General features: G+C 40.0%; 1 protein-coding gene and 2 pseudogenes across 1 annotated transcript; 2 read left to right on the top strand and 1 right to left on the bottom strand.

The window, feature by feature from the left end:
• Positions 1 to 36454: 36454 nt before the first annotated feature.
• LOC139473309 (mucin-3A-like) lies at positions 36455 to 50859 on the bottom strand. The gene is made up of 3 exons (XM_071255836.1): positions 50742 to 50859; positions 48465 to 48539; positions 36455 to 38748 (listed from the first exon to the last, which is right to left on the bottom strand). Exons 1-3 carry the CDS (start codon positions 50857 to 50859, stop codon positions 36455 to 36457), a joined length of 2487 nt encoding a protein of 828 aa, XP_071111937.1.
• A 7-nt stretch (positions 50860 to 50866) lies between these two features.
• On the top strand, positions 50867 to 52820 carry LOC139473308 (uncharacterized; annotated as a pseudogene).
• A 9786-nt stretch (positions 52821 to 62606) lies between these two features.
• On the top strand, positions 62607 to 63896 carry LOC139473307 (uncharacterized; annotated as a pseudogene).
• The last annotated feature ends 8193 nt before the right edge of the window (positions 63897 to 72089 follow it).

Below are 72089 nucleotides of genomic sequence, written 5' to 3'. Positions count from 1 at the left end.
GTACTCACCACTTAAAATAGAATCCCGAAATATCGCAATGGTTAATTAACGAAGATAGCTGCATGTGTGTTAATACTTATAAAGTGAAAACAAGCCTTTCAGCCGATAAGGAATATTACTTATAGTAATGTTAAACATTGCACAATGAGCTTTTCAAGAAATGTCCATTTTCTTAGCGATAAACATCAAAATTGAGTTTTGATCACGATTTTATTAATTCTTTATTTAATACACTTATACACCAAAACTAATCCAAATAATTGGCCTAGATTGTTATGGATCATGTTCATCTTATTTTTCCTTATGAACTGGGCGAATAATATATACAGTTAAGCCACTGTTCTGGGTAAATGCGGTCGTTTAAATTTTTATCAAATAACTCGACATGTATGGCCATCATGATGTCTACAGTGCTTTTAAAATATTCATTGATTATTGAATAAGGACCACATATGCTTTGCCATGTTTTAACTTTGAGATGGCTAACATAATCGTCCTGTTAAATACCCCTTTAAAATCATCGATACCTACATATATCTAACTGATGAGAGACATAATTGGGCTCGTCTATATAACTATCTTTGTTTGACGATATAAAGTAAGAGAAGAGTTCATGAAGGTGGGGAAGGTGAGAATCATTATTATCTCATCTCAGTAGTTTTCAAAAATGATTTCGTGTCATCAACTTTCCTCAGTGCTTCCGGTAACATACGTTTCATCCACAGGATGAGGGTTTAAATCTCAGAAAACAACCCGAAGGAAAGTGTTTCATCTAACTTATAAACCGAAAAAAGAAACTTAAAACATCATTTGTCAACATTTTTATGTTTCCAGCATACTTTCCTGAACCCTAGGAAACGGGCGTAAAATATTTGTTGCTGGCAAAATAGGCGTTCTTAAAAGCATTGAGCTTGATCAGCGCCTCTGTAGCCAAGTGGTACACCCACTGGGCTAAAGATACGAAGGCTGCATGTTCGATCCTGGGGGGGATGTAAAGAAAATATTTGACACTTGATTTTATTTTTCATTACATTGTGTTCAAATACCAAATAAATTTCAATCGATGAGCTTTCAAACATTACAATATAAACCGAAGTTAATAAAATAACGGGCATATTGTCCCTGCCATATATTTTTACTAATATAGCAAATATCCCTTGGATACTAGAAAATCCAAGTGAAATTAATTTTCCCAAGGCAAGGGAGTTAACTCTATAAAAAAAAATCCAGTTTCATTGGAGAATGGACTTTTAAAGTTAGTTAACTCCCTTGCGGACAAAGGCGACTTCCGCTTTAAAAAAGATTTCCCCATATAAGATACTGATAACTCCCTGAATAGAATCCACGTTGCCTAGCCACTTCTACTGGCGAACAATTCGCTAGACACTTCCCTCTCAAAGATAATAACGTCGTCCAATTTACGACGTCATCAAGTTGCGAGCGCATGTTTTATCTTGTTTGTTCTTTGCGATTTATGGCCTAGCTATCTTACATTGTCACATAAGATGTTAATTTTATGGATAATAAGTATGTTTGTTTGTTTATTGTTAACCCCCTGGATGCCAGAGGGACATAGATCTATATGTCCCTCCTCTTCAACCCTCACTTTGAAGTCGAATAACATTCAAAATACATCACGCACACAGATACACTTCATAGTTGTGAATAATGCGGGAAATTCCCAGTTCTGTGATATCATCCACTGGTATTTTGGTCAAGCAACATTACTGAAAATGAGCTCTGAAAATTAGGTTACAACGTAAATGTCACATTACTAAATCACCACTCACGGCGTTATTTACAGCATGTTTTGAAATCTACATTTCGGATATTTACTCGGAGAAATGAATTTCAAAAGTAGCATATTAGTGATCACAGTTATCTGTCTTTTATCAAATCACCAGTGATCATTCCAAAACGTCGCCGATAATCCTAGAATCGTTTAGAATGTTGCGCAAAATACGCAAACACGAACGCCGAAGTGCACTTTCCGCCATATTGGATAGTGTTTACAAAATCACGTTTCCGCATACCGGTTATGAGACGCCTGTTACATCACGTATATGTCAAACTCTGCTGCGATAAATACATCTGTGAATTCCTCATGCATTTTAGAATCAAATGACTAATGGTCTTAGTCACCAAAACAAAATGTCTAGATGAAATCAAGCAAAATAAATTAGGTGTGAAATGAACGCAGTGCTCGAAAAACTGCACTTGTTTGAAATATAAACAAAGCAAAATTCAGATTTTACACAGTGTTGCATTTTCTCCTATTTTGAGTCTACCCATTTGTCAATTCGTTGCATACATTGGCTCAATATTTTTAGAAAATGCATGGGAAGAGAATCCTAGGAGGAATTAGGGAATTGAAAACAGAAATATTGCAATAAATAAGCCTTTTCATCAACAAGGCCAAACTACTAAAAATAGAATTTTCTTTATCCTCCAGATATTGGAGATACATATCATATATGATAATATGTATAATTACAGAGCTGTACAGTAGTAGAATTTAACAATATTATGAGAAATGATAACTACAAAATGCATGACAATCAAACATTCTTATAACTGTTTTGTAACAGATACAGCCATTTCTTACAGTATCTTGACACAATAACCATAAGGTCACTCCAATCCCAGCGCGGTTTCGGATATTATTCAACATATAAATTCAACAGAAAAAGTCAAAGTTTCCATCCTGCCTGACGCCATGACTCGTTCCTTGGTTTCAATGAAAAATATAACAACAAATAACTGTACACAGATTGTCAGAATGTTTCTGATTACTTACATGTCACATTTATGTAAATACGATCCCTCGTAAAATCCCGCGTACTGTTGTCAGTGAACACGCCATTTTGTAAACGTCTGTCAGCGGTGGAGATGTCATACGTACGTCCACATTGTTTTACATATTTGGTAATTTCTTTGAGGTGAAGGTGCTTGAATGAAAGTACACACGACCATTGTATCCTGCTGTGGACAGTTTCAATTATGATGTTGATTTTGCATATCTTTTATACATTTTTTGACACTATTAATTTCACTATGGATATTTATCAATGCTCAATATGATATGAGATGAGATGAGATTTTGGCCTCAAAAGGTATGAACCTTTGATAATCTCCTGTTTGTGTGAACATTGTTTTCATAAAAAAATCGATAACTTTATAGATCTAGTGTCGTATAGGATATTTTTCCTCTTGACGATATTATTTTATCAAAATGGATAATATTTTTTTGTTAAAGTAGGTGCACAATTTTAGAAGATTGTCTTGGGCTTAGAATTGTTTTTTTATGTGGTTATTGATATACAGAAAGGTGCATGATACCTTACGACACGCCAGGTGCGCGTTATGCTCATTGATTTATAATCAATGGGTTCACCATTTTTTTCAAATATTGTGATCACAGAATTTTGAACTGTTCACTTTATTTCTCGAAGAATTGTTAAAAGTAGAAACAATATAAACCGTGGCATGTACCCCGTTGGTCCAGCTTTATACGATTATCTATACCAAAGGAACTTTCTTCGCATGTTTTATTGTATGATTCTGTGACGAGATTAAGAGAAATAATCACATATAATAATGAACAAATACATGTCCAATATTGAATAAAATTTTAGTTGTTTGAAATATTCTTTTGGGTATTTGATTACGTAAAATTGATACAAAACAGGTGCGTGTAATTGTTTTAGTAATTCATAACATTTAATGAAAAGGCTAGTTCTCCATTAATAATCGTACAACATTAGTCTGATTACACTCGCACAATCAGGAGAATGTTGGAATATAAGGACTAATTTATAGATTAGATAGGGCCATCCATTTCTCTATAACCTCTTTTTTATGAAGTACGATTTCACCATTTCGTATGGGTTTGTTTATACCAGAACGTATACAGTTTCAATGTCGATATTTGACTTGGAATAGTTTGCTTCCTCGTGAACAAATCGCCACGAAAATATGTTGTCGTTATGCACAGCTAATTCTTACCAAGTGACCTGAGTTACAATAAACAGTGCAGTGCTAAGTATAGCGGAGTTATGCCCCCTTGTCTTTGTACGTGTGTAACCTTTCTGTCGTCTTTTGACGTCATAGAATTAAATCAGTTTTCGGCATTTACGATAGGCTTTTTATTGTATTTAATGTATTACGTTATATTTAAGCATACACATTCATTTGATATATATTTATGTCGTTAAGACATAAGGCAGTATTTTGTTCACTGACAGTTTCTATAAAACACTGCCAAATTAAAAAAAAAAATATCGTCGCACAGTACAGTCTGTGTACGATAAAAAGCGGCGAAGTTTGCAATTTTTCAAAGCAGAATAAATTTTCGGACAATACTTAGCAGTGTCAAACCGATTTAATAAATTTATTTACAGTTAAATTTACACAATCAGATAGGCAATTTAATATTCTATGTCTCCGCGTAATTTTGTAGTCGGAGGTAGATCAAGTGCCGCGTGAGCGCAATTCCCGCACAACGTTCACTTTTCAGATCTTTGAAAAATGTGAGTCAGAAAAAAAACTCGACATCCAGAGGGATTACGCCGCACTCAGCAATATTCCCGCGATATGACGGCGGTATGTAAATAACCGAGTCTGGACCAGACAATCCAGTGATTGACATCCTGAACATCTATCCACGCAATTGGGATCCATGACAACCAAGTCAGCGAGCCTGACCACCCGATCCCGTTAGTCGCCTGTTACGACGGCGGTTTTATGGTGGTTTATTAAGATTATTAATGTAAATAATCAAATAAATATTATGTTTACAAATGTACGGTATAGATTTTCCAAATTTAATCTTCTAAATATTGCCTAATGCCATGTCAAACTGAGCTACCATGTGGTTGCTTATGCCATCAGATACCAGAATACCAAGATTATCTGGCCGACCTATTAGTAATGCATCTTTGAAAACCAATCTTACACAACAGAAACAAATACCACGCCCACCGTAATCATAAAATATTGCCCACAGCGAAAATAGCAAACATGTCAGAACATCAGTTCTGCACTGACTGTGAATATATTTGTTAAGGTACAGTAAAACACACATATTTTTACAAACGGTCCCATGGTTGTCAGTTGACTGTCTGATAAACTTTACAGCAATGACAAATATCCGATCTTATTCCTCAATGAGCCAGCTATTACGACTGTCCACAGTTTGACACTCGGGAGAGATTTATCATCCAAAATCATTCTTCCAACTTTTCAGTTTGTAAATATACAAAGTAATAAACAGTGGCTTGAGTGTAAGATGTAGATCTGACCAGCTTACGTGGCAGAAAGATTAGTCATTTGATTGTTACGTCACGGCAATCGATGCAGGTGCAGAAATGGCAAAGAAATTGAAAGTTTCGATCCTGTTGTGCCGCAATTTCATAAAATATGCCACGATTAGCAGTTGATATGCCACAAATGGGGTCGAAGCAAATACATATTGCAAGAAAATTAAATTGACTGCCCCAGACAACTATATCCGCACTTTTGCAACGTTACAGGCAGTTACAGGACGAACACGTGAGTGGCATAGGACAGGAAGACTGCGTGTCACAACTAAACAAGAAGAGTCACCCTCCTACGATGTCTACGTGCTGCAGGCGTCAGAGGCTATCGTCTCAACATATCGCTGTCTCAACGTGTAATGGGTAAGAACTGTATCACGTTGGGAGCTACGTAACTGGCAGAGGCCACTATTCACGGACGAAAGTCGATTCGCTCTGCATTGGATTGATGGAAGAGTCCGTGTTTATAGACGTAGAGGGGAACGCCTGACACCTGGATGCAGCCTAAAGGTCCACCCATATGGAGGAGTTGATAGTATGGGAAGGCATTTGCGATGACCAGAAAACGCACCTTGTAATCATAAATGTCAACCTGAACGCTCCAAGCTATAGAGATAAAGCTCTCTAGTCAGTTGCATTGCAATTTGTATGTAGACGGCCCAAGGGAACAATTCTGTCAGGACAACGCAAAACCCCCGCAAACAGCACGAAATATCCAGGACTACTTAAACAACAACAATGCGAGGTCCTGCCATGAGTCAGCATGTTCACCGGATATGAATTGAAATGAACACTTGATCAGGAAGATTAGAGACCAATAACAACCACCCGTATGACATCTTCTGGCAGATGACATGAGAAAGACGACGTGTTGTATCTTGTATTGATGCAAGTGGCAGATACACACGTTATTAGTCATGTGATTCTTTCAGATGATTACATTTTTAATTCATGCCGACAACGATATTCGCCTTTGTTTTCCTATCACTGACCTTCAAACTCAGTGAGAAGTTTTTTAAGCCCATCCGTGAAGTTCTTTTCGAGGGACAAATAAATATGTAGACACACGAGCAAACCATGAGCGTTCATTGCAACGAGGCGACAGTCTGATTGGTAAATTCAATTGCAAAACCAATACCTTAATTTTCTGCTTGTGCCACCAACAAATACGTGGAACAATATTGAAGGGAACCTCTGTCATTTGGGCTATGAGAATGAAATATCTATCTTTGTTGCACGAGACACAGTTAGTAAACGCGGACAACAATCTCGCTCTTTGCACATTGCACATGTATAACATGCCGTCCATGGTGACACATCCTGGTAACTGGCATGTTATAAACGTCAACACCTTATGCTTCACTGATCGGGTACAAAGAAGGAACACGCCTCCAAAAATGTACATGACAAAATGAAAAATTGCGTGCAATAGGCATGATTGATGCCAGCCACAGAATGCAGAGGCCAGATACTTTGGTAAATCTAAAAATCAGATCTTCCGCCTGATGGCAAACGGGTGGGATTAAGATTAGGATGGGTAGAGGAAGGCCTAGAAAGACTACTCCCGGACAGGATCGATATGGCCGCACCATTCCTTTGAGGAACACGTTTCTGCACTAGAAGTGGGGGACAACATCAGGGCTGCCACAGGTTGAAAAATACGGGTCTGAAATCAGGACGTCCTTCCAGAGGACTGAGTCTAACAGACGCCTCAGACAACAGTGGGCATGATGAATCAAGGTTCCCCACACGACATCACTTTACTTTATAGTACCATTTGCACCTCTATTTCGTGTTCGTGGTCTTATACCATTTCTGCTGGGAGGTTTTTTTTGACAGTATGGCAAATGATGAAGGAGCTGTCATTCACTTTTTAAGAAAATGAGACAACACCCAAAGCAATGCAATATGATATTTTCTGTCCATATTTCTCTAATACGCGTTATATATCCTTAGTGTTCAGCGTCTATCCTTGTGGCGTCTCTTTTCTTGTACCGTGTACTCTTCCAGAATATATAATTTTATTGGAGACAGTCTGTAACTTCAAGTACCACCGCCACCTCCGATACCTAACACTACCCTCCGCCATCTAACACTTACCTCCGATACCTAACACTACCCTCCGCCATCTAACACTTACCTCCGATACCTAACACTACCCTCCGCCATCTAACACTTACCTCCGATACCTAACACTACCCTCCGCCATCTAACACTTACCTACGATACCTAACACTACCCTCCGCCACCTAACACTTACCTCCGATACCTAACACTACCCTCCGCCATCTAACACTTACCTCCGATACCTAACACTACCCTCCGCCATTTAACACTTACCTCCGATACCTAACACTACCCTCCGCCATCTAACACTTACCTACGATACCTAACACTACCCTCCGCCACCTAACACTTACCTACGATACCTAACACTACCCTCCGCCATCTAACACTTACCTCCGATACCTAACACTACCCTCCGCCATCTAACACTTACCTACGATACCTAACACTACCCTCCGCCAACTAACACTTACCTCCGATACCTAACACTACCCTCCGTCATCTAACACTTACCTACGATACCTAACACTACCCTCCGCCACCTAACACTTACCTCCGATACCTAACACTACCCTCCGCCATCTAACACTTACCTCCGATACCTAACACTACCCTCCGCCATCTAACACTTACCTCCGATACCTAACACTACCCTCCGCCACCTAACACTTACCTCCGATACCTAACACTACCCTCCGCCATCTAACACTTACCTACGATACCTAACACTACCCTCCGCCATTTAACACTTACCTCCGATACCTAACACTACCCTCCGCCATCTAACACTTACCTACGATACCTAACACTACCCTCCGCCACCTAACACTTACCTACGATACCTAACACTACCCTCCGCCATCTAACACTTACCTCCGATACCTAACACTACCCTCCGCCATCTAACACTTACCTACGATACCTAACACTACCCTCCGCCAACTAACACTTACCTCCGATACCTAACACTACCCTCCGTCATCTAACACTTACCTACGATACCTAACACTACCCTCCGCCACCTAACACTTACCTCCGATACCTAACACTACCCTCCGCCATCTAACACTTACCTCCGATACCTAACACTACCCTCCGCCATCTAACACTTACCTCCGATACCTAACACTACCCTCCGCCACCTAACACTTACCTCCGATACCTAACACTACCCTCCGCCATCTAACACTTACCTACGATACCTAACACTAGCCTCCGCCACCTAACACTTACCTCCGATACCTAACACTACCCTCCGCCAACTAACACTTACCTCCGATACCTAACACTACCCTCCGCCATCTAACACTTACCTACGATACCTAACACTACCCTCCGCCATCTAACACTTACCTCCGATACCTAACACTACCCTCCGCCATCTAACACTTACCTCCGATACCTAACACTACCCTCCGCCACCTAACACTTACCTCCGATACCTAACACTACCCTCCGCCAACTAACACTTACCTCCGATACCTAACACTACCCTCCGCCATCTAACACTTACCTCCGATACCTAACACTACCCTCCGCCACCTAACACTTACCTCCGATACCTAACACTACCCTCCGCCATCTAACACTTACCTACGATACCTAACACTAGCCTCCGCCACCTAACACTTACCTCCGATACCTAACACTACCCTCCGCCAACTAACACTTACCTCCGATACCTAACACTACCCTCCGCCATCTAACACTTACCTACGATACCTAACACTAGCCTCCGCCACCTAACACTTACCTCCGATACCTAACACTACCCTCCGCCAACTAACACTTACCTCCGATACCTAACACTAGCCTCCGCCAACTAACGCTTACCTCCGATACCTAACACTACCCTCCGCCAACTAACACTTACCTACGATACCTAACACTAGCCTCCGCCACCTAACATTTACCTCCACCACTTAACACTTACATCCACCACCTAACACTAGCCTCCGCCACCTAACATTTACCTCCACCACTTAACACTTACATCCACCACCTAACACTAGCCTCCGACACCTAACACTTACCTCCACCACTTAACACTTACCTCTTCCACCTAACACTTACATCCACCAACTAACATTTACATCCACCACCTAACACTTACCTCTGCCACCTAACACTAGCCTCCGCCACCTAACACTAGCCTCCGCCACCTAACACTTACCTCCACTGCCTAACACTTACATCCACCACCTAACACTTACCTCTACCACCTAACACTAGTCTCCACCACCTCACACTTACCTCCACCACCTAACACTTACCTCCGATACCTAACACTAGCCTCCGCCACCTAACATTTACCTCCACCACTTAACACTTACATCCACCACCTAACACTAGCCTCCGACACCTAACACTTACCTCCACCACTTAACACTTACCTCTTCCACCTAACACTTACATCCACCAACTAACATTTACATCCACCACCTAACACTTACCTGTGCCACCTAACACTAGCCTCCGCCACCTAACACTTACCTCCACCACCTAACAATTACCTCCACCACCTAACACTTACCTCTTCCAGCTCGCTGACTTGGTTGATGCATGCCATCGTATCCCAATTGCGTAGATCGATGGGTTATGGCTCGGGAACACCAAATCTGAATTTCAAATAGTCCTGGGAAGGCCGAACTCATAAATCGAGAGATTCTGCTGTTAGTATCGGAAGTGTCAAATCAATGGATTACCCGTGAGTGCGGTGATTTTAACGAGGCATACCGAAATACATTAGTAGAAATACACTTTTTGATATAAATTAATTATTCATAGTTACTGACTGTATGTTTACAGTTGCAGCTAGTGAGTCTACTGACGATGTCGTCGTGTTAACAGATAAAGCTTTAGAAGATAAAAACTATCAAAGAGTTATTGACTGTGTTTACAGTTGCAACGAGTCAAGATTCCGATGTGTTTACAGATGAAGCGCTTGTTTTAGTAGATCTATCATACCGAAACGCTTTTATATGCTGTATTGTAATAATACTACCAAAATAGCAAATGCAAGTGTGAGAGTGACTTTAATAGTGAGTGTGAGAGGCGGACAGTACTGAGAGGCGTTGTCAAAGCGTACATAATGAAACAAAGTAGTGGAGGTGTGCTGTCGTCGGGTGTACTGCACGCCTCTCAACCCATGAAGACAGACTCTACAACGCTGAAGAACTGGCCCACACCCATTCTCCTGAACCAGTTGAGATGGAAGTAGCGGCATTCAAGGCCAGGTACATCTACCAGTCGAAGACAGAAACGCTCACAAGATCAACCAGCTAGACAGGAAGATCCACCCTAACGTCTACGAGGTGGTTCAGCTATTTCAGAGTCCAACACCTAAGTCAGCATCCTGAGAATGAACGGCAATCCCCCTGCACCTCCCCGTAGGCGACGCTACCGCCAGATCGACGCCCGCCTCAGATCATTGAAGGACGACCTCCTCAACCACCATCTGCCTGACATTGACTATACAGACCGTGTGTCGGAACTTCTTCACCTGGATTGCAAATTACACATTGATGTAACATTGTTGGATTATTATGAATATGTATATTTTTAACTTTTTTACATTTTAACTTTAAATGCATTTAATTTTTAGCTACACATTAAGTTCTAGGAACCTCTTAACCGGGACTGAACATTAATAGGAATATGTGCATTTTAAACAGTCAGTAATTCTAATGCATAAATACGGTAATGAAATTGATGAGCGGTACTCCTTTCTTCTCGTTTTATTTGCCTGGTACCGGGAGTGCCAAATCCCGTGTTAATGAACAGTGTCTTGAGTCCTTAGTGGTTCCAGGAACGCCAAGAGGTTTTTTTCTCCCAAATATCAGGTTTGGCACTCCCGGGCCGACACCGATGGATGCTTATGTTGTCGATCACGGGATTGACTCAATAATTTAGAGACCGCCTTCATATAGCTGGAACATTGCTGAGTGCGGCGTTAAACAACAAACAAACAAAACTTCTGCCCCTGACACTTAGTCCCGCCCCGCAACACGCTGGAAGTCACGTGTACTTGTCAGGTGTTGACTACAATAAACCTTGAACTTGAACACATTGAATTTAGCAAATTGCCTCGGTGTTACACATACAAGCATTATAATTGTTGTTCTTTTAATTTCAATCTAATATTGCTACGACTCGTATGTGTGGCAACTGAGTTACGTACATGCTGGCCTACAGGATGTATTCCTGGATACGTGTGAAATCAGCCAATAGAATATATATTTTAAACTGAGAAGATTTTGCTGAATGCTTAGGTAATATTATGTCACCACAATCCATGCCAAACTGTGTCTTTACTTGTACTCTCATTATGCATCGACAGTTTAGCGTACATGGGTGATGATCATTTAAAGTTTTGGCATTAAGTCCGTGGAATTAATTGTGTTACGCCACTTCCTGATCTTAGAGGTCTAAATAAGCCGCAGTTGGTTGGTGTCATGTCAACAACAGCCTATTGCAATATTGCTCTGAACATTCGACCATTCCGCCTCTTTCTCTCCTGACGAGTTAAATTTCCGCTAATTTCCTTTGTGGGCGTCGAGGGATTACCGATTACCCATTCAAAGTTTGCGTTCATTTCGTCACGATAAAGTGAGAGTCCCGCTTTGGGTTTTGGCTCGCATTTCTTACACATTTTATCCTTTCACAGACAACATTCGTCTGTTTAACTACTCCCAGGGACGGCATTTGTAGGGCAGTGAAACTGTCTGGGGGAAAGGTCCCCCGATTTATCTCTCGGTGTATTTAAACCGCTTAATTGTAACTGCGGACCACCCCTGACCACATTACTCGAGACATTCTCAATACATAGGTGAACCTGACCACATTACTCGAGACAGCTATCAATACCGAGGTACACCTGACCACATTACTCGAGACAGTTAACAATACCGAGGTAAACCTGACCACATTACTCGAGGCAGTTATTAATACCTAGGCAAATCGGGCCATATAACCTGAGACATAATCAATACCTAGGTTAACCCAACCACATTACTCGAGGCACTATCAATACCTGGGTGAACCTGACCACATTAATCAAGGCACAATCCATGCTTCGGTGGGCCTGGCCACATTATTTGAGGCACTATCAATACCTGGGTGAACCTGACCACATTAATCGAGGCACAATCAATACCTAGTAGGGCCTGACCACATTACTCGAGGCACTATCAATACCTAGGGAAACATGACGAAATTACTCGAGACACTTATCAATACCAAGATGAGCCTCACCACTCTGTTTGAGACACTATCACTACCTAGGTGAACCTGACCACATTACGCGAGACAGTTACCAGTACCTAAGTAAACCAGAACATATTAATCGAGACACTTATCAATACTTAGATAAACCTGACAACATACTCGGGACATTCTGAATACCTATATAAACATGACCAAATTACTCTAGAAAGTTATAAATATCAAGATAAACATGACCACATTCCTCGGGACAGTTACCAATACCTAGGTAAACCAGAACACATTACTTCAGACATTCTCAATACATAGATAAACATGACCACATTACTCGAAACATTTATCAATACCTAGGTAAACCTGGCCACATTACTCGAAACACTATCAATACCTAGATAAACATGACAAAATTATTAGGGACAGTTATCAATACCTAGGTAAACCAGAACACAATACTCGAGGCACTATCAATACCTAGGTGAACCTGACCACATTACTCGAGGCACTATCAATACCTAGGGAAACATGACCACATCACTCGAGGCACTATCAATACCTTGGGAAACATGACAACATTACTCGAGACAGTTATCAACACTTAGGAAATCTGACAACATTACTCAAGACATTCTCAATACCTAGATAAACATGATCTTATTACTCGAGACACTCATCAATACCTACATAAACCTGAGCACATTACTCAAAACACTATCAATGCCTAGATAAACATGACCACATTACTCGCGACACTTATCAATTCCTAGATAAACATGACCACATTACTCGCGAAACTTATCAATACCTAGGTGAGCCTGACCAAATAACTAGAGACATTCTCAAAATCGAGGTAAACCTGAACACATTACTTGTGACATTCTCAATACCTAGGTGAACCTGAACATATTAATCGAAACACTATCAATACCTAGATAAACATGATCCAATTACTCGCAACACTTATCAATTCCTATATAAACATGACCACATTACTCGCGACACTTATCAATACCTAGGTGAGCCTGACCAAATAACTAGAGACATTCTCAAAATCGAGGTAAACCTAAACACATTCCTTGTGACATTCTCAATACCTAGGTGAACCTGAACATATTACTCGAAACACTATCAATACCTAGATAAACATGACCACATTACTCGCAACACTTATCAATACCTAGATGAACCTGACCACCTTGGACAGTTATCAATACCTACGTGAACCTGAACACATTAATAGAGACATTCGCAATACCAAGGTGAACCTAAACACATTACTCGAGACACTTATCAATACCTAGTTGAACCTGACCACATTACTCGAGACATTGTCAATACCTAGGTGGAGCTGGCCAGATTACTCGAGACATTCTCAATACCTAGGTGAGCCTGACCACATTACTCGAGACAGCTATCAATACATAGGTACACCTGACCACATTACTCGAGACATTCTCAATACATAGGTGAACCTGACCACATTACTCGAGACAGCTATCAATACCTAGGTACACCTGACCACATTACTCGAGCCATTATCAATACATAGGTGAACCTGACCACATTACTCGAGACAGCTATCAATACGAAGGTGAACCTGACCACATTACTCGAGACAGCTATCAATACCAAGGTGAACCTGACCACATTACTCGTGACATTCTCTATACATAGGTGAACCTGACCACATTACTCGAGCCATTATCAATACCTAGTTGAACCTGACCACATTACTCGAGACAGCTATCAATACCTAGGTGAACCTGAACACATTACCCGAGACACTTATCAATACCTAGTTGAACCTGACCACATTACTCGAGACAGCTATCAATACCTAGGTACACCTGACCACATTACTCGAGACATTCTCAATGCATAGGTAAATCTAACCACATTACTTGAGACAGCTATCAATACCTAGGTACACCTGACCACATTACTCGAGACATTCTCAATACATAGGTGAACCTGACCATATTACTCGAGACATTGTCAATACCTAGGGGGAGCTGGCCAGATTACTCGAGACATTCTCAATACCTAGGTAAGCCTTACCACATTGCCCCAGACACTATCAATACCAATTCTAAATACCCATGTAAACCTGACCACATTACTCGAGGCATTACCAAGATTAGCCTTACCACTACCCCAGACACTATCTATACCTAGGTAAACCTAAACACATTACTCGAGACAGTTATTAATACCTATGTGAAGCTGATCGCATTACTCGAGACATACTCAATACTAAGGTAAACATGATCACATTACTCGAGACATACACAATACTTAGGTAGACCTGACCACATTACTCGCGACATTCTTAATACCCGGATACAAAGGTAAACCTAAACACATTGCTTGACACATTCTCAATATCTAGGTAAACCAGACCACATTACTTGAGACACTATCCATACCTAGGTGAACCTGACCACATTACTCGAGACAGATATCAATACCAAGATTAGCCTTACCACATTACCCCAGACACTATCTATACTTCGGTAAACTTGACCACATTACTCGAGACAGTTTTCAATACCTCGGGGAACTGACAACATTACTCAAGACATTCTCAATACCTAGATGAACCTGACCAGACTACTCCTGACAGTTATCAATGCTTAGGTACATTTGACCACATTACGCGAGATAGTTGTCACTACTTTGGTAAACCTGACCACATTAATCGAGACATTATATTAACTCTCCTTAAACTTCTCCTTAAACCGAGGGAGATTAAATCAACAATTGTTCATTTCGTCAAGTTTACTACTGATATTAATATATCATAGAATGAACTATTTATCAGCAAACTCTTTAGTCAAAAAGACCTACAGAAAATGGTGAGTAGATGTCATTGTTAGAATAGCTCCGTGGTACAAGGAAGTAGTCATAATTCACATTTTTATCTTTGTGAAACCATTTCATGTTAGTGTATATACTCTCAAATACACAATGAAAAAAAGTAGGGCATAGTAGGAATCGTCAAGAAATATCTTCTGATATACAGTAAACTACGGTTATAACGAACTTAAAGGGGCCACTAAATTTAGTTCGTAATAACCATAGTTCGTTATAAGCACATATACAACATAATTACAGCAAATGGACGGGGCCAAAAAAACAGTTCGTTACATCCGTCACTTCGTTATAAGCGTGTTCGTTGTTAACGTAGTTTACTGTATATGGTATTGGTAAATGAAAATGATATGATCATTTCTGCTGGGGAGTAGGCGATCTGATCTAATAGGTTCTGATGGTTGGTATGATGAGATGGTGGCGCACTAGGTCGTTACAGACGTAGGATATCTTATACGAAATATGAATTTTGCAACCAACGTCACTAATATCGGGTAAAACCGAACAGTTAATCAGACATGCACGAATGTTTCGAGGCATGCTGCTGATGAGTCGATTAATGTCGTTCACGTACCCGTCTACCAATGACGTCCCAGACATGCTCAATGGGGAAAGGTCAGGACTGAGGTTGGTCATGGCATGACATGGATGTTTTGCTGTTGGGGGAATTAGGTCACTATCCTGTCCACAGGTTGTGCAATCATGTTGTCCTGATATTATTTACCTGTGACTCTGCCATGGAAAATACTGAGCACAGTTCGGCCAGTCATGACGATACCACCCATACCATTATGGTAACTCGATTCTTCGATTTGTCAGAAAACGTGACATTAGCTCAACGTCGGTGATCACAGTACTGATGTTCCCTACACCACTGACGCCTCTGATTCAAAAGACATGCAGTAAGCTTTGGGGTGGCGTGGGCATCGTGCACATAAATGCGATCCGTTCAGGCGATTTCGCACCGTCTGGGCATGTACACTTACACCAGTTGCCTGTTGCAACCGGTCCTTCATCTGAGTGGCATTTTGCGCCGATTTCTTAATGCCATCGTTCTGACTAATATGACCTGGGCTGGAGATGATGCCCTTGGGCGTCGACCCCGACGTTCTATGGTTGCTGCTATCGGGCCCACAATCTGCCTATGATAGACTGAGAAATCTGCAGCGTGTGGGCAACAGTATTCTGACATGTGCCCACCTGCATCACGTTCAGCACGTTTCAAACGTCGCATTATCAATATCGTTGCTTCTTTAATGATTAAATGTGTCAATAAAGTGTCTTTGAGCGTTTGGTTCCAAGGAAACAATGTGCGTCTGCTCATAACTGTCTAAGTGACATTGGTAAACTTGGCATACCACACCCTTGCACGTGCTGTCCGAGGTCACGTGCTTCATATCTGTCACATGTTATGTTTGGGAACTTGATTTCTTCGGAAATGTTCCACATAAATCATTGTCAGACATTGGTGCATTGGTTAATTTTCCTGTAGTTTCACCTCAAAACAAAATATTCCCTACTTTTGTTTGCTAAGTAGAGAAGGTAAATACCAATTTAGAAGAAAGTCATAAGCACTTGGGTATTGCACAAAGCGGTTGTTTATCGAACATGCATATCGATGATATTGTCAAACAGGTTAGTCCCATGATTTACTGCTTAAGATTAAAATACCAGTTATTTAGAAAAAAGCATATTTCAAACACTCACTATAAGCTTGAGAAAATCTTCATTTGGCCGCCTCGTTTGTGTTACCAGTCATGACAGGCTTTATAAGAACAAAAGTTAAAAATCTCTAAAAGAAAAGATACCGTTTCAATTTGAACACTTTGATTTAATGAATACAGGTAATGCATCTGAATATCTCAGTGAACTTATTCTAGCTCAAATCTCAGATAATAACAATTATAATCCTAGAGATAGATCTAAGTTACAAATAATCAACTGAAAGACCCCAAAGTATCCACACTCGTTTCGTCGTTAAACTAGAGTCAAGTAAATGATATACGTAATTCACTTCTTGTCTCGCGTCATCAATACGGTTTGCATACACCGTAATTAACACTGTAACCCTTGCAGTAAACTAAGCGTTGATAACTATATGTTAGAACTTCTTTTGTCAAGCTCAGTGATGCATACATACAATAACTATGAACGTACAGCTATATACTTGAATCGTTTTTATGCTGCTGCCTGTATTTAAAGACCTGTCGCAGGTTGTGCTGTTCTCCGCCTTGCTTTGTATAAAGACGAGAGACATTTCCAGTCTTGTAATGATTTTTAGCAAGGCTGGCGGAATAAACGCATCAAGACTCTCTGTGTCATTAAACCAAACGCTGGTGAGAGGCCAGGTTGACGTCTAATTGGGTGTTTTTAACAGAGCTAACGCCAGATATGGTGAATGATATCGCATTTCTGTGTATTCTAAAAACAGGTTGTCACTGTGTCGAGTTAACTGGAATTAAACTGTGAGTAATTCCCACACCAGATCTGTCTTCATCACCAGCCGATCAATCGATTCCGCTGTTAAAGATAGTGCCGGGGGACGTTGATGAAAAAAGGTTTGCGAAGGTTTTTCGTTTTACAGTATAAAAAGCAAGTTGTTTTCTTCTTTCAAAGATACTCAGTAATATCGCTCTTGTAAATATTCCGAGAAAAAAGATTGGCTGTGAAAATAAGGAGAGATCACAGACGACATGTTTAAGCGTATCTCTGGGGGACAGACATCGTGAACCAATTAGACATGCTTACCAGTGCTTTGTGCAGCTGTTGTCCGGAGTCGGAAGCCTCGTCGCACAACGCCAGGCTTACCCCGGGCCTTTGCTCCTTAAAAACAAATAATTGCAATAAAAACATTAAAAAACCCATTAAATATTCACCATTCGTTATATTTTGCGCTACACGAACACTTATTAGTGGCAAATATGTGTACTTACTAAGGGCACGTCAGGGCGTATTCTGGCAGGCCGAGATGTCACTGCTAACATGCTGACATTGTCAAACAGACAGAATAATTATAGTTATATCAAATCAGTCATTGACAGGGAGTGTGACCGCATAGTGCATACAGGACATTGGGACACGCATTACTAAATACAGCGTGCAGCGATAGGCAGGGGAAAATGGGAACATAGGTAAACAGGGATTCGCGAGTGGAGGATACATCTGTAATAATGAGTACAGAAAAACAAGGAATAGCATGGAGAGGGTTAACAAGGAATATAGAGTGTAGGATAAACAGGGAATAGTGGGAACAAAGATAAACAGGGCATAGGAAGTGGAAAATAAACAGGGAATAGTGTGGACACAGATAAACAGGGAATAGTGGGAACACAGACAAACAGGGAAGAGTGGGAACACAGATAAACAGGGAATAGTGGGAACACAGATAAACAGGGAATAGTGGGAACACAGATAAACAGGGAAGAGTGGGGACACAGATAAACAGGGAATAGTGGGGACACAGATAAACAGGGAACAGTGGGGACACAGATAAACAGGGCATAGTGGGGACACAGATAAACAGGGAATAGTGGGGACACAGACAAACAGGGCATAGGAAGTGGAGGATAAACAGGGAATATTGGGAACACAGATAAACAGGGAATAGTGGGGACACAGATAAACAGGGAATAGTGGGAACACAGATAAACAGGGAATAGTGGGGACACAGATAAACAGGGAATAGTGGGGACACAGACAAACAGGGCATAGGAAGTGGAGGATAAACAGGGAATATTGGGAACACAGATAAACAGGGAATAGTGGGGACACAGATAAACAGGGAATAGTGGGGACACAGACAAACAGGGCATAGGAAGTGGAGGATAAACAGGGAATATTGGGAACACAGATAAACAGGGAATAGTGGGAACACAGACAAACAGGGCATAGGAAGTGGAGGATAAACAGGGAATATTGGGAACACAGATAAACAGGGAATAGTGGGGACACAGATAAACAGGGAATAGTGGGGACACAGACAAACAGGGCATAGGAAGTGGAGGATAAACAGGGAATATTGGGAACACAGATAAACAGGGAATAGTGGGGACACAGATAAACAGGGAATAGTGGGAACACAGATAAACAGGGAATAGTGGGGACACAGATAAACAGGGAATAGTGGGGACACAGACAAACAGGGCATAGGAAGTGGAGGATAAACAGGGAATATTGGGAACACAGATAAACAGGGAATAGTGGGGACACAGATAAACAGGGAATAGTGGGGACACAGATAAACAGGGAATAGTGGGGACACAGATAAACAGGGAATAGTGGGGACACAGATAAACAGGGAATAGTGGGAACACAGACAAACAGGGCATAGGAAGTGGAGGATAAACAGGGAATATTGGGAACACAGATAAACAGGGAATAGTGGGGACACAGATAAACAGGGAATAGTGGGGACACAGATAAACAGGGAATAGTGGGGACACAGATAAACAGGGAATAGTGGGGACACAGATAAACAGGGAATAGTGGGGACACAGATAAACAGGGAATAGTGGGAACACAGACAAACAGGGCATAGGAAGTGGAGGATAAACAGGGAATATTGGGAACACAGATAAACAGGGAATAGTGGGGACACAGATAAACAGGGAATAGTGGGGACACAGATAAACAGGGCATAGGAAGTGGAGGATAAACAGGGAATATTGGGAACACAGATAAACAGGGAATAGTGGGAACACAGATAAACAGGGAATAGTGGGAACACAGATAAACAGGGAAGAGTGGGGACACAGATAAACAGGGAATAGTGGGGACACAGATAAACAGGGAATAGTGGGGACACAGATAAACAGGGAATAGTGGGGACACAGATAAACAGGGAATAGTGGGAACACAGACAAACAGGGCATAGGAAGTGGAGGATAAACAGGGAATATTGGGAACACAGATACACAGGGAATAGTGGGGACACAGATAAACAGGGAATAGTGGGGACACAGACAAACAGGGCATAGGAAGTGGAGGATAAACAGGGAATATTGGGAACACAGATAAACAGGGAATATTGGGGACACAGATAAACAGGGAATAGTGGGGACACAGATAAACAGGGAATAGTGGGGACACAGATAAACAGGGAATAGTGGGGACACAGATAAACAGGGAATAGTGGGGACACAGATAAACAGGGAATAGTGGGAACACAGGCAAACAGGGCATAGGAAGTGGAGGATAAACAGGGAATATTGGGAACACAGATAAACAGGGAATAGTGGGGACACAGATAAACAGGGAATAGTGGGGACACAGATAAACAGGGCATAGGAAGTGGAGGATAAACAGGGAATATTGGGAACACAGATAAACAGGGAATAGTGGGAACACAGATAAACAGGGACTAGTGGGAACACAGATAAACAGGGAAGAGTGGGGACACAGATAAACAGGGAATAGTGGGGACACAGATAAACAGGGAATAGTGGGAACACAGACAAACAGGGCATAGGAAGTGGAGGATAAACAGGGAATATTGGGAACACAGATAAACAGGGAATAGTGGGGACACAGATAAACAGGGAATAGTGGGGACACAGATAAACAGGGAATAGTGGGGACACAGATAAACAGGGAATAGTGGGGACACAGATAAACAGGAAAAAGTGGGGACACAGACAAACAGGGAATAGTGGGAACACAGATAAACAGGGAATAGTGGGAACGCAGATAAACAGGGAATAGTGGGAACGCAGATAAACAGGGAATAGTGGGGACACAGATAAACAGGGAATAGTGTGGACACAGATAAACAGGAAAAAGTGGGGACACAGACAAACAGGGAATAGTGGGAACACAGATAAACAGGGAATAGTGGGAACACAGATAAACAGGGAATAGTGGGAACGCAGATAAACAGGGAATAGTGGGAACGCAGATAAACAGGGAATAGTGGGGACACAGATAAACAGGGAATAGTGTGGACACAGATAAACAGGAAAAAGTGGGGACACAGACAAACAGGGAATAGTGGGAACACAGATAAACAGGGAATAGTGGGAACACAGATAAACAGGGAATAGTGGGAACACAGATAAACAGGGAAGAGTGGGGACACAGATAAACAGGGAATAGTGGGGACACAGATAAACAGGGAACAGTGGGGACACAGATAAACAGGGAATAGTGGGGACACAGATAAACAGGGAATAGTGGGAACACAGATAAACAGGGAAGAGTGGGGACACAGATAAACAGGGAATTGTGGGAACACAGATAAACAGGGAATAGTGGGAACACAGATAAACAGGGCATAGGAAGTGGAGGGCAAACAGGGAAGAGTGGGAACACAGATAAACAGGACATAGGAAGTGGAGGATAAACAGGGAATAGTGGGGACACAGATAAACAGGACATAGGAAGTGGAGGATAAACAGGGAATAGTGGGGACACAGATAAACAGGACATAGGAAGTGGAGGATAAACAGGGAATAGTGGGGACACAGATAAACAGGGCATAGGAAGTGGAGGATAAACAGGGAATATTGGGGACACAGATAAACAGGGAATAGTGGGGACACAGATAAACAGGGAATAGGCAGTGGAGGGCAAACAGGGAATAGTGGGAACACAGATAAACAGGGAATAGTGGGAACACAGATAAACAGGGAAAAGGAAGTGGAGGATAAACAGGGATGAGTGAGTGAAATTGAAGATCAGTAACATACGTCAGGGACAAGTGAGTAAAGCGATAAATAGTAAATAGTGATCACAGAGATAAACAGGGATTTGTGACAAGAAGGCATGATAGGAGTGTCTTAGTAGAGAAATATACAGGTGTTATTCATTAGGGGATAAACAGTGTTAAGTACGTAGAGGGAAAAGCTGGGATTAAAGAGTTGAGGGAAAACGAATGTTTTTAGTAGTGCAGTATATGACGACTAATAACATACGTCATATTGTTGGATAAATGAAATACAATTTCTGATGACCTGCACGGAAGGTCCATGTCATGTTACAGCCACATCAATGGATGCTGACTTATCCACGCATGCATTAAAGGCAAACAGGGAATAGTGTTACATCCATGCCAATTCCTCCATTTATTTTGGATCAGACGAAAGTCACGTGTTCATATTCAGAAGAAATAAAAAAAGAACCGTCTCACTTGTGGCGATAATTGTCGAATGACAGTCATCATGACTGGAACATTGATTTTTAAAACTGAATAATTTTGATTATGCAGAAAATACACTATGATTTGGCGAAATGGTTGTGATAAGGCAACAATTGACGTGTATTGAATTAGTTCCTATTTTGAACCAGTTTAACATACACCAAACTGAATCAGCTATCCCATGTTATGCACGTAAATTACTTGGTAATCAGCTTCTCAGACATGTTTTATTGTCGCAAATGTCGAGGTGAGCAAATATTGAATAATCAGTACCTCACAAGAACACCGTTCATATTCACAACAAGGACTGAGTGGAATGAGCTGCTCATGATAACATTTGGTGGTATAAGGTGATTGCGGAAGGTTTCAACATGTTATACGAATGTGGATATGGTTTTATGTGGTTACAGCAACATGTAGATATGCCACAGCATTTCTTCACCCGTTTGACACAAAAAGATATGTGCACACAAAAAGGGCATGGATCCTTGTTCAGTTCAAGAAAAGCAAATTACTACACTGTATTTAAGACTACTTTTATACTAGGACCGTATCTATTAAGTGTAAATTTAGATAAGTTTGGAACAGCTCTTTCTCGAATTCGTTGTGGCTCAAATGATCTATTTTTTTAAACAGGCAGATATAAAGGTATTGCAAGAGAACATACACTTTGTAGGATTTGTAAAACTCGTTGTAGTTGTGTGAAGCCCATGTCTGGTGTACCCCGCCGTGATATTACGGGAATATTGCTAAAAGCGACGTTAAATTCCCCCACTCACTCACAGCGTGTGCGCCAGGTTGAACTCTCGCCTGAAACAAGAGGAAATTTGCAGGCCACGTGCCGAGAGCCAGAAGTTACACTTTAGGGTGGATATGGGCCAACTAACGCCCCAGTAAATTGTAACATAAGACATCAAACTCTTCTTCTAGAACGATTGAAAACTGCTTGTATATCAAATTTCCCTGGAATAGTAACCGTTCCATTAAGTGACACACAATTTCAAGGCCATTTTAGCATACCTTGAGCATATCTATAAACTAGATAATGTCCCATATTTCTACATAATTTACCCTGTAAATGTGACTATGCATTTGGTGCTGTGTCGGACACCTGGTCGTACGCTGTGATCACACAACCGATGCAACTTAGTGTATATGTATGTCTTTCTTTTTCGGTAAATCTTGAAGACATACATCATTGAAGCCAACTATCTATACCAGTATTATATATATTATTATATATTGGTAAGTGGTGTACTAATCAAATGTTGCAAACTCCTTGCTCTGAACCCCCTCTCAAAATTACAACAACATCTGAGAAGTTCTTGGCATGACTTAGAGGCTTGTGGTACTGATATTACTCATCTCCACTCAGTATATGTTGGAAGGTCTGTAATGGCCTCCAGACTTCGTCCCAAACAGTGGTCAGCATGAAATGGCAGCTCTTTTAACATGCTGGTACAAAGCAGCTAATGGAGGAGGAATGGAATCCATTGATCTACCTTTCCTAGTGAATAAATCTTTGTAACACTTGTACTGATACTGGCCCAAACATACATATTAAAACCACAAAAAACGCTTGAATTACTGGCATCATGTTCATCACATCATGTTTGGTTGATACATCACAACTGAGAATGAAAACCTCTGTTGCTTCATCATACACATTCCACGTTTCCGCTCGCTGTTTTTTCCCTTTCTCGCAAAGAAAGATGTATGGTCACACTCAGTAAAGTTCGAAGTGAACAGGCTTTCTGTGGTCTATGCAGTCCGACAAGGACGTGAACAGCCAAAGATATTATCGAAATTGTTTACCAGTTCTGAAAGCTATATCCAGAGGTGAGACACATCTATTCTGTCAAACAATGCAATGGGCTAGATAATGACATCCGTCTCAACTGTTCGAATCAAAATCAAAAGCATTTGATATGTGGAAAAAGATGCTTGTGTCAGGTTTCTCCATCTGACCGTGGATGTAGATTATTGACAATATCCGACCCTTTGTTACATAGAACCTGTTTACCGTAAGTGCTTGTAATTTGTTTATCCCAACATTCTAATGAAATATTTTGTTTGTTTGCCGCACTCAGCAATATTCCAGCTATGTGACGTGTAAATAATCGAGTCTGGGTCAGACAATCCAGTGATTGACATCATGAGCATCGATCTACGCAGTTGGGAGGAAATAACTTATGTGGTGGCAACTGTGATCACATTTAATTGCCCCTTAACAATCCGAACCATTAGCCATTTGTAGCATATTTTAATAAGTACAAAAGTTGTTATTTAAATGTTATGTTGTTGTTATTGTATTCACGGTATGAGTAGACAATATTGGTATGGTTAAAGATGTGTCGAAAAAGAAAGAAAGACATACCAAATTTTCTCACACTTTTTATTACATAAATGAATACAAATAGTCTATTATGATAAAATTATTTGTTCATTTTTCATCAAACATTTCGGTTGTGAGTCATGTTCACATGAGACATACTAGAATTCATAGTCCTGATGGCGGCTATACTGGATTTTTTTGGATGACCCCATATCTGAAAATATGTGGAAAGTCATTGCCTACAACTGTGTTTTATGCTTTTATCACAAAGTGCAAAATTGACCCTATATTCAATTTAAGCTTTGTGTGGTGATTATTTCAATCATCTTACTATCTCTAATTTCTTATCGCTATGAAAGTGTCACATTCCTTACGTTGTGAAGAATCCCTCCAATTCCTGAAGGTTATGATGGGACAAATCTTTCCATTTCTTCAATGTTATATTGTAACGAATCTGACCAATTCTTCATGGTTATATAGCAACGAATCTTTCTATTTCATCAATGTTATGTTGTGACGAACATTTCCATTTCATCAATGATATATTGCAATGAATCTGACCAATTCTGTATGGTTATGTTGTAACGAATCTTTCTATTTCATCAATGTTATGTTGTGACGAATATTTCAATTTCTTCAATGTTATATTGTAACGAATCTAACCAATTCTTCATGGTTATGTTGTAATGAATCTTTCAATTTCTTCAATGTTATATTGTAACTAATTTTACCAATTCTTCATGGTTATGTTGTGACGAATTTTTCCAATTTGTCAATGTTATGTTGTGACGAATCGTTCTATTTCTTCAATGCTTATGTTGTAACGAATGTTTCCATTTCTTCAATGTTATATTGTAACGAATGTGACCAATTCTTCATGCTTATGTTGTAACGAATCTTTCCATTTCTTCAATGTTATATTGTAACGAATCTGTTCATTTCTTCAATGTTATATTGTAACGAATCTGACCAATTCTTCAAGGTTATGTTGTGACAAATCTTTCCATTTCTTCAATGTTATATTTTCCTGAATGTGACATATTCTTCTTAGTTATGTTGTGACAAATCTTTCCATTTCATCTCAATCTTTATTTCACGTACTGAAGAGGCCACAGGCCTATAGTACAATTTGAAGAATATACAATTTTATACAATTTATGTACATATCTCACCAAATCACCTCACGTCGTTCCACGTCGCATGTCAACGCAGTCACATAATTTCACACATACAGTACAATACCATACCCTGTAATTTCATAATTTCTATTTAACCATATCACAACTTGTTATATCATACAACATATTCTACAACATTATATCATATTGTATCATTATTATAAGATCATACTGTATAGTATTATTTCATATACCATTATCATATCATAACATCATGGTAATGTTGTGACGAATTTTTCCAATTCTCCAATGTTTTGTTGTTACGAATCTTTCCATGTCATCAATGTTATATTGTAACGAATGTGACCAATTCTTCATGGTTATGTTGTGACGAATCTTTCCATTTCTTCAATGCTATATTGTAACGAATCTGACCAATTTTTCATGGTTATGTTGTGACGAATCTTTCCATAACTATCAACGTCTCACGTGAAGTTTGAAGAAGTATGTTTTATATGACACAATGACAAACTAGTAACAACATAAGATCAAACTTCTAGACAAAAGTCTCCCAAGCAACATCGCCATTACAGTGTTGCAGAGTGACGGAACTTTATGACTCACATTAGTACTTGTCGTTCGCTTCAACACAGTGGCCCTTCTATGTCCCTTCTAAGCATTAACTTTGTTCGCAGAAACAAAATTATCGTAATTTTCCAACAGCTGACATCACCTTTACCACCTTCTTTGACAAAAAGGCTTGTGTATGTTTTATTCAAAGTCTCACAGAAATCCACAGCTATGTTCGTTGAGTAATATATTCTCTCCCTTAACCTCACACTCGACACGACATTGAATAATTCAAGCATTGTTTCTCTTCTCTGAATTTGAGATGGAATCGTGGTAATATAACGGACTCAAAGTAATATCCCATTCTACTCATGTTGTAGACATTTGAACTACGTCGAGCCATTAGTAAACAATTTATCTGTTTTACGATCAATAAAATACTTTCGTTGGCATTCTGATGGTGGATAGATTACAGTGATACAATCTTCAAACTACACAGTATCAGATAATTCTACAACCATATAGAGCTACATACATATCGTCGGATAAGCAGTTTGCAGAATATGACATCTAGCAGCATCTACAAGTCAGCAGATGCCTCACATGTACACACTCTACATATCTTGGAATAAGTTAACAATACATTTGTCTTCTGCAATTCATGTAAACAGCGCCCACAGCAAATGCCCGGTTGTAATACAAACAATGATTTGCCCACGTTAGTTACTGATTTAATCCACAGCCTGTGGATTATTGGTGTATGTACAATGTAGGCTTTCAATGTTATCATCAGACGTTGAACAATGATTGCTATATCCCGCTTACTTGGAAATTCACGTATTTATAGGAGCCAAGTGAAAACATCTCAAAACACCTGGTTGATAATCCGAACAGCTTCCAACAACTACTGCATGTTTAAACACTGTTAATTGCCTTCCACTGATTTACCAAATTGAAGCGGAAATTTAAAAAAACACCCAATGAAACCCTCTTATCTAATTCATTTATATATTTGCAGAGATTCAGAATGACAAGAGGCATGACTTCAACTTTCCAATGGTCAATTTTCCTATTATTTTGAGGAATATTCCAGCAGCTTCAGTCTTTGGTGTTTACATTTCCCAACTCCCACCACCTTTATGGCAGACATGTAGAGTGAATTTCCACATTTGGTGCATCAGTGACAAAATGATATCCAACGTAGTTCCCTATTTTTGCTTACCTTATGTTCCCGTTTCTTATCAGGTGAATAAATGACTTGTTTTTTCGTTTGTGTGTGACGGATGCCACTTGTGGGTCAGGATACACTCACCTTTTCGCGAATACCTGGTATCCGCACTATTAATAAAACCATGGTATGACATGGTCATAATCGTACAATGGATGCTTCTTTTAGTGGAGATTTCTTAAGATTATTGAAATAATGTTTGTCTCTTGTATTTACATTTATGGAGGGTATAGTTGGGTGTTAAAGATAGAGGGTAAAGTTATGTGGTACAGGTCGAGAGAAAAGTTTGGTTATATAGATGGAGGATATAGTTCGGTTAAAGTGATGAAGGGTTGAGATAGGTATTATAGATGGAGAGTATAGCTTGGTAACATTTATGAGGGTATAATTACGTGTAGATGGAGGGTATTATTCGGTTATAGTGATTGAGGGTACAATAAGGTATTATAGATAAAGGGGTTTGGTTGGGCTATTCAGATGGAGTAAATACTTAAGTGGAGGGTAGAGTGTGGCTATACAGATGGAGGGTAGAGTGTGGCTATATAGATGGAGGGCAGAGTGTGGCTATATAGATGGAGGGTAGAGTGTGGCTATATAGATGGAGGGTAGAGTGTGGCTATATAGATGGAGGGTAGAGTGTGGCTATATAGATGGAGTGTAGAGTGTTGCTATATAGATGGAGTGTAGAGTGTTGCTATATAGATGGAGTGTAGAGTGTTGCTATATAGATGGAGTGTAGAGTGTTACTATATAGATGGAGTGTAGAGTGTTGCTATATAGATGGAGGGTAGAGTGTTGCTATATAGATGGAGTGTAGAGTGTTGCTATATAGATGGAGTGTAGAGTGTTGCTATATAGATGGAGGGCAGAGTGTGGCTATATAGATGGAGGGTAGAGTGTTGCTATATAGATGGAGCGTAGAGTGTGGCTATATAGATGGATGGTAGAGTGTTGCTATACAGATGGAGGGTAGAGTGTGGCTATATAGATGGAGTGTAGAGTGTGGCTATATAGATGGAGGGTAGAGTGTGGCTATATAGATGGAGGGTAGAGCGTGGCTATATAGATGGAGGGTAGAGCGTGGCTATATAGATGGAGGGCAGAGTGTGGCTATATAGATGGAGTGTAGAGTGTGGCTATATAGATGGAGGGTAGAGCGTGGCTATATAGATGGAGGGTAGAGTGTTGCTTTATAGATGGAGTGTAGAGTGTTGCTATATAGATGGAGTGTAGAGTGTTGCTATATAGATGGAGAGTAGAGTGTTGCTATATAGATGGAGTGTAGAGTGTTGCTATATACATGGAGTGTAGAGTGTTGCTATATAGATGGAGGGTAGAGTGTGGCTATATAGATGGAGGGTAGAGTGTGATTATATAGATGGAGGGTAGAGTGTGGCTATATAGATGGATGGTAGAGTGTGGCTATATAGATGGAGGGCAGAGTGTGGCGATACAGATGGAGGGTAGAGTGTGGCTATATAGATGGAGGGTAGAGTGTGGCTATATAGATGGAGGGTAGAGTGTTGCTATATAGATGGAGAGTAGAGTGTTGCTATATAGATGGAGTGTAGAGTGTTGCTATATACATGGAGTGTAGAGTGTTGCTATATAGATGGAGGGCAGAGTGTGGCTATATAGATGGAGGGTAGAGTGTGATTATATAGATGGAGGGTAGAGTGTGGCTATATAGATGGAGGGTAGAGTGTGGCTATATAGATGGAGGGCAGAGTGTGGCGATACAGATGGAGGGTAGAGTGTGGCTATATGGATGGAGGGTAGAGTGTGGCTATATAGATGGAGGGTAGAGCGTGATTATATAGATGGAGGGTAGAGTGTTGCTTTATAGATGGAGTGTAGAGTGTTGCTATATAGATGGAGGGTAGAGTGTGGCTATATAGATGGAAGGTAGAGTGTGGCTATATAGACGGATGGTAGAGTGTGGCTATATAGATGGAGGGCGGATTGTGGCGATACAGATGGAGGGTAGAGTGTGGCTATATAGATGGAGGGTAGAGTGTGGCTATATAGATGGATGGTAGAGTGTGGCTATATAGATGGAGGGTAGAGTGTTGCTATATAGATGGAGGGTAGAGCATGGCTATATAGATGGATGGTAGAGTGTTGCTATATAGATGGAGGGTAGAGCGTGGCTATATAGATGGATGGTAGAGTGTTGCTATATAGATGGAGGGTAGAGTGTGGCTATATATATGGAGGGTAGAGCGTGATTATATAGATGGAGGGTAGAGAGTGGCTATATAGATGGAGGGTAGAGTGTTACTATATAGATGGAGGGTAGAGTGTGATTATATAGATGGAGGGTAGAGTGTGGGTATACAGATGGAGGGTAGAGTGTGGCTATATAGATGGAGGGTAGAGTGTGGCTATATGGATGGATGGTAGAGTGTGGCTATATAGATGGAGTGTAGAGTGTTGCTATATAGATGGAGGGTAGAGTGTGGGTATACAGATGGAGGGTAGAGTGTGGCTATATAGATGGAGGGTAGAGTGTGGCTATATGGATGGATGGTAGAGTGTGGCTATATAGATGGAGTGTAGAGTGTTGCTATATAGATGGAGTGTAGAGCGTGATTATATAGATGGAGGGTAGAGTGTGGCTATATAGATGGAGGGTAGAGTGTGGCTATATAGATGGAGGGCAGAGTGTTGCTATATAGATGGAGGGTAGAGTGTGGCTATATAGATGGAGGGTAGAGTGTGATTATATAGATGGAGGGTAGAGTGTGGGTATATAGATGGAGGGTAGAGTGTTGCTATATAGATGGAGTGTAGAGTGTGGCTATATAGATGGAGGGTAGAGTGTGGCGATACAGATGGAGGGTAGAGTGTGGCGATACAGATGGAGTGTAGAGTGTGGCTATATAGATGGAGGGTAGAGTGTGGCTATATGGATGGATGGTAGAGTTTTGCTATATAGATGGAGGGTATACTTAAGTGTTATAGATGGAGGGTAGAGTTTGGCTATACAGTTCGAGGGTAGAGTTTGGCTATATGGATGAAGTGAATACTTAAGTGTTACAAATGGAGGGTAGAGTTTGGCTATATGGATGGAGTGAATACTTAAGTGTTATAGATGGAGGTTAGAGTTTGGCTATACAGATGGAGGGTAGAGCTTTGCTATATAGATGGAGGGTAGAGTTTGACTATACAGATGGAGGGTAGAGTTTTGCTATACAAATGGAGGGTAGAGTTTGGCTATATGGATGAAGTGAATACTTAAGTGTTACAGATGGAGGGTAGAGTTTGGCTATATGGATGAAGGGTAGGGCTTAGCTATATAGATGAAGGTTAGAGCTTGGCTATATAGATGGAGGGTGTGTGGAGGATGCGTGCGTAATTAGTTGCTATATGGAAATAAATAGTTAGTTTTTGTACTTGTAAGGTAGAGCTAGCCTAAGTAGTCATTGTGTCCCGTATGAAAAAGATCGTAATGCATGAATGAAACCTTTTTGAGTCATTTCTGACGTAGGGTTGTGCTTTCCTTTGTAACTATTTCCGTGAGAACAGAACAGAACAGAACAGAACTTCATTACACTCAGGCCGAGATCCTCGGCATATGAGGTAAAAAATGACAGCAAAATACACATTATAATAGCGGATATGTGGTTAGCCGGAAGATTTTACAATTTGCATTAAATATTTACAGAGTTTACTAAGGTTTTTTAATACAGATATCTCTTTACAAGTGAAAAGTCTTTGAAATTTAATCATATTAGGTATTTTAGAATATGTAGGTGGGATATACAAAATTCTCTCTTTAGTAAAATATGGACATTTAAAAATATAGTGAAATTCATCAATAAAACACAGTTTACATTTTCTTTCACGAATAGGTATCCCATTCCATCTTCCTTTTTCAATTGGTAAGTGGTGGCATGAAGTTCGAAATAAAAGTAGAGGGATAGCTTTATTTAGGGGTAGGGACGTCAGATAATTTTCTGATTCAAATTGTGGTTTCAAGAGAGAATAGACTACACTTTTTTTTAAATTTTCCACCTCAGAGCTCAAGGTTTGTTTAGCATGATCAGTTAAAATAGAGTGAGCCAGGAAGATGAAACAGGAGACTGTGACAACCATACATAACTTAAACCAATATTGTTTAGAACATTTTGAATACATGAAATCCAGTCATAGTTGTAAAAACCTGTATTATGGATGTTATATACAATAGAGTAAATGATTGAAGATATTTTGCTGGATTTATCTGTAAGTAATTTCGACCAAAAGGTTAACATACGGGTTTTAACATCAACAGAGAACACTAAACATATTGAGAAATTGTTTTGAGGGCAACTGGAAGTTTTATTCCATATGTAGTTGTATTTTATAGGCTCATTGTATTTTTAACTTATGCTGTACATTTGCCTGTGCTTTAGACATGCATAACATTGGCGTGAGGCGAAGCAGTAGAGTAACTCCAACAGATTTACCCCACAGACACTAGGGGAGGTCAATAGGGTAACGAAAATCAAACCAATAGCAAATAACTTCATCCCGAGCAAACGGTGCAGCATTACTTGGGAAAGTAAACGTCTGCCCCACACTGAGACTGATCGATGGCACCATACTGTGAACTCTAAAACGTCGATGTTTGACAGGGTGGATGTAGCAAGTGGAGGGGGTCTTGAGTGGCTATTGCTCACCTTCCTCTGTGGCTTCAATGGAACTTTTGTGATGAAGCTATCATTCTCTTGCACTTACCATGGTGTAACGTTGACAATTAATAAGTCTTTGATCATCAACTAAAGTGGAGAACAAATAAATGAGACCCTAAACGTTGTGTGAATCATCACACACATCGCATAAATAAGGGAAAGAATACTGAGGAAAGCCTTATTTGCTTAACTTGACATCCTCCTTATACATATAAATAGTCTTGACAACTATGCAACAGCTTTAGTGAGTCGGTTTTACTGGACAAAATAATGGTGAATACGCGTAAATAAAGAGAAAAGGATACGCAAGTAACAGAGGGGCGCTGACTTGGCGAAAAGAGGAGAGGATACCTGAGCAACAGAGAGGCGGTGACTCGGGGAATAGAGGAGATGATTCCCGAGTAACAGAGAGGCGGTGACTCGGGGAATAGAGGAGAGGATTCCCGAGTAACAGAGAGGCGGTGACTCGGGGAATAGAGGAGAGGATTCCCGAGTAACAGAGAGGCGGTGACTCGGGGAATAGAGGAGAGGATTCCCGAGTAACAGAGAGGCGGTGACTCGGGGAATAGAGGAGAGGATACCCGAGCAACAGAGAGGCGGTGACTCGACGAAAAGAGGAGAGGATACCTGAGTAACAGAGTGGCAGTGACTCGGGGGATAGAGGAGAGGATACTTGAGAAATTGAGTATTTGGTTGAGTGGGTGGCTGGTTTAGTGGGTGGTTGAGTGCGAGGTTTTAGCAATATTCCAACAATACCATTGTGGCGGACACCAGAAATTGGCCCACATATTGTGCCCTTGTGGGGAATCGATCCTTCGCCTTCGGTGTGACGGGCGAATGATTTAACCACCGGATTACCTCACTGTCGCCTTGTCAGTATTGATCTTCAACTATTTCTGCATAATGTTGAGTATTGTAGCACTAACCAAATAATATCAAGTATCAATTTTCAACACTATTTCTTCATCTGCAACAATGAATGTCATATGAAATATTGTGTTACATTGTTGAAATACAGAACAGTTAAACTGCATCACACAAAGTTTCACTCTGATCCTGTACGTCCCAATATGGTTACAAACATCAACATAAAGAATCAGAATATTCAAGTCTGCTGCATCTGAAAACAGGAGTCAACAGTGGATGACATGTCTACACACACACACTCCCCAGGTCCCCAATTGATTTCTCAGATTAACACAAAATGAAGTCCTTAAAGACCAAAAGGCACAATGTTTTAATGAATAATTTGAACAGTATTTGCTTGCCCTAAAATAATTTAAGCAGAACTCATGAAACATGATTTTGGTCTATAATGTATGCGCATGGCAAGGACTAAATGTAAGATCTATACACGTATATAGAAACAGTTATGAAAGTCTAAATGGGGGTAGAGGTGGGATCAGACGTAATCAGTGGAAGGATAATTGAAGGCATTAATATATATTGAAGTCAAATTTCATTATGTTAGATCTTATTTCCAATATTGTTTTGCTGCAACAAAAAGCAATAAGTTTAGTAAAATGTGTACAACATCTCAACGAGTAGCCGTAAGTCTATGGAATCATATGACTCCAAAACTGCAGTAAGGCGACACTTTTTTTATTTCTTGGTTAACGGATTTCAAACTCATTTCAAAAGTGAGGCAGGCCAACTTAAAAAAAAAGAAGAAAAAAGGCTCTCACATTTTTTTTACCTGAATTTTGTCCTAAAAAGTTAGGTAGGTATGAAAAAATGAAAAAAAATATCCTGGCGTAATAAAAGTAAAATAACTCAATTTTTCAAGAACATTTTATTATATCCCTGGCACTCAGCTTGTGCAAGGATGGCAACATAACAATATTCATGTCATGGGTGGAAATGCATGAAAGACGCTGCTATTTTGGCAGCATGGGCAATGTTTAACTCTTTCAACACCAGCCAACTAGAAGATTATTGCTGTGACACCAAGTTCCCAGACACTGTTGTTTGATAGATGAAACCGACATTTATCAAGGAATTATCTGTTGAAATTAACATCTTTGCTACTATATGTTTGGTCATACACTATGTGTGTAAAGTTCGTTTTAAATAAAAAATAATGAAAGCTAAAACATTCATAACGTCCAAATTTAATGATTTTTTTGGCAAATATAAGAATTCATAAAATCCACTTGCCTATTTCTTTTTAATTTTCATTTGTTTACGTTGTTGGAACATTATTTTAAAAAAGAATTACAAATAATATCTATCATCACCCATTTCCCGAGGATAGTGGCTGTCCGCTTACTAACATGAGGAAATACCTCCGTTGTCAAAGCTTCGTATGAATAACACATACGTCCTGCCATGTCAGTATACATAAAAAAAACTTATATTGTTTCACCGACAAAATTTGCTACAAGGTTCGTGATTGGTCAAATTTAAGCACGTGACCTAAGGCAGCTAATCAAATTACAGCAACGGTAATTTTCAGACTTTGGCGAAAGGTTTGGGTTAAATCATGTTATTCTGAACGTTTTAGCATGAAATCGCGATCTATATTAAAAATATGGAACTTTATGGATGCATAGAGCTAGGTTACGAGCTGTGGCAAAGATTTCTTATGCATATATTTTGGCATTAAGACATCGTGTCCGAGCCGAGAAATCGAGGCGACGAAAGCCGAGATGTCATTTGACTTACGATATGCGATCGCCCGAAAAGTTGGAAATAATAACTAAGATGTCAGTTTGGCAACTTTTATAGATATATTTTTAATGATTTTATTACTTTGTAAATAAAGACGTTTCAGTGCGTGAAACGTCTTTATTTTGCTGTTTGACATGTTCGATGAGGACCCGTTGTCGAAGTGTCCGAGAATTTTATTTTCAATAACATTGCGGGAAATAGTGTCAAGTGAATATATTTTTAATCTATAGATAAAAAAAATGATAAAATCAAATGGAATACGTATTTCAGACACTGTGAAATGTGATGGATTTAATAAATGAATGATATGACAAGTAGGTTAATATAATTATAAACTATTTTGACGTGGCTTGGACGGTTACCGTGCGGTGTGACTTGTGGCTTTGAACGGCCAACAATGTTGAAATAGTTAAACTGGTCATCACTGCGCTTTGGTGTTGGCAAGCTTTGATGGTATTAGAGAAGGATCCCAGCAAGAAATATCAGAGTGACTTCCCTTTGTTTTACGCTCAACGAGGAAAAGAAACTTTTTTGTTTGATTTTTTTTTCGAAAAGATCGGCGGTAATAAAAAAAAAGGGTAATTTTCATTTTTTTTTTTTTTTTTAACATTTGGACTTTGAAAGAGCGGCGCATCCGTAAACCAAGAAATAAAAAAGTGTCGCCTAAAGCCCTAATGCTTGTTTGTGGAATAAATAAATAACACAGTTTGAACAAATATTGTTTTTACACTGGACATCTGTTCCAGGAACAAAATGCATCTCCAAAATCTCCCATTTTGTCCCCGTCAGACACAAAGACACGGATATAATGATTCCATCTTCTTCACTTGGCTTCTGGAAAGAGGTGGTTTAAAAATCTGCATTGTTAATTTTTTCTAAATACATATTTAATAAAAAAACAACCATTTATTTGGTTGATTTTATTATGCTTCTATGAATCAATGTTGAGTTTCATAAAAAAAATTAAATTTTGCATAATTGTTTAGGGCACTGAAGTTGACTACCGACTGTGATGCATTTAAACACTTGTCAACTAATGGCCATTATAATTCCTAAAACAGTTTCAACTTTCTATTCCTTTCTATTGATGAGCAAAACAATTTAGACCTTTTTTCGTAATTTGATTTTTTTAAAACTGTTAACAAACAAACTTGAAATAAAATCACAATGATTTGAACAAAATAAGAGGTCTGAATTATGAGGAACATACATGCCAAATCAGGATGTCTGTTGGTGTGGACTGTGATACCTCTTAGTGTGGACTGTGATGGCTGTTAGTGTGGAATGTGGTGTCTGTTGGTGGGGAGTGTGATGCCTGTTGGTGTGGAGTGTGATGCCTGTTAGTGTGGAGTGTGATGCCTGTTGGTACGGAAGGTAGTGTCTGTTGGTGTGGGGTGTGACGCCTGTTGGTGTGGAGTGTGATAACTGTTGGTGTGGAGTGTGATGCCTGTTGGTGTGGAGTGTGATGCCTGTTAGTGTGGAGTGTGATGCCTGTTGGTACGGAAGGTAGTGTCTGTTGGTGTGGGGTGTGATGCCTGTTAGTGTGGAGTGTGATGCCTGTTGGTACGGACGGTAGTGTCTGTTGGTGTGGACTGTGATGTCTGTTGGTGTGGAGTGTGATGCCTGTTGGTACGCACAGTAGTGTCTGTTGGTGTGGGGTGTGATGACTGTTGGTGTGGAGTGTGATAACTGTTGGTGTGGAGTGTGATGCCTGTTGGTGTGGAGTGTGATGCCTGTTAGTGTGGAGTGTCATGCCTGTTGGTACGGAAGGTAGTGTCTGTTGGTGTGGGGTGTGATGCCTGTTGGCGAGGACTGTGATGTCTGTTAGTACGGACGGTAGTGTCTGTTGGTGTGGACTGTGATGCCTGTTGGTGTGGAGTGTGATGCCTGTTGGTACGCACAGTAGTGTCTGTTGGTGTGGGGTGTGATGACTGTTGGTGTGGAGTGTGATGCCTGTTGGTACTGAAGGTAGTGTCTGTTTGTGTGGGGTGTGATGCCTGTTGGTGTGGAGTGTGATGCCTGTTGGTACGCACAGTAGTGTCTGTTGGTGTGGACTGTGATGACTGTTGGTGAGGAGTGTGATAACTGTTGGTGTGGAGTGTGATGCCTGTTGGTACGGAAGGTAGTGTGTGTTGGTGTGGGGTGTGATGCCTTTTGGCGAGGACTGTGATGTCTGTTGGTACGGACGGTAGTGTCTGTTGGTGTGGACTGTGATGACTGTTGGTGTGGAGTGTGATGCCTGTTGGCTAGGACTGTGATGCCTGTTGGTACGCACAGTAGTGTCTGTTGGTGTGGGGTGTGATGCCTGTTGGTGTGGAGTGTGATGGCTGTTGGTACGCACAGTAGTGTCTGTTGGTGTGGAGTGTGATGCCTGTTGGCGAGGACTGTGATGTCTGTTGGTACGGACGGTAGTGTCTGTTGGTGTGGAGTGTGATTTCTGTTGGTGTGGAATGTGATGTCTGTTGGTACGGACAGTAGCGTCTGTTGGTGTGGAGTGTGATGCCTGTTGGTGAGGACTGTGATGTCTGTTGGTGTGGAGTGTGATGTCTGTTGGTACGGACAGTAGTGTCTGTTGGTGTGGAGTGTGATGCCTGTTGGTGAGGACTGTGATTTCTGTTGGTGTGGACTGTGATGTCTGTTGGTACGGACAGTAGCGTCTGTTGGTGTGGAGGGTGATGCCTGTTGGTGAGGACTGTGATGTCTGTTGGTGTGGAGTGGGATGCCTATTGATGTGGAATGTGAGGACTCTATTTGTGGAGTGTGATGCCTTTTTATGTGGATGGTGATGCATGTTGGTGGGGACTGTGGTGTCTGTTGGTGTGGACTGTGATGTCATGTTGGTGTGGACCGTGATGTCTGTTGGTTTTGAAGATGATGCCATGTTGATGTGTACTGGGATGTATGCTGCTGTGGAATGTGGTGTCTGTATGGTGTGGGATGTGATGTGATGCATGTTGGTACGGACGGTAGTGTCTGTTGGTGTGGGGTGTGATGCCTGTTGGCGAGGACTGTGATGCCTGTTGGTACGGACGGTAGTGTATGTTGGTGTGGACTGTGATGTCTGTTGGTCCGGAGTGTGATGCCTGTTGGTGTGGGGTGTGATGCCTGTTGCTGTGGGGTGTGAGGCCTGTTGGTGTGGAGTGTGATGCCTGTTGGTGTGGAGTGTAATGTCTGTTGGTGTGGGGTGTGATGCCTGTTGGTGTGGACTGTGATGCCTGTTGGTGTGGGGTGTGATGTCTGTTGGTGTGGAGTGTGATGCCTGTTGGTACGCACAGTAGTGTCTGTTGGTGTGGACTGTGATGACTGTTGGTGTGGGGTGTGATGTCTGTTGGTGTGGAGTGTGATGCCTGTTGGTACGCACAGTAGTGTCTGTTGGTGTGGACTGTGATGACTGTTGGTGTGGAGTGTAATGTCTGTTGGTGTGGGGTGTGATGCCTGTTGGTGTGGACTGTGATGCCTGTTGGTGTGGAATGTGATGTCTGTTGGTTTTAGAGTGTGATGCCTGTTGGTGTGGAATGTGATATCTGTTGGTGTGGAGTGTGATGCCTATTGGTGTGGAATGTGAGGACTCTATGTGTGGAGTGTGATGCCTTTTTATGTGGACGGTGATGCATGTTGGTGTGGACTGTGATGCCTGTTGTTGGGGACTGCGGTGTCTGTTGCTGTGGACTGAGATGTCATGTTGGTGTGGACCGTGATGTCTGTTGGTTTGGAAGATGATGTTATGTTGATGTGTACTGGGATGTATGCTGCTGTGAAATGTGGTGTCTGTATGTGTGTCATACTCTTAGCAGTCACAATGTGTTGTAGTGACACACTGGGATATGCAAGGATACATGTAACTGTCTTAGTGTCACACTGAGATATGTGAGGATATTTGTAACTGTCCTAGTGAAACACTGTGATATATGATGATATATGTAACCGTCCTAGTGACACACTGGGATATATGAGGATATATATTATTTTCATAGTGACACGCTGGTATTTACAAGGATATATGTAACTGTCCTAGAGCCACACTGGGATATATGAGGATATACGAATGTGTCATAGTGACACACTGGGATATATGAAGATATACATTATTGTCATAGTGACACACTGGCATATATGAGGATATGTGTAAGTGTCATAGTGACACACTGGGATATATAAGGATATATGTAAATGTCTTAATGAAACGCTGGGATTTACAAGGATACATGTAACTGTCTTAGTGACACACTTGGATATATGAGGATATACGTTAGTGTCATAGTGACACACTGGGATATATGCGGATATTTGTAACTGTCCAAGTGACACACTGAGATATGTGAAGACAGATGTAACTGTTATCGTGACGAACTGGGATTATATGAGGATACACATTACTGTCATAGCGACACACTGGGATATATTAGGATATACATTACTCTCATAGTTAAACACTGTGATATATGAGGATATACGTAAGTGATATAAAGACACTGGGATATACAGGGAAATAAGTAACTGTCTTAGTGACACACTTGGATATGAGGATATATATAAGGGTCATGGTAACACACTGGGATATATGAGGATATAAGTAAGTGCCATAGTGACACGCTGCGAAATTCAAGGACATATTTAACTGCCATAGTGACACACTGGGATATGTTAAGATACATATAACTGACTTAGTGACACACTAGATGAATGAGGGTATACATTACTGTCAAAATGACATACTGGGATATATGAGGATATACGTAGGGGCATAGTGACACTGGAATTTAGAGGATATATGTTACTGTCTTAGTGACACACTGGGATATGTCAAGATATACATTACTGGCATTGTGACACGATACGATATTTGAGGATATACGTTAGTGTCTTAGTGACACATGGATACATAAGGATATAGGTAACTCTCTTAGTGACAGACTGGTATGTATGAGGATAAACGTAAGTGTCATCCTAGCTAACAATTTCACGTCGTGACAACGTTGTGACAACGTTGTGTTTACGTTGTGGTAACGTTGCGGATGTTACGTCCATATAACGTTATTCTGTGGACTCCCATTTATGTTGTCACAACGTCATGGCCTAACGTTGTGTTACGTCATATTCACGTTGTGACAACGTTGTGATGACGTTTTATTTTACGTTGTGAGAACGTTGTAATTTTACGTTGAGGGAACATTGTATTTGACGTTGTGGTAATGTTGTATTTTACGTTGTGGCAATGTTATAATAATGCGTCCCTAAAACGTTATTCTGTGAACTACCATGGACGTTGTCACAACGACGTGAAATAACTGTTACAAGGAAGAAATACGTTGTCAACATTACCCACTAAAATGTTATAAAAACAACTAGTGACACACTGGGATATATGAGGATATACATCAGTGTCATATTGACACGTTTCGAAATACAAGGATATATGTAACTGTCATAGTGACACACTGGGATATATGTGGATACATGTAACTGTCATAGTGACACACTGGGACATATGAGGATATACATAAAGGTCAGAATGACACACTGGGATATATGAGGATATAAGTAACTGTCATAGTGAGAAACTGGGATATATGAGGATATACATTACTGTCATAGTGACAAACTATGATATATGAGGATATACGAAAGTGTCATAATGAAACATGGATATATAAGGATATAGGTAACTGTCTTAGGTTACAGATGTGGTCCAGGACATGACATATGACAGCTGGGCAACATTCATGAGTATCGTGGCTTAACATGTCAGCTCGTGGAACTTAACATCCGTATTGTATTGAAGCTATGTCACACATCATGTAAATACAGTTTCACGCATGTCTAGATCTGTGTGTTAATTGATGTCTCCAGCAGTGTGCCAGGTGATGTCTAGAGTTGTATGTCAGTTGATGTCTAGATCTGTGTATCAGTTGATGTCTAGAGCTGTCTGTCAGTTAATGTCTAGATCTGTATGTCAGTTGATGTCTAGATCTGTGTGTCAGTTGATGTTCAGAGCTGTCTGTCAGTTGATGTCTAGTGCTGTATGCCAGTTGATGTCTAGATCTGTCTGTCAGTTGATGTTCAGAGCTGTGTGTCAGGTGATGTCTAGTGCTGTATGCCAGTTGATGTCTAGATCTGTCTGTCAGTTGATGTCTAGTGCTGTATGCCAGTTGATGTCTAGATCTGTCTGTCAGCTGATGTCTAGAGCTGTGTGTCAGGTGATGTCTAGTGCTGTATGTCAGTTGATGTCTAGATCTGTCTGTTAGTTAATGCCTGGACCAGTGTGCAAGGATATGTCTAGAGCTGTGTGTCAGGTGATGTCTAGATCTGTGTCAGTTGATGTCTTCACCAGTGTGTATGTTGATGTCTTCAGCAGTGTGTCAGGTGGTGTCTAGAACAGTTTGGCAGGCGATGTCAAGGTCTGTGTGTCAGTTGATGTCTCCACCAGTGTCTCAGTGATGTCTACTGCAGTGTGTTAGGTGAAGCCTGGAGCTGTGTCAGTTGATGTCTACAGCAGTGTGTCAGGTGAAGCCTGGAGCTGTGTGTCAGTTGATGTCTACAGCTGTGTGTCAGGTGAAGCCTGGAGCTGTGTGTCAGTTGATGTCTACAGCTGTGTGTCAGGTGAAGCCTGGAGCTGTGTCAGTTGATGTCTACAGCAGTGTGTCAGGTGAAGCCTGGAGCTGTGTGTCAGTTGATGTCTACAGCTGTGTGTCAGGTGAAGCCTGGAGCTGTGTGTCAGTTGATGTCTACAGCTGTGTGTCAGGTGAAGCCTGGAGCTGTGTGTCAGTTGATGTCTACAGCTGTGTGTCAGGTGAAGCCTGGAGCTGTGTGTTAGTTGATGTCTACAGCTGTGTGTCAGGTGAAGCCTGGAGCTGTGTGTTAGTTGATGTCTACAGCTGTGTGTCAGGTGAAGCCTGGAGCTGTGTGTTAGTTGATGTCTACAGCTGTGTGTCAGGTGAAGCCTGGAGCTGTGTGTTAGTTGATGTCTACAGCTGTGTGTCAGGTGAAGCCTGGAGCTGTGTGTCAGTTGATGTCTACAGCTGTGTGTCAGGTGAAGCCTGGAGCTGTGTGTTAGTTGATGTCTACAGCTGTGTGTCAGGTGAAGCCTGGAGCTGTGTGTCAGTTGATGTCTACAGCTGTGTGTCAGGTGAAGCCTGGAGCTGTGTGTCAGGTGAAGCCTGGAGCTGTGTGTTAGTTGATGTCTACAGCTGTTTGTCAGGAGAAGCCTGGAGCTGTGTGTCAGTTGATGTCTACAGCTGTGTGTCACGTGAAGCCTGGAGCTGTGTGTCAGTTGATGTCTAAAGCTGAGTGTCCCTTTATGTCTAGAGCTGTGTGTCAGTTGTTGTCTACAGCAGTGTGTCAGGTGAAGCTTGGAGCTGTGTGTCAGCTGATGTCTAAAGCTGAGTGTCCGTTTATGTCTAGAGCTGTGTGTCAGTTGATGCCTAGATCTGTTTGTTAATTGATGTCTCCAGCAGTGTGTCAGAAGCAGAATGTGACCGAGAAGCATGCTGGTAACATCGAGGCCTAAATGAGTTTGTTTGGATTGGAAATGTGGCGGCGGGCAGTCAACGTCTAGTGTCAGGACAGTTTATGTTTGAGGAAACAAAGGGTTTGTAGGTACTTGTCACGTATATTGAAGTGATAATTATTTATCAATTTATACATTTAAAGTGAAATCTAAATAATTTTTTTCATTTGTATGGGTAAAGAAATACAGTTGTTACTCGTTACGCGTGTAAATAGCCATGGGACAAATGAAATGCCAAATGGGAGCACTGCCCATTGGTAGTGAACCTCATTGAAGTGGAACCTTAGGAGTCTGCGGTCGGAGGGATGGCTGGGTAGATGCAGGTAGGCATCCTGCAAGTCGAGACTGAACACACATTAGGCGTTTGGTATATGTTAGGTGCCGGTGTAGGCACTAACACTTCTGCCAAAGCTGTAGCTGGCGCAGGCGTCTGGTTACAGGTGTGCCATAAACTGCTGCCACATGGATTTTATAAAGTTTTGCATCCAATTAGTGTTCTGTAATGGCTGCGCTGGATAAGTCGGTGGAACAGCGCTAAGCTGATCATGTATAGGCGCTTTGGTGGAAGGCAGGCGCTGCGTTCGGCACAGGTCTATGGGCATTGCCTAAAAGTCGGGCCGGGCCGGGCCAAGACGGGCCAAAGTGTTATTGGCTACTTACTTCATTATCGACGATCATACCTACATATTTTTGATGCAACATAGACACATTACATTATGAACAAGCACCAACCAAAAACATGCACCATAATTAAGTATTTCGGAGTAAATCACTTGCAAAAAAGAAAGTGGAGCTGAGTTTAAGCGTCGCTGATCGAGATAACATGTAAAAGAGCAATCGTTAAACGAAATAAGATTTGAAACGTATCAAATACTGCTAGCTGTCTTGATACAAATTTCCATCAGTCGTCATAGCGTTTATATTTATAGGATAGTACTATATATAAGTAAATACCACCTTATAATGTCACTGTTCGTCGTATTTAAAGCCGACACATTGGAAAAAGAAACCTCCTCTCCCTATACTCTCAACAGTCTCACAAGTGTTCAGTCCGACTTGGCCCGGGCTGTCAAAATCAAATTAACCCTCACAGATGTATCATCAAATGGATTCACATCTATAGATTAGTATTATATCCACCTATATACCACTTTACAGTGTCTCGGATCGCTGTATTTAAGGAATTAAGGGCCTCAAAGTGAAGCCCTTTTCCCTCTACATTATCAACATAGTCTCTATCAGAAGTGTTTGGGGTTGGCTTGTGTTACGAGATGGCCCGGGCTGTCAAAATCGACTTTAAACACACAGATGTATCTTCAAATGTGTTTACATCTATAGATTAGTGTCATATCTACCTATATACCACTTTATAATGTCACAGTGTATCGCACTTAAAGAGAACTGGTACGTTAAAATCAAGCACTTTTACTGTATTTTCTAAAGAAAATCTATATCAGAAGTGTTCGGTCCGACTTGGCCCGGGCTGTCAAAATCAACTTTCAACACACAGATGTATCTTCAAATGTGTTTACGTCTATAGACTAGCGTTATATCTACCTATATACCACTTTATAGTGTCTCAGTTTGCTGTATTTATAGAAAACAAGGTACTCAAAGTGAAGCCCTTTTCCCTCTACTTTCTCAACATAGTCCCTATCAGAAGTGTTTGGCTTGTGTTGGGACCGACTTGTAATCCATAGATTAGTATTATATCTACCTATATACAATTATAATGTCACAGTATATCGCATTTAAAGAAAACTGGTCCTTTTAAGTCAAGCACTTTTACTGTATTGTCTTGAGAAAATCTATGTCAGAAGTGTTCGGTCCACTTGGCCCGGGCTGTCAAAATCAACTTAAACCTCACAGATGTATCATCAAATGTGTTTACATCATCTACCTATATACCACTTTATAATGTCACAGTACATCGCACAAAACAAGGGGCTCAAAGTGAAGCCCTTTCCCCTCTACATCACTTGTTGAGAATGTAGAGGGAAAGGGGTCTTCACTTTGAGCACCAAGTTTTCTTTAAATACGATGTACTGTGACATTATAAAGTGGTATATAGGTAGATATAATACTAGTCTATAGATGTAACTCATTTGATGATACATCAGTGAGGTTTAAGTTGATTTTGAGAGCCCGGGCCAAGTCGAACCGAGCACAGACCAATCACTTCTAATAAAGCACGTTGAGAATGTCGGAGGAAAAGAGCTTCACTTTGTGCACCTAGTTTTCTTTAACTACCGCAATATGAGACACTAATGTGATATATAGGTTGATATAATACTAGTCTTTAGATGTAAAGAATGTTGAGTAACTTTAGAAGTGCTAGGACAGTTATTAAGACGTGCCGTGTCAGCCCTGTGACATTCGGGAATATCCACTTCCAGAAACCATCCTGTGTTGGTTTAACGTGAATTAATAAATGTTAATTAGAGATGCCAAACACGTTAATTAATGAAAGAAGAGTAGTCAAAACACTGTCATTTCCTGCCCATTTCCTGACTCACGGTATTTAGTCACAATTATCAGTTTATTACATTGTTAAATGAGCAAAACTATACTTTTGTGGACATTTGAGATCTGCCTAGATATGCACGTTTTGTTTCATTACTATGCAATCCATTTTTAGTATTACCCGCTGGCCCCGCTCGACTTTTCTTGGCCCGACTTTTAGGCGACCCCGCAGCTGGAGTTGACCATATCATAAGCGAATACTTAAGACACTCATCAGATGTTAAGTCTCCTCGCTTGGAGATAATATTCAATAATATGTATGAAAATGGTGTTTTTCCTGAAAATTGGTCATTAGGAATTATCATTCCATTACATAAGAAAGATGACGAAACAGTTCCAGATGAGTGTCCTTAGCAAAGTATTCACTTAAATTCTATACAAGAGATTAGTTTTCTGGGCAGACACACTTTGTGTTATTTCTGAATGCCAGTCAGGCTTTCGGAAGGGGTATTCAACTGTAGATAACTGTTTTGTCCTTGATGCTCCTGTTCAACGATTCCTTTCACGTAAAGGGGGTAAGTTTTACGTCGCTTTTATTGACTTCTCTAAGGCGTTCGATTCCATACACCATAACCTTCTTTGGAGTTTGCTTTATAAACGGGGATTAAGTACTAAAATGGGTGGAATGTTGCAGTCAATCTACAGGGACTTTAAGGCAAGTGTAAGGTCTAACAATCGAATGTCTGAGGCATTCGAATGCACTTTGGGTGTCGGGCAAGGATGTGTTTTTTTGTAAACGAAATAGTTCTTGAGATGGAAGAGGAGTGTCCGCTTGGTGTACAGCTCCATCCAGACATTATCCACATCCTGTTACTTCTATTTGCTGATGATTTGATACTCGTTGGTGATAGTGTTTCTAACCTTCAGAAGAAACTAAGCGTCCTTGAGAATTTTTGTAACACTCGGAAAATGTCAGTTAATATGTCCAGGACCAAAGTTGTTGTATTTTAAAATGGTTGTTCTTGGTCTCGTTTCAAAAAGTGGTTTTACAAAGGGAAAAGGGTTGAAGTTGCTTGCGGTTATACTTACATTGGCTTGTATTTTAATAATAGGCTTAACTGGTCTAAAACTCTTGATAAAATTGCCCTGCAGGCGAAAAGGGTATGGATAACTATCCTGAGAGGTATACATTGCTACAAAAAATGTCACCAGATTTCTGCTTCTAAATTTTCGATGCGAAGATCGTGCAAGTGCTTCTGTATGGTGCCGAGGTCTGGGGGGTTGAAAATGTTGAAAAACTGGAAACTGTGCAGTTATATATAAACGCTTTTTTGGGTTTAAAATTATCCACATCAAACAATGCTGTATTGGGCGAGTGTGGCAGATACCCTATCCGTGTATATGCTTTGACCAGATGAGTGAAATATTGACTTAACATAATTCAGATGCCAGACTTCCGTTTACCAAGAAAGTGCTAAAATATATCGAACCTGTATGATGAACATGGTCGTGTCAATTGGGTAACTGAATTAAGGAATTGTCTTTGTAAACTTGGGTTCGGAGATGTATGACAATTTTCAGCAGATCTGGCATAGCGAACCTCTTGCAAGTTCAAATACGTCATATTATGCTTGTTTTAAAACTTATGTTAAATGTGAACCTTATTTTCATTCTTAAATTAGCAAGATATGCAAACAACCCTCACGAGATTCAGACTGAGATGTCATACTTTGGAAATTGAGAATGAACGTCATTATAAAATCCCTAGAAATTTAAGAAAATGCAAACTTTGTAAATTTGACTGTGTTGAAACCAGTACCACTTCCTGCTTATTTGTCCATCGTATGTCAAGTTACGGCAACTATATCCCAAAGCAAAGTTCTATTGTCATCCTAACGTTCATTAATTTGATATGCTTCTGTCCTCACCAGATAAATGTATTATTACAAATCTAGCAAAATATCTGTATTATGCAAATGAAGTAAGAAATGCGAAACTGAATGCTTAAAACCTGTCTGTACTCAACTTTTGTACACAAAGGCCTGTGGTCTATACGTATTGGAAATAAAATAATTGATTGATTGTCATCGTATCTCAGTTGCGTAGATTGATGCTCATGATGTCAATCACTGGATTGTCTGGTCCAGACATGAATAGTTACAGACCCCCGTCATATACAGCTAGAATATTTCTGAGTGCGAAAAAACAACAAACAAACTTAACATATGACCCGTGAAGATCCAGATTAAAATTAGTCTTCAGCAACCCATGTTTGTCGTAAGATGCGACGACCGCCTCCGTGGTCTAGTGGTAAAGCATCCGGGGGCGACAATGCTTGTAAGAACTGCGCTGTCTAAAACGACAGAGCCATCGGTGTGTCATTAAAAAAAAGTCGAAGACCTGAATTAAATTAGATAGAAATGCAAAGTGTTTTTTTTTGCTGTGAAAAAACCCGTTTGGTTTAAGAAAACCAATACAGACAATAACGATATATAAACTAATTTCTAAGGCAACGATGAACAATTTGTTTTCATTTTGAGAAAAGCCCACTGTCATGGGCAATAGAGACCCCAAGCTGTCCTTCCCCCCCTCACCGATATGAAGTCATCCAGGTAATGCATGATCTGACACGTTGGTAGATGGGATTGCATGCACCACTGCAAGAAGGTACTAAACGTTTCAAATATGGCGCGAGATATGGAGCAGCCTAATGGTAAGTATTATCAAACTCACCTTCGAATCTGATGCCGAGTGCCTCGAATTCAGAAGGGTGGACTAGTATAATTCTAAAGGCTGAATGTCGAATTTTGCGAGTAATGATCCCTTTCCCAGTTGTTGAACCATATAAATAGCTTCATCAAATCTGGCATACACCACGGAGCAGGCCTCTTTGTCTAAAAAGTCGTTTATAGATTTACCCCTGGGATAGGATAGATGGTGAATTCTTCAAAATGCTTACCCAAATGTTGACCATAGCCTGGCTGCTTCCTTGGCACTATCGGGGATACTTTTGGATTATGTCCAGGGGGGTGTCCTTGAAGGGGCCCGCCATACTGCCAAGGTTAATTTCCTTTTGTAGCTTTTGTTTTACATAGCCTGCCATGTCTTGGTGTGTGGCTGATCACAAGTATCGTGCAAGGTGGCCTGTGCAGCTTCCCTGGAACTCGAGCTTAAAACCAAAACTAAAACCTACCCATAAGTAATTTGCATCTCTGTAATTGACCTTAGAATATTGATGTAACCAGGATGCCATTTCATTGCGATCCACGGGGGAAGGGGCCATTGAATTTACCTTTCTTGATAGCTGGTTTGCTGTCAGGGAAAGGCTGGTTGGGCTCTGTTGGACCCCATTCCCTCAAAAGCAGAGCTGTGGGAATTTTTGCCACACTTACCACATATGTGAGTGTACTTACAATTGTGCCTGCTGCAACCAAATTTATCAAAATCCCAGCATACCTTACTCTTGCATTCTGATTGGCCGGGCCAAGCCGCGTCGCCATCAGCCTCATTGTGAGCATCGGGGATTCTCCCTAAGTTCGGCAAAATGGCTGGAGGACTAAAACCAAGCCTTACCTGTTGGTTTGCGCTAACCAGGCCAGGCCCTGAATGTTTCAGCAACTGGAGTATTTTGTTCCAGTTGCTCGTTTACCTGGGTACCTGAGTTAGCAGCCTGTGTGGCATTTATGAGCTGTGATGATTGCATGTTAGCTGTATTGTTGCGATGAAGCATGATCTTCCTGTAATTTGCAGACTCAATATCAGCTGTTGCCTCCTGTACAATATGTACTCGGGGGGTTTGTCTACTGGTTTTTCCAGCCTGCTTGGCTCCCCTCACGAGCTTGTGGTTGATGGCTGCTCTTCTCTTGGGAAGCCTCACAGAAGGTCGAGGTGGTGAGTTGGTAATCCACAAGTGTAAAATGTCCCGAGGGTGAAATTAGGGAGTAGAGCGAAATGAATGCAATATTACAAGTGCTGAAATGGATGGTATTTGAAGCGTAACTGGCAAAACGGTCGCGATTGTGTACAAAGAAAACATACAAAGCGAGAGCGATTAGATACAGCGAAACACGTGTGTATTTGAAGAAAGACAGTGCTTGAATGGTGGACTATAAAGATGTAACAAAGGAGGGATTGAGCTTGCACGGGATCTACTGTCTTAGGCACGGTGCATGGTGCTGACCCGGGGGTGATTAAGTTACGTGCGTAATTGGCCAATGATTGGATACGTGCGATAAAGTCATTTAGTAGTTAGTACTAAATGTAACTGTAGTAATAGTCTTTATTGTGTTATATTAAGTAAAATGTAAAGTGCTGTATTCAATCAGTCTCACATGTGTAGCTCGCTGCTATCTAGAAAATTGCATAACATCCTTGAAGCATGGTCAGTATTATCTGTCTGTAAGTGTCTCAGGCTCCATCGCAATGACCGCTTACCACACGTTTGCTGATACGTCCAACTAGTTTGCTGAACTAGCCTGGCAGAAAACGTTAATTTCTATAGCTAATATATGATGTATTTACATCCCACATATTTATGCTAATAGCACAAGCCAGAGCTAAAATCAGTAATAATATTCATGTAATCATTTAATTAATCTGGTACCTACGTACAAATAAGAAGGTAACTCTCGTGTATTTACAAAGGTCTGAGCATATTGTATTTGTAACAGCTTCAGCAAAACATGCCTACATTACGAGCAATGCCCAAAATGTACATATATCCGTATATTACACCATTCAGCAATGTGAATGGACATATTATTACTGGGCCCATTAACTCAGTGTATGTGGATGCTATCAGATATAGTTTGTTTGCTACAGTAGTTTTGATAAATCAATAGATACGTCTTTCTGGTCCAGAGCTCTTCAAATATAACATGTATACCAGCATAAAAAATGAATGATATATGCTCAGAAGTTACAGCCAACGCATGTTGTTATTCATATTTAAATCTGTGTACATTTGATACTGGTTTATACGTAAATAAGATATACCTTATGGCATTGCCATTTAGAAAGGCGTAATCATAATTAGGAGTGGCTGAAAATAAGTGTCACATAAGATTATGTAAGCTTTCTTCATAAGTATCTTTACAAACTGACTTTAATATTGTTATTTGTAATTGGTTGTTTTATCACTTAGCTCATGATATATTTGTATATCATGAAATTTACACTCTTATATATAATCATTGTTTAATATCACACTTTTGTGGTAACTGCTTCTTTTATGGAAACTGTAAATGTTCTATATGACTTTGTACTTTATATGGGAAAATATTTAAAATATTTTAAATGTGAACTGAGACTGTCGAGAAATCCCCAATAAAGGAGCTGGCCATAGACACTTTGTTTGGTTTCTTTGAAGGTGGTGCCTGATCCCGAGCTAATTCCCCAAGTCTAATTCTAGATATTGTGACGGTTTGAATACGAAAGTGTCAAACCATTATAAATGGTGGACTTGAATTCTAGATGACTGGATACACCCCTTCAAACTACTGAGAGAAGCCGCGAAGGCCCGAGCTATGGGCTCTCTTGACCAGTTTGCTTCATCAAGCTCTAGTCTCACAGTCACCATCAACGCCGATCCTTGTGTCAACTGCTACAACCACATCAAAAACTTCCATAACAGCAGCCTCCTCGTCTACATCTCCATCTACATCAACATCTTCATCTGTACCCTCCATCAGCCAGATGTCAACACCCAGATGTCAACCATCTGCCTTTGATGTCAGTTTGTTACAGTTGTCCCAGGAACAGGAGGAATCCATCAACACCTTCATCACCCGGGTCGAGACAGCAACCATCCACCTGAAGCTGCCGGCATCTGTCATCGTGGACGTAGCTGTAAATGGCCTTCGACTCAACATCAGTCAGTGGGTATATAACAAAGAGTCCACCAATCTACAGGAGGTCCATCACCAGGCAGAGCTGGCCCAGAAATAGCTGGTAAGCGTGCAGTCGTCAGAGGTCAACATGATGGCAAACATTGACCACCTCTCTCATCTCAAAGACTGATTCCCCAGCTGTCCAGGCTGTCTCTCCAGCTCCCCAGGCCTCATTGCAACAGCAACAGCAACAACCGAGATATCAGCCACATGAATCCTGTCAACGGCAAGGACCATGGCTGTTTAATCAACTGCCACCTCCATTCCACCAGGCCAAATAACAGCGTCGCTACAGCCAGTATGAACAACATCAACAACGACCCCGCTTCACACCCATTCCACTCCTCCTGCAAAGATGTCTTGGTTGTGGTATGTATTGCTCAAATCGTTCTGCGTGCCCACACTTTCAAACAATTTGCTCATACTGGGTACTACAGGGTAGGACATCATTACAATGTTTGCATGAGAGCTCATAATTCACAGAATAGAGCTCCAAGGCAATAGGGACCCACACCTGATTCTCAGCTCACTGAGGTCAGGCACAAGAAACCATTGGTCTCACTTGCGGCTCCCTTACTCAAGAACACAGTGCTTGTAAAGGTGCAGCAAGTGAAGACAATAGCACTTGTTGACATGAGGGGCTTCAATCAGCTGTGTGAACATGCACTTCCTTCATAAAGTAGGCTACATGGAAAAACATTTGTCAGACTCCCATTTAACAGAAATTGTAGGAGTAGGTGGCGAAATTCACAAAGTGCAAGGTAGCATATCATTAGATGTCAATATTGGCCATATCTGTCTGTCGCAAACCTTCCATGTCTTCTCTCCCCTCCATCACTGCCTTATCTTAGGCATGGGCTTCCTGGAGTCGAAAAAAGCTACAGTTTGTCTTGCCCGCAAATGTCTGTATATCCATGAAGGTCTTATTTCAATAGCTCTAGTTGAAACCAGTGCAGGAAGTCAGTTACAATCCCATTAGTCAGTAGCAGTCAGTTACAAGTAGATATCCCTGTCCATATTTCTTGGTGTATATTTCTTGAGCCAGTAGCAGAACTGACCAAAACCAAACTTCAAGGTGGTAGATGCCTTGTAACCAAATCCAAGAAAGCGGTATACATACGATTATTAAATGCCAGTTATTCACCAGTACATCTGAATACCAAAAGAGTACTTGCCACTGCCTCAGAAATCGATCCATCCAGTGTATCAGTTCTCTCCGATACCCCTGACCCTAATCTTAGGTCAGGTCAGGTCAATTACGCTGCATCAGGTACACATTGGTCACGTCAGGTCAACCCTCCCTCCTAAGTTCACATCAACCATAGGGTACATCAGGTCAACCCTCCCTCCTCAGTTCACATCAACCATAGGGTAAATCAGGTCAACCCTCCCTCCTAAGTTCACATCAACCATAGGGCACATCAGGTCAAACCTTCCTCAGGTCACATCAACCATAGGGCACATCAAGTCAACCCTCCCTCCTCAGTTCACATCAACCATAGGGCACATCAGGTCAAACCTTCCTCGGATCATATCAATCATAGGTCACATAAGTGTTAACTCAGGTTTTCACAATAATAGGTTTAGACAGAGCACTTTTAGGTCACATAAAGCCTACATCACATCATATCAATGCATTATCTTCAGGTCATAACCACAATTTGTCACATCAAGCCAATGCAAACATATCAGGTCACATCAACAATAGGTCAGGTGAAGGAACACTCATCCCAACATTCACAAAATACATCAGCATCTAATCTCTCATTTGATTTCAGTGAATCTTGTCTTACACCTGAACAGAAACAACCGCTACTCTCTTTCCTACAAACACAAAAATCTGTCTTTGCACACAACTGGTCTGAACTAGGTCAAACACACTTACATCAACGCAAGATAGAGACAGGTGAGGCCAGGCCAATTCAACTTCCCTTCTACCCTCAAAGTGCTGAAATTCGCAAAGAATGCTCGAGGCAGATCAAAGAAATTTTGGATGCTAACATTATTAGGCCAAGTTCCTCTGAATGGCATTCACCAGTGGTTATGGTTAAAAAACGGGATAATACTTTTCAATTTGCGGTTGATTATCGCTGATTCAATGCTGGCACTAAGCTCATATGTTTCCCTTTGATTCATTTTGAGGATGTTATTGGTGCTGTTGGAGAAGGGCATGTGAAAATATTCAGTGTTTTTTTATTGTGCTAGTGGCTTCTGACAAATTCCTTTCCATCCGGACACAAACACAAATCAGCCTTCATTACTCCAGATGGTGTTTTTGAGTGGAATCGCCTCCCCTTTGGCCTTCAAAGTACAATCTCAGAAGCTTTGAAAGAAATGAATTAGAAGTATATTTTAATATACATTGATGATATCATCATATTTTCCAAATGGTTTTAGGAACATTTGACCCCTTTGAAGTGTGTATTTAAAAAAATCAAACAAGCATGCCTTACTTTGAAACCAAGTAAATGTAATTTCGCAGCCAAATAAGTTCAGTAAGTCGGTAAGATTTGACGGTCAAAAAAGACGGCATGGAAGTTGACCAATCCAAAACTGAAGCAGTCAATCAAATCCCTCAGCCAAAGAACGTTCATGATGTTAGGCATTTTTAGGCATAGCAGGCTACTACCGGAAATTTGTCTCAAATTTTTAAGGAATAGCCTCTCCACTCTATGAGCTTCTCAAGAAAGACATCCAATTCCTCTGGTCAGACAAAGCCCAACAAGCATTCACTTAAGCAAAAACTAACTTCTGCTCCAGTTCTTGCTTACTCAAATCCTAATCATCCTTTCATTCTCACCACAGATGCATCTAAGACATCTATTGGGTATATTTTAGGTAAAAAAGACTCCCAGGGTCGAGAATGTGTCATTTGCTATGGTGGTAGGTCACTGCATCCATCAGAAGGAAATTGGGGTGTTTCACAGCTTGAATGTTTGGCATTTCAAGAAGGTATAAGGCACTTTAGAGCTTATCTTGCAAATTCAGGGTATATACAGATCACAAAGCACTCACATGGCTACACAATATAAAGGAAGAAACAGGTCATTTGGGTAGATGGTTCCTCATGCTACAGGAATATGATTTTGAAATTGTACATCGTCCTGTCAAATCAAATACCAATGCAGATGCAATATCTCAACAAAATATCCTGAACCTAAAACTCTTCCCATCACAAATGACAGACACACACCACCTTCATTACATTCCAAACATACACCACTGACCACTACTGAACCAGCACCATAAGCCCCCATTCCTGAAGATCCAGTCTCCTTAGAAATCGACTTTGTGTACACCAATGAATTAAAGACAACATGCCCAGCCATCCTCTTAGCCTCCACTGATTTTGATGATGAACATTTTGATTCTAAGCAGTATAACTCCCCTGACCTCAGGTCTATCATTGACTATCTTCAGAAAGGTGAAATCCCAAACAGTTACACAGACTCTCAAATCAAAGGTCTTTGAGGCGTGCACAAGAGTTTGAAATGGTGGATGGTATTCTGTATCACTTTCACCAGGCAAAATACAGAGGCACCAAAAGCATGTGACCTCCTTCTGTCAGACAGGTTGTTGTTCCTGTGATTCTGTGCAAAGTTCTCCACTATTCCTATCACGATTCCAAAATAGGTGGCTGCCATCTTGGTAGAGATTCAACTAGACAGGCTCTTCTTGATAAGTATTATTGGCCTGGCATGTATCAGGACATTGAAAACTACATCAAGTCTTGTGATATCTGTCAAAGATCAAAACGTCAGACAAAAGCCAAACCTGCTCCTATGGTTCCTAGGCCAAATGAGGACATCTTCTTCCGTATGCATATTGACTGTTCTCCTCACTATCTTCTCTTCGGTAAGGAAATGCATCTTCCTGTTGACACTGCCTTACTTCCAAAACCCACTACAGGTAAAAACTGCTGAAAACCATCTCTGGACCCTGTTGGACAATCTTAAGGTAGCCAAATCCATTGCCAAGGATATTATGCAAATCAGCCAGGAACCAAGTAAGACCGACATGATCTCAAAGCCAAGCCTCCATCCTTCTCAGTTGGTGACAGAGTATTGATGACAGACCCTACAGTGAAAAAAGGTCATTCTCCCAAGTTGGTCTAGTCCTTCCACTATCACTGCACTTGGTCCAAACCACACTTTCAAACTTCAGCATTCTATTATGGAATATTCGGATGAACAAAACCTTCCAAATGGCGAGCTGGTTTTCTTGGGGGAATTACTCAGCAAAGAGTCGGAGTCGGAGTCACAGTCACAATTTTATTTACAAGAACAATTAATGAGCAATTTACTATATTTTAGAAAATAGCTGAGGGTGCCACAGAGAGTCAGTACAACCCTCTGGGCTGTGAGAGAGAGATATGCTTGGTATGAGTGTCAAACCCCTTCTGCTTAAAATTTGGCTTCTGTGTGTACTTTACAAAAATTAGAACAACAAAAAGGAATATGATTGGTTGATACACGATGGGCTGTGCCTTGTGGTTAATGAATGGCTAGACAGAGGGGAATACTTAATCCTGTTAATCCTGTTGGACTGGCACTAATCTTGTTGACATATTTACTGGGTGCTTTGAAAGAGATTATGGTGTCACTATAGACGAGCTTGTATAGGGGCTAATCCTTAATGCACTATTGACGAGCTTGTATGGGGGCTAATCCTTAATGAGTCTAAATTGAAGTAATTGCTGAATGTTATTCTAATATAGGTGATGACAGATTTACTTAAATAAAATAGTTCAAGGTAATCTATAAGACTATGTAGACATATCTTTTGTCTGGGAGATGGGGTCTTGATACCTTAAGCTAGCATTTATCTAAAAGCTTCAAATCTATAAAACTATGTAGACATAACTCTTGTCTTATTAAATAGTATGTCTAGGAGATGCGCTCCCATTACCTTAGGCTAGCATCTATCTAAAAAGCTATAACTGAAACTACTGATATTTTATATATGCATTTTATTTGATGATAAGTATTACTTGCTAAACTATAATTATATCATGGTTAACATTTATACTAAGTTATCTTATAATAATTAGATCTACATCAAGTGCTTTTATGAGTTATCATGGTGTAATATTTATACACCATTTCATATAATTATAGTTTAGCAAGTAATAATTATCATCAGGTAAAATGCATATATAAAATATCAGTAGTTTCAGTTATAGCTTTTTAGATGGTTGCTAGCCTAAGGTATCAAGATCCCATCTCCCAGACAAAGGATATTTATTTAAGTATATCTGTCATCACCTACCGGGGTATATTAGAATAACATTACTTCAATTAAGACTCATTAAGGATTAGCCCCATACAAGCTCGTCTATAGTGCATTAAGGATTAGCCCCCATACAAGCTCGTCTATAGGGCATTAAGGATTAGCCCCACACAAGCTCATCTATAGTGACACCCTAATCTCTTTCAAGCATCCAGTAAATATGTCAACAAGATTAGTGCCAGTCCAACAGGATTAACAGGATTTAGTATTCCCCTCTGTCCAGCCATCCATTTAGCATAGGACACAACCAATCGTGTATCAACCAATCACATTCCTTTCTATTGTTCAAACTTTCATTAAATACATACTGTAGCCAAGTTCTAGCAGAGAAGGGGTTTGACTCTCTTACCAAGCAGACCTCTCTCCCACAGCCCAGAGTGTGTACCGACTCTCTGTGGCACCCTCAGTTATTTCTAAGTATATTGTAAATTGTTAATTGTTCTTGTAAATAAAATTGTGATTAGTCTCCTGTGACTCTGGCTCTTTGCTGACTAATTCCCCAAGAAAACCAGCACGTCATTTGGAAGGTATTGTTCACCTAGAACAGTTCCATGATAATTATATGAAATGATGTATAAATATTACACCATGATAACTCATAAAAGCACTTGATGTGGATCTAATTATTATAGAAAAACTTAGTATAGATGTTATATTATGATAATTCTCACACTGGCAAAGACCACAAGTCCATTATACATGCTGACAGATTGAAAACATACTCTGAGCTTTTGGAAAAGCTGACATGCAACACATGCACAACTCCCCGAAGAAGATCATAAGTCTAGGTGCTCCTCCCCAGAGCCTCAGGTCACCACAAATCCACCACAAGATCTTGATGATAAAAACATGGTGCCCTCATATTATAAAGATGAAACTTGGCAAAACTGATAATCAAGGTTGAAATTAAAGTGTCAAATGTTCTTAAAGTGAAACACAACACTGGTCTCTGAGAAAATGGCACCACAAGTCAGTATCTCGTGTGTCCGCCATGTGCATTTATGACTGCCGTGCAATGTTGATACATGGAATGGATGAGGCAGTTCATGAAGACCATAGGCACTTGAGCCCACACTCTGAGGAATGCCTGACAGATGCAGTTGTCGGCCTTGATTGGACGTCATTCAGCCATCTTTGAATCTCGTCCCACAGGTGCTCAATGGGATTTGAATCGGGACGGAGGGCAGACCACTGCATGGTTCTGATTCCTCTTGTTGCTCTCGCAGTGTGGGCATGGGTGTTATCATACTGAAACTCATGGTTGCGGCGAGGTGCCAAATGAGGTATGGCGTGTGGTCTCAAGACTTGATCAATGAACCCAGCTGCTGTGACACCATTGCCTCTCCATGGACCGATATTCTGGAAGACCACAAGGCCAATTCCACCCCACACCATGATGCTGTGACTACCCCACGAGTCTCTCTCAACAACACAAGCATTACGGACGACTGTGATATAGCTGAATATAGCTTGTACTTTTCCGGATGAGTGGTTAGAAAGCATTATACTTATCCTTCTTAAGAAGGAAATTAAAGTGTCCATGATGTAAGTAACTATCTGGGTATCACACTAATGGATATTTGTGGCAAGATTTTTTTGCAGGTTTTAAATAACAGGTTGAAACAGTTCGTGGAGTTATATGATAAACTTTCAGGATGCCAGGCAGGTTTTCTGGAAGGGCTGTTCTACAGTAGACAGTATGATTAGGAAACCATTCTCACGCTTGGCCATCAAACATACGGGCAATTAGCTTAAATAATATTAAAATAAGGAAGGAATCTCACACTGAAAAAACATGGACAGGGGATTTAATGTGCACAGTTATTTTATTCATCTCTGTCTACTCACAGTTCCTGCTCAAAACGTCATTTGAAACAAACGATGCATTTTCAGGTAAGGCTTTTATTTACATAGGTTACATTAATTAAAATAACACAGAACATAAATCCAGTGCATAATTTTTTAAGGAAAGGGTATGGGCACTTGCATTTTTAAAATGCGCATTTATGTCTAAAATCAAGAGCTCGCATTATTTTCATGTTGCATTAAATTCCTGTTTTACAGTATACTTCAATCTCTAGTTCAGAAATATTTATCGAAATCAAAGGGAAAATTTTACTGCATGTTTGTAGATTTCCAGATGTTGTTTGTTTCGATAGGGATCTGCATTGGTTTGTTCTTCATTGAATGGAATTTGTGGGGAAATATGTTTTATTATAAAAGATATTTATTCTAAAACATTATCTTCGGTTTAAATTTCAAAGAACAGTATATCAGATTATTTCAATTGTTTCAGTGGCTGTATTTTAAGTCCTCTTTTATTTCATCAGTTGGAGAATGAAATCCAACAGTTTGGAGGTAGAGGAATCTTTGTTCATCAGGATTTAATGGAACTATTTTTGCTTTTGTATGTTGACGATTTTGGCATTTTTCAAATACAGTCCCCAAACTAAAGAGGAAAATAGATGTCTTGCAAACATTTTGTAATGTATGGGTTTAAAAGTTAATCTCGACAAAAATTAAGTTTTATTACTTAGGAAACAGGCAAGTTAAGAAATTATGAGAAATTATGTCAGTGTTTCTACATAGTATAGATATTTAGGAAAAATTTTTGGTTCCTATAAAACAGCTTAGTTATAAAATGCAAAATATTTCTCAAAAGGAATACGCACTTCTCACGCGACCCGCTAAAAGAAATTCAAAACGAGGCTCCCTATACACTTACAAGAATGGCACAACACTGCTGTGCACCACGCTGCTGGAATGATGGCCATTAAGACAAAACGTTGTCCTTCCACCGCATTAAAAATAATGAAGAAGTTCGGAAACAGTGGATTGTCAACAGCCCTAGTGATGAGAGACCGTTTTTCAAGGTATGCTTGCGTATGTAATTTTCATGATATCACATGAAGACAGTTTGTTTGTTTGTTTGTTTGTTGTTTCACGCTGCACAATATTCCACCTATATGACGGCGGTCTCTAAATAATCGAGTCTGGACTAGACAATCCAGTGATCATGGTCATCGATCCATGCAATTGGGATACGAGCCTGACCACCCGATCCTGTTAGTCTCCTCTTACAACAAGCTTGGGTTACTGAAGACCTATTCTACCCCTGAGTTAGTTAGAGACGAAGGTAGAAATGCTGCAGGAGTGCTGCCTTAGGCTATATCTAAAACAGGAAAAAGTCCATTTGGTTTCAAGTAAAATACAACACTGAGTACAATGTATGCATGAGTGTACTGTGACTTTATAAAGAATCTTATGTCCAATGGTTTCACTTGTCTGTCGATTTTGATATTCTAACGCATATCGCGACATAAGGAATACTGCATTAACTTAATAACCCTTTGATTAATTTGATAAACATATCAAAACTCGATTAGTTCTGCATGAGGCAATACAGGACAGACTTCACAAGACAGGCTTGACGCCAGGTCTTACAAATATGACATTTGTCTATGTCACCCACATGACAAGCCATTGTGTGAGAGTAAGACACTGACTCTTGTGAAGTTGCGATCCAAGTTGGAAAAATTCTTAATCGTGAATATGAATGAGTGAATATCGATTTGACTAGATATATATAAAAAAACTATATCAAACTAATACTCATCATTATCATATGAAGCATTAAAAGTTCAATTCCGCAGTGTTCTTTTGATTAATTTATTTGTGTTTTTATTTTAGCGCTGATAGTTTGTCAATTTGAAATGATCTCAGTATCTTGTTAAAATACGGAAAATGCCAAATGAAAGTGAATGATCAACAGGCTCCCAAAGATTTAAATAAATTAACATTAATTAAGTTATCACTTTTATTTCAAATATAAATGTATGTAAAAACTATATCCAACTAGTGTCGCAACTTCACAAGACAATTTCAGTGTCTGGGTAACGACACTCACGATTATTATATCATATATGGTACGGTAGATGAAAGTATCCTCTACGTACATGTGAGAACAAATTTTGATAACGACCCAATTTACATTAATTAACAAAGGTTACAATAACTGTGTCAAAACAAATACATTTAGATCTATAACCAAATTTGTGATGAAAGTATATGTTAATATTGCCACTTTTGGTAGAATCGCCCAGCTTGTTTCATGTGAATCTAAGAGCAAGACAGTTGCGTGAATCAGACGCATAGCTCAAGCTCCTCACAGCGATAGTATGGCAAACCGTTTTCACATTTATCACGGAATTACTGTTATATTCAATTGTTTTAAAGATATCTTGAATTGAATTGAAGATATCGTGAATTGAATTGAATATGTCTTGAATGGAATTGAAGATATCTTAAATACAGATAATAACAGATATCTGCTATAAAATTTAAGATATCACGAAATGAATTTAGAATATGGTAAAGCTTATTACTCATATCTTGAAAAAGAATGATGATATTTTAAATTCGATTAATGATATCAAAATTTGATTTAAAGACATCAAAAAGTCATGTTTTGTAATAATATCAGTAAATCAATTCCTGATATCTTTAAACTTAATACAGATATCAATAAATAAGTATTGATATCTTTAATGTTGCCATTATTAAAGACTTCCACATATGTATAGATATCTTCAGATACTTCCGTCTGTTAGGTATTGTGGGTAATGTTTCTAACCATGGCGGAAAAGTTCTTCTCACTACGGAGACCATGTTTTCAAATTAATCACTGCTGTCATAGTCAGTCCCCTCAACTCCTCCGTGAATTGCTTGGAGTGCTGTTGAGACTAGTTCCTGCAAAAGTTAGGCATGGTTTGCCGCCATTTTGGAACCGGAAGAGTTTACAGATATACAGACCGGAATTATTTGAAGATATCTGTAAATCATTTCCCGCACTTTTGAGGACCGGAATAATTCCTTTGTCATTCCTTCATGTTACTTAAATCATATCACAGATATCAACAATTGACATGAAGATATCTTCAAAGTTATTAATGATATCTTTAACTCAGTAACGGTCAGAATTAATGATATCTTTGATTGAATTAAAAATATCTCTAACCGAATTAAAGATATTTAAAACGAATAAATGGTATCTGTAATGCATTTGTTGATAGTGAGTGAGTATGGTTTTACAACGCTTTTAGCAATATTCCAGCAATATCAGGACACCAGAAATGGGCTTCACATATTGTACCTATGTCGGGAATCGAACCCGGGTCTTCAGCGTGACGAGCGAACGCTTTGGCTACTAGGCTACCCGACAGCCCCGCATTTGTTGATATGTATAACTTATTTCTAGATATCTTGAATTGAATTTAAGATATCTTGAATATATTTCTAATATGATTATGTACAGCAGGATGTCAATTGTTTAATGATATCTTTGTGGTCTACCGGGGGGTTATTGTGGGTGAATATATATATTTAAGAACGTAGTGGGTGGGTTAGTTTAAGGGGGAGTTGAACGGCTGAACGGTAGTCCTTGTGTAGAAGCTTATGCCCACGCAGGCGTAGTGGCTGGGAAGACATGACGATGCCACGCTTCTTGCACGCTCGGTTAGGCGGAAGCCATGATTGGGAGAGGGGAGATGTAAGGAGCGTGTTCATTGGTTGTGTCCGTTTTCCTGATCACATGGTCCGCGTGTTGGCTTTATAAGCCTACCCTTGGTGGGGAATCGTCAGTCGTCACTCACCAGTATCTGGTAAGCATGGTCGACTCCCGCGTCCTGAACCAGGATCATTTATTATTATTTTCGGGCTTTCGTTGATATATTAGATTAAGATGTATGGGTGGGGGAAAACTAGAGTAGGTATTGAATTGGTTTGTTTTATAGACGTTTTACTTTTGGGAGTTAAATTAGAGGGGTGTTGAAGAGTACAAGTTTAAGTTATAAGGTTGAATAGGTTTACGTAGGTAGGGAAGGGGGAAAATTACATAGGGTATAGATAAGAGAAGGATTTTGCCGCTGTTGTTTTTCCCCCGTGTAAATAAACTTTAAATCCAACAGCATTCTTTGTGTTTTGTTTATAATTAGAATTGGTAACCGGGCCAGGAGCCTCCTAGAAAGTAGAGACAAAAAAAATACTGCACAGGGAGAAGAGAACACAACGCAAAGCTCCGCAGTATAACATCTGACCTGTTGTCAACTATCTCTATAAGTCTATTGTTACTGGGCGCCTTTTGCAGGCTTTAGAGGGCGCCTATTACAGATTTGGTGCCGAGACAAGGATCGGGTTATATTTTTCAATTTCTAGTTATAGTCTGTTTCTGAAAACTAAATTAAAATTCAAGTGAAAATATGACTGAAGGTTTAGGTTTAAGTTGGTCAGTTTTGTCTGAGACTGATGATGATCATTTTCTTGGTAGGGCCGGTGTTAATACACAGGAACCACTTATCGATTTGATAAGTGAGTTACCACCACCTCGGCAAAATACGTATCCTACATCTGCACCGTACACACTTCTACCGTTTGTAGATGCTGTCGGTTTAAGGAGTGGACAGGCTGGCAGGAATACATATTTGGGGTCAGGCTTTAATGCACCTGAACATCGAACGCTGATTATCGGTTTTTGGGTCACTTTTTACCAGGCAGCATCATGACGGGTGGCCGTTCTGTTCATTTCAGTCCACCAGAAATGTCACAGGATAGGTCAAGGTTTGATTTTCCGAGACCAAGAGGTTTTGATAGTGCAAGGTCATTAAATACAGCGGGCACTGTTTTGTCAGAATTTGAGAAGATTAGGGTTTCTCATCGGGAAGTTAGACCTGACAAATTTGACGGAACGTCATGTGATTGGCAAGATTATATTGGTCATTTTGAACAAGTTGCTGCGTGGAATGGGTGGACCGAGTATGAAAAGGCTCAACAACTTAGTATGTGTTTGAGAGGCGCAGCACAAAAACTTTTGAGTAATCTTACGTTAGGACAACTCAATAGTTGTCAGGCGGTCAAAAGTGCATTGAGTCAGCGTTTCAACCCAGTAGATGTAATTTAGCCTATAGAAGTGAATTCCGAAATCGTCAACAAGCTCATGTCAAAACTGTTTCGGATTATGGGTATCAGCCCTGTAGATTAGCAAATTTAGCTTACCCTCCCAGCACTTATTCATCACTAGAGGTACATTTAATTTATCAGTTCTTAACTGGCCTGCATTGCTTTGACATGAGGAAACATGTCACATTTGCACATCCCCAAACACTTGAAAATGCTATTTCATACGCCATGGAGTTTGAAGCTGTCGATGGTAGCAGGAGAAAGAAACCTGAAACTTTAGACAGAGTAGCAGGAATCAGTCAGACTGTTCAACCAGTTGGTAGTACTGGGGTGACACTTGAGGCAGTTGCCCAGTTGACAGATGATTTTCTGCAAAGTTTCAAACGTAGTAGTTTGCGTAGTGTTGGGCCAATGCCTGCTGTGTCTGCAGTCAACCAGGTCATTTTCGTGATGGGTGTCCTTACTTATCAAAGCTGGGCTTACCGGATCTGTCTGTTACTAATAAACCTGAATAGGGAAACTAGAGGAGGCTGAGATCGAGGCTGGGACTTCGGCCAATGTTGGACAGATGGGTAGGCCATGTGAAGATGTAGTTCTGGTGATGTTATCTTCACCTGATGTGAAAGACAAACCTATTTTAACTGTTGATGTTGGAGTGCAAGTAGATTTTCCTAAGTTGGTAGGGAATAGTGTAGATCCCTTGGTGAAGCAATCTTCACTCCATAGTGTTGGGTTGGGGGAGAGGTTATCTTTGTCAGCGTCAGGTGTAGGGAAACCGATGAAGTCATCTTCGCTAACCCGGACTGGTATGTCTAGTCCACGGGAGAAAATTATTTTGCATTCTTTGAAGCCTCAGAAATGTTTGTATATAGATGTTCTGATGAAAGGGGTTACCTCAAGACGGTTGTTGGATACTGGGTCTCCAGTCTCGATTATCTCACAAGATTATGTCCTTAAACTGGGTTTACAGGATGATAAGCTGAAGAAAGATCATAAAGATTTCTTTACGGCCAACGGTACACCTATAGTTGTTCATGGTTCTGCTTGTTTTGAGTTTTGTGTTGGAAACGTGCAGTTTCAGCAAGAGTTTGTGTTTGCAGATTTGGGTACTATGGGTAGTATTCTTTTTTCATTTTTATAATTTATTATTTTTGTTGCATTTTACATAAGTTGCGCATACATATTAGACTTGTCACTACATTTTCTAAAATAGTAAATGACAGCTTGACCAAAACTTATTAAACATGTTAACATTCAAATTCAAAGTTGCTGCACATTTAGTCGGAAAGCTCCTGTTGGATGTCTTTGAAATCTGGCTTTTATGTTGTATTCTTTTAATTAATATGTTATATTTTAATATATTATCATTATGTTGAGAGGAGAATTGTTTCTTTGGGTGTAACCCAGGAAAACTATATCCTCAGATATATTTTCATTTATTTGAGCGTCCGAAGAAAGCCAGACTTTCAATTCGTTCCAAAGAGGGTGAACACAGGAGCATTCCCAAAATAAGTGAAACACAGACTCTGTCTCTTTAGAACAGTAACTGCACAAATCACTATCCACGTATCCCATTTTATAAAGATGTGAATTTGTGGGTAAAATGTGATGTAAGATTTGATACTGAAACCATTGGAATTTGGTGGGATTGTTGCATTTGAAAGGCACTAGGTTATAGCTAGCACGTTGTCTTTCACCTATGTCATGACCAAATATGTGTTCCCATTTTGCAAAATGTTGATTTCCATCCTTATGGTTTGTTATCAATATCTGATAGAGATGTTGGGATCCTTTTTGATTTTTGAGGTGAGATGATTGGAACGGTATCAATGGACAGGCAATTTTGTTCATATTCACAATATTATGTTCACGACAGAATTTCTTAATCGATTCTCTGATGCTTAAATAATCTAAGAAGTTAACATCAGTAGAATATATCCTACAAAAATCTGTGTGTGTATAAAATTGCCCTTGGTCATCGATGAAATCATTAACAAATTTTATTCCCTTGTCGTACAATTTTCTCATGAAAAAAGTTTTGTGCCCCACCTGGATGTTATCGTTTAACCAAACTGATTGAGACATAATGTCTTTGTTCAGTGAAACATTTTTGTTCAGTCCCTCTACGACCATCCACCAACTCTGTACAAGATCTTTATGGAACGGGTTGTTTATGCAGGAAAGGATATGTGTCTTATGATCTTTACCCCTTACTTCATATACGTTGTGTTTAGTGATAAGTGAGGTATTACGAAAGAAAAGGTTCCGCCATTTTGACTTCGAGGCAAAGGCGTGTCTTATCATGGTTAGTTTCTGAGAATAAATCATCTCTCTTATTTTAGGACATTTTATGCCACCATCTTTATCACATATAATTTGAGATATTTTTATCTGGTCTGGTTTGTTACCCCATATGATACTAAAACATTTTTTTTTGAACTTATCAATAACGGTATCTGGGGGATTCGGAAGTGCTGAGAATAGATGATTGAGTTTCCATAGTAGTATTCTTGGCATGGATATCCTGGAGGATTATGATGGTGAGGTATATGTGAGACGAAAGACACTGTCTACATCTAGAGGTTGTCTTAAGTTGTACAAATTGAACACAAGCAATTGTGTACGGGTCAGAATTATTGATAAGGTTATTGGTTACTGAGAATTCTGAGAAATTAATCAAATGTACTGTTGACGGTTCATTTGGTGCTGATTTGGGTTTGGTTGAGCCAAACAATTATTGGAGAAACAAGGGAATTTTTGTGGCTAGGAGTCTAGTCCAACCTGACAAGGATGTAGTAGTCATTTCAGTGCTGAATATGAATAGCAAGAGGGTAACCATAGATAGCTCATCAGTAATGGGTACAGTTGGCATGGTAGTTGCGTGTGAGGATGTTGTTACTGCTAATGCTAAAAGCCAGGGCTTACCAAGACACTTGCAGTCACTAGTTGATCGCTGTTCCACTGATCCTTCAGAAAGCCAAAAACAGTCTGTTTCTGAATTAGTGTGAGAATTTCAGGAAGATGGTTTGTTAGGGCAGACGGATGAGATTACGCATACCATCATAGTGGTGGGGCAACCCCTATCAAATTACCTGCTAGGAGGGTTCTTTTAACTAAGAAACAGTTAGTAGAGGAGGAAATTGACAAGATGTTGCAGCAGAACATTTATAGAGCCTAGTAGCAGTCCTTGGTTTGCTCCCGTTTGTCTAGTAACCAAGAAAGATGGATCCCGCAGGTTCTGTATTGATTTTGGAAAATTGAATGGCGTCACTTTGGATCTGAATGGATCTGAAAGAGCTTTCGCTACTCATGTCTGACTCCATCAATTCAATGTCATGCTGTTTGGGCTCACTTACGCTCCAGCTACTTTCGAGATATTGATGGACAGGGTACTGGGAAAATTAAAGGGGAAAAAGTGTCTGTGTTACCTGGACGAAGTCATCGTTTTTGGGTCGGATTTTCAGTCTGCTTCAAACAATCTTAGGTTAGTTTTCATTCGGTTTCGACAGGCAAATTTGAAACTCAAACCTAAAAAGTGTACGCTCTTTCAACCTGAAGTTGCTTTTCTAGGACACATAGTCTCAGCAAATGGTCTTATATGTAGTCCAGAAAATGTAGAAGCTGTCAAAAACTGGCCTAGACCGGAAACCCGGTCAGATATTTGCAGTTTCATAGGGCTTGTAGGTTACTATGGACAGTTTGTACCAAACTTCTCGGATATCGCTTCTCCTATGGTGCAGCTCACTCGAAAGGGTATACCATTTCAATGGACTAAGGATTGTGAGAAGGCATTTGATCAGTTGAAGCAATGTCTCATAACTGCTCCAGTACTTGCATTTCCTCAAGACGAAGGACTTTAAGTGCTTTATACGGATGCTAGCGGGTTTGGTATAGGTGCAGTATTGTCACAGGTGCAGGATGGAGATGAAAAAGTTCTTTCGTATGCAAGTCATACTCTGGGACAGTTACAATGCAACTATTGCACAACCAAACGTGAGCTTCTGGCAGTGGTAACATTCCTTAAGCACTTTAGACACTTTCTATATGGCAGAAAGTTTGTTTTGCGCACTGATCATGCTCCTTTGATTTGGCTGCAAAACTTCAAGGATCCAGAAGGAATATTAGCAAGGTAGAAACCTATGATTTTGAGATCCAGTATAGGCCTGGTAGAAAGCATGAGAAAGCGGATGGGAAGTCACGTAGGTCACAGCGAAGGTGTACTTTTGAGAAGTGTCTTAATTGTCATTCTTCAGATTTGGCTTGTAGTCAGCATGATAGTCAGTTGGTCGCATCAATAGAGCCTATTGATGAACTGCAAGTTGCAGAAAGCCGTGTTCAGTCACCTGAACCTGTCAGTCCGGTAGAAGTAGAGGAGAGGAATGTTATTCCTACTGATTTGGAGGAAGATGGGAATTCTACGGATGATGGCTCTGATAGTTCTGGAGTAGGTTGTAGACTATTCAGTGACTCTGCAGCCCCTGGCAGTGTGGCTAACTGGTTACCAGTGTGGACTCGGGATGAGTTGCTTGATTGGCAATTAGCTGACACTGGCATAGGTCCGGTATTGAAGTTGTTGTCAGTTGATTGTGAGCAAACGGAGAAATCATAAATCATAGATTGGAGCTGTACGTACATCAATTTTTGAATATTTGCATACTTCACGTACAGCTGGGCACTTCGGTCAAGATAAAACTATGACATCTATCAAAACCAGATTTTATTGGCCAGGAATGTCTAAGGACATTAAAGGATGGTTGAAATCTTGTGACATGTGTGCATGCTGTAAACCATGCCAGGACTGTCTTCTTCCTTGGAGAGACCCTGTTTTAGGGACTACAAGAACTGACTGGGAGCAGGCTACCCAAGATATATCGGCACAGCCCTCACGACGCCTGAGCCGTGAGTCTCAGGAGGTAGAAGATCAGGAAACACTGGCAAACTTCTCAAGCGATTGAGAAGTCCACATGTCGCATTTCACATTTTGACCATATTGCATGGGCCTGAATCTAATTATTTTTTTTATATACTATACAGGTTTTTCTATATATTTACACTTGTTGAATTTTTTAGATTTGTGTTGTTTTTGTATTTTTGAAGTGGGCAAAAAGGGTAACTTTTTTATTTAAGGGGGGGGGAATGTGGTCAACCTGGGGTTATTGTGGGTAAATATATATATTTAAGAACGTAGTGGGTGGGTAAGTTTAAGGGGGAGTTGAACGGCTGACGTAGTACCTATCTTTGTAGTCCTTGTGTAGAAGCTTATGCCCACGCGGGCGTAGTGGCTGGGAAGACGTGACGATGCCATGCTTCTTGCATGCTCGGCTACGCGGAAGCCATGATTGGGAGAGCGTGTTCATTGGTTGTATCTGTTTTCCTGGTCACATGGTCCGCGTGTTGGCTTTATAAGCCTACCCTTGGTAGAGAATCGTCAGTCGTCACTCACCAGTATCTGGTAAGCATGGTCGACTCCCGCGTCCTGAACCAGGATCATTTATTATTATTTTCGGGCTTTCGTTGATATATTAGATTAAGATGTATGGGTGGGGGAAAAGTAGAGTAGGTATTGAATTGGTTTGTTTTATAGACGTTTTACTTTTGGGAGTTAAGTTAGAGGGGTGGTGAAGAGTACAAGTTTAAGTTATAAGGTTGAATAGGTTTACGTAGGTAGGGAAGGGGGAACATTACATAGGGTATAGATAAGAGAAGGATTTTGCCCCTGTTGTTTTTTTCCCGTGTAAATAAACTTTAAATCCAATGTTATTCTTTGTATTTTGTTTATAATTAGAATTGGTAACCGGGTCAGGAGCCTCCTAGAACGTAGAGACAAAAGAATACTGCACAGGGAGAAGAGAACATAACGCAAAGCTCCGCTGTATAACATCTGACCTTTTGTCAGCTATCTCTATAAGTCTACTGTCACTGGGTGCCTTTTACAGGCTTAAAGCTCTGCACGCTAACGTCGAACCCATTCGACAGAGGTGTCCATCCCCGTGCATCTGATGTCGAACCCATTCGACAGGCGAATAGCATAACAACACCCCAAAATAAAACTCGCCATATCTATTTACCAAGAAGGCTTTGCGTAACATTTAAATTACGTATGACATGCATAAATGCTCAGCTTGCTCAATATCAAAACGTTCAGTCATTTATTTACCTCAAAAAGAAAATATCGCGAGTTAAAAAAGTTTCGGCCAAACTTCTCGGCACACATCTACCAGGAACGGCCATTGTTGACTTTTGGCACTTCACGTTGAGCGGCATGCAGTCCGATATTTTCTTTATAATTTCATCATTTTTCCTATTCGATCATAATTTTTTGTTTGCTGACGAAAGGAATACACTCATGTCCCTTTATTTCTAAAAATTAGCAACAACTCGGTGTAATTAATTGTAAACAAAAACAATCTGAATCGTAACATCATCGATTGGATGGAACTTGTACGATCATGGCAACGGCGGTAAACAAACAACTCCACATGCATAGTTATCCCGTTAGGCTATTACAATCATTTTGTTACATCTAACTTAATTTTCTAGAATTATTGACACGCATGTATAAATCTTTGTAAAAAGAATTTCATTTTTAAAGAGTTTGCAAATGATTTTGATTGATAAACTTTCCGACACATTGCCAAGCCGACAAACGTCAGTGATACGTTTGGGCGTGGCCTAACTCGCGATTTGTTGAGTCGAACAAAGTCAACAAACACTGCGAAAAATGACAAATATTGGATGATACGCAAAATCTGAACTGATATACATTCTAGGTAAACCATTCAATAGCAAAATAATGCATTTTTATGAGAAATAATCAAAATACTTGCAATTTTAGCTATCATTTCTGAAACCGGAAGCACGTACCGCATGTGACACATGGAAGCAAAATATGCAAAAGTTGGTAAGCTATCATAAAGAAATTCCGAAATAGATTCAAATTCAAAAGAAAATACATAATTTACTATTTTTCGTCAACTATTTACTATTTATTGATCTGGAGAGCAGTCTTCACTCTTATTTGTTTCATATTTCTTCGTGATTGTCGCCATAAAATGTGTAAGTCTAAATCCGAAACCGTAATGGATTTCACACTCGATGATTTTAATTTTAAAATATTTTCTATAAACGAGCGCAACGGAGAGCGATCCAACGTATTGATATGCCATAATAATAACATAATATTGTTATTGGTCTAACATTACAAAAAGAACAATTTAAATATTAAAGATGTTGTTGAAAACTTTCTGAGAACCTCCCGTCCTCTGAACCGATAACATTTTGGTACACAACGAGGTAGTGTAAATATATATATAGATTCTAGGCTCCTATTTATATATATGTGTGATTTTGTACCCAAAACAAATTAAATTGTACCCAAAATACTTTGTGAATTTGTACCTAAGAACATAAGACAATAGATCTATAATTATATTTATGTTTTAATGTAGATGAACAGAACACATAATAAAATATTTCATCAAGTTCCAAATATGATTATGACTGTGATCCTTGAAATTGATTGTTTAGTTTTGAGAGAAAATTGACGTCTTGTCACTGAAGGAGAGGCCAGTTAAGTTGGTTAAACCTAAGTTAGAATGAATTGTTTTGATAGGAAAGTGATATTATGTTAAGTTTAAGACACCAAATTAATGTATATCTTTGAAATAATTCTAGGTAGATCTACAAAATCACATACCCATTTGGGTAACAAATTACTAGAAATTTTGGGTACAAAAGTCACCACTGTACATTTCAACTGATTTTCGTGAATCAATGGGATAAAAAAAATTCGTCTGAATGATTCCTTTTCTCAATTTTTAAGACAAGAATTTGTTTTACATAACAAAACAGGCAGATCTACACGGATCACGTTTAGTCCTAAAAATGTGAAAAATATGGACACCTCAGAAATGAGGGCTTATAAGGTTATAATTCTACCTAACTAGTCACATGGTTTGACTTAGATCTAGGTCTATCTAAGAAAAGTCCTTATGAAAATCTTTTTTTAATTTTTTTATGACACTTACATTTCTGGCACTTAGACAAAGAGTATTCAAGGAAAGACAGATATGTTTTTGAATGAAAATATGACTTTCCTTTATAATTCTTTTTTCATGATGACAGGGGAACTTTTATACACACCAGCTGAGGAAGTTGTGATACTGTGATTGCATACAAAGAAAAAACAGTTTGGAAGCAGTACCTGTATGTATAAAATAGACCACATAAGGTGAACAAAAGTAATGGATTGGCTGACTGGAAAAAATACATCTGGCAAGGGTAAACATGTACACAGGCATGTTTCTTTTCATTCCAACCAGAAGACTGAGATAGCATTTTCTAAGAAACCTATGGCAAACTAACCAGCTTATGTGCCACCATGGTTCTTGTGATTAAACAAACAAAAATGTAATGTACTGTTACAAGTACTGTTACTGTAATTAAATTAAATTAATTCCTATTAAATTATATTTCAGAATTGTTTTATTTGGAAACAAACCACATAATGCACAAGATTAATGTCCATATGAGTTTAGTATGTATATGTTAGGATCTGATTTATTCATTATTGATGGAATACTAAAATTAAAATGATGACATCAGAGAGTTACTTATTCACATAGTTGATTTTCAGAGTGCAAGATAATAATTGTTGAATAAATATGTTTAAACTAAAGATAATAATTGAAGTTTGATCAGTTACACTGTGCTGATGCAAAGACTAATATTTACTGTCCCCACACACCATCATTGTGGGAAAAATAACTATTAAATATAACTTAAAA

This window comes from Haliotis cracherodii, unplaced genomic scaffold, assembly GCF_022045235.1.
Source record: "Haliotis cracherodii isolate W230 unplaced genomic scaffold, xgHalCrac1.p SCAF_28, whole genome shotgun sequence".
Taxonomy (NCBI): domain Eukaryota; kingdom Metazoa; phylum Mollusca; class Gastropoda; order Lepetellida; family Haliotidae; genus Haliotis; species Haliotis cracherodii.
Note: the sequence above shows the minus strand (reverse complement) of the source record. Positions and strands in the feature narration are given on the sequence as shown.

What these genes read in the sequence shown, in the direction of transcription:
- LOC139473309 (XM_071255836.1), bottom strand. Translation starts at nt 50,859, where the DNA reads ATGGAGGGTACAGATGAAGATGTTGATGTAGATGGAGATGTAGACGAG. An exon ending in GATCGGCGTTGATGGTGACT is followed by an intron (nt 48,540 to 50,741) that starts GTGAGACTAGAG and finishes AAATTCCCACAG; the next exon opens with CTCTGCTTTTGAGGGAATGG. An exon ending in CAAACCAGCTATCAAGAAAG is followed by an intron (nt 38,749 to 48,464) that starts GTAAATTCAATG and finishes CCACACCAATAG; the next exon opens with GCATCACACTCCACACCAAC.